Source organism: Mixophyes fleayi, unplaced genomic scaffold, assembly GCF_038048845.1.
Source record: "Mixophyes fleayi isolate aMixFle1 unplaced genomic scaffold, aMixFle1.hap1 Scaffold_173, whole genome shotgun sequence".
Taxonomy (NCBI): domain Eukaryota; kingdom Metazoa; phylum Chordata; class Amphibia; order Anura; family Limnodynastidae; genus Mixophyes; species Mixophyes fleayi.
The window spans coordinates 41,680-113,768 of record NW_027446058.1 but is presented as its reverse complement, the minus strand read 5'-3'; the positions used below and the strand labels follow the sequence as shown (position 1 = coordinate 113,768).

The following is a 72,089-nucleotide window of genomic DNA, read 5'->3' as shown; positions in this document are numbered from 1 at the left end:
AAGTTTTACTCCAAAAATCCGGACAAGCCCGGTTCCAGGCGTTCTGTGCCCACCTTTAAAAGGGGGGGTACTGTCACTCACCGGACCGTGAGTGCCTCTTCCCGGACATTTAGGAACCGTGGCCGTCCACCATCCTGAGGGTCTGCGCATGCGCAGCCCTTTTCTATACTTCAGTGTATACCCCTTTAACTTAATTGGCAGATCAGGCAACCTCCCTATATTAAGCACCTGTGGTCACTACCACGTTGCCTGATCTTGGAGTCTCTTTCCTCATGAGTCTCTGAAGGTGTTCCTGTATTACTTGTGTATTCAGTGCTGCTGATTCCTGTGGTTTCCAAACCACTTCTACTTCTGTGGTTCCATACCACTTCTACCATCAACTGTATCATCATGACTGTTTGCTGATTCCTATCCGCTGCCTCCGTGCACTACAGTCTTCTACACCACTTCAACGTTATTTTATATCAATGTGACTGTTTGCTCATTGCTATCCGCTGCCTCCGTGCACTCCAGCTTTTACCTCACTCACCTGCTTCTCATCAAGTCTGTTTGCTGATTGCTATCCGCTGCCTCCGTGCACTACAGTCTCCTGCTTGCAACTCGCCTGTGTTTAACATCGTGACTGCCGGCTGACTACTGTCCGCTGCCTCTGTGCACTACAGTCTCCTGCTTGCAACTCGCCTGTGTTCAACATCGTGACTGCCAGCTGACTACTATCCGCTGCCTCTGTGCACTACAGTCTCCTGCTTGCAACTCGCCTGTGTTCAACATCGTGACTGCCAGCTGATTACTATCCGCTGCCTCCGTGCACTACACTCTCATCTCATCTTTGCTGTGCCTTCCTCGAGACTGCCGCTTTTCATTACCATCTGCTACACTTCGTGATCAACAGCTCCTGCCCTGCGCTGCACTCCTGTTTCCCATCGCTGTTGGTTCCTGTGGTTGCTACTGGTTACCTCCGTGTGCCGCTGAGCCCTGCTGCTGTGGTCAGCGCTATCGTCCATCTCCTGCTGATCCACTCTCCACGCCTTCACGTGTTCCACTGGTCTCTACCCTCCTGTCAGCATTGGATTTGTATCTCATCTACTACCCTCTGCTGGATCATCTCCATTCTCCTGGGTCTCCTATGAGTCCAGTTCCACGTGTTGCTGACTCCTGTGGATTCGTGTCCCTGTTGGTCTACTCACCTGTGCGCTGCACCTGCTAGACCTCTGCCTCACCTGTCCAGGGACTTTCTATCCAGTCGGCCTCCAGCCGCTCAGGTACCGCTGCTATCCCATCTGACTGCTACTGCTGAACCACGGTATGCATACTTCTCATTGACTGTGCTGTGTATTGCATATCTTGCTGGACTGTGTTTGGTTCTCTCTGGAGTCTGCTATCCGCTGAGTCTATTGCCATCATTGACTGTGTTATCATTGTGCTGGACTACTTCAAGAGACTTTCTAGATTGCAGACCTGCTCAGCCATTTATATATATATATATCTATATTGTGCATATTACTGTGGATCGTGTATAAGGTGCCTGTGTATATCCTGTGTTGCAGTCTTCCCCCGTGCACCTCCTCACATATATATGCAGTGGTACAACTTGCTGATGTCAGACCACTGATCCCTGTTTCCGGTATCACCTGTTCCATTATCCTCTCACATAGCAGTGGTACAACTTGCTACCGCAGACCACTGACTACCTGGATACCTCCACTTGGATTCCATTCCTTCACTCAGACAGCGGTACAACTTGCTACTCGCAGACCGCTGACTCTCATCACCTCCTTGTTTCTGTTGGACATTCCTCCTCACTATAGCAGTGGTACAACTTGCTATCGCAGACCACTGACTACCTTCACGTGTCCTTGTCCATACAGTTCCTTGTGTATCATTACCTCATTATTACCAGTGTTGCTAGTCATAGACTTTCCTGAGCATCTCATCGGTCATCATTTCATGTTCCGTGATCACCCAGCTACCAGAGTACCCTATTACCATCTACATTGCTCTGGTAAGCCTACCATCTGGTGATCCCTGGGTAAAGACTCCTAGTGCCCGTGACAATATGAATGAGAGCAAGTGATGGAATATTTAAAAGAGAGTGAATGAATGGAATATATGAATGAGAAGGATTGATGGAAGATATGAATGAGAGCGAGTGATGGAATATTTGAATGAGAATGAATGAATGGAATATATGAATGAGAGAGTGTGAAGGAATATATGAATGAGAGGGAGTGATGGAATATATGAATGACAGCGAGTGATGGAATATATGAATGAGAGTGAATGAATGGAATATATGAATGAAAGCGAGTGATGGAATATTTGAATGAGAGTGTATTAATGGAATATATGAATGAGAGTGAATGAATGGAATATATGAATGAGAAGGAGTGATGGAATATATGAATGAGAGCGAGTGATGGAATATTTGAATGAGAGTGAATGAATGGAATATATAAATGAGAAGGAGTGATGGATCATATGAATGAGAGTGAATGAATGGAATATATAAATGAGAGCAAGTGATGGAATATATGAATGAGAGTGAATAAATGGAATATATGAATGAGAAGGAGTGATGGAATATATGAATGAGAGTGAATGAATGGAATATATGATTGAGAGGGAGTGATGGATTATATGAATGAGTGTGAATGAATGGAATATATGAATGAGAAGGAGTGATTGAATATATGAATGAGAGTGAATGAATGGAATATATGAATGAGAGCGAGTGATGGAATATATGAATGAGAGTAAATGAATGGAATATATGAATGAGAGCGAGTTATGGAATATATGAATGAGAGTGAATGAATGGAATATATGAATGAGAAGGGGTGATGGGATATATAAATGAGAGCGAGTGATGGAATATTTGAATGAGAGTGTATTAATGGAATATATGAATAAGAGTGAATGAATGGAATATATGAATGAGAGCAAGTGATGGATTATATGAATGATAGTGAATGAATGGAATATATGAATGAAAAGGAGTGATGGAATATATGAATGAGAGTGAATGAATGGAATATATGAATGAGAAGGAGTGATAAAATATATGAATGAGAGTGAATGAATGGAATATATGAATGAGAGTGTATTAATGGAATATATGAATGAGAGTGAATGAATGGAATATATGAATGAGAAATAGTGATGGAATATATGAATGAGAGTGAATGAATAGAATATATGATTGAGAGGGAGTGATGGATTATTTGAATGAGAGTGAATGAATGGAATATATGAATGAGAAGGAGTGATTGAATATATGAATGAGAGTGAATGAATGGAATATATGAATGAGAGCGAGTTATGGAATATAAGAATGAGAGTGAATGAATGGAATATATGAATGAGAAGGGGTGATGGGATATATGAATGAGAGCGAGTGATGGAATATTTGAATGAGAGTGTATTAATGGAATATATGAATGAGAGTGAATGAATGGAATATATGAATGAGAAGGAGTGATGGAATATATGAATGAGAGCGAGTGATGGAATATTTAAATGAGAGTGAATGAATGGAATATATAAATGAGAAGGAGTGATGGAATATATGAATGAGAGCGAGTGATGGAATATTTGAATGAGAGTGAGTGAATGAATGGAATATATGAATGAGAGAGTGTGATGGAATATATGAATGAGAAGGAGTGATGGAATATATGAATGAGAGTGTATTAATGGAATATATGAATGAGAGTAAATGAATGGAATATATGAATGAGAAGGAGTGATGGAATATATGAATGAGAGCGAGTGATGGAATATTTGAATGAGAGTGAATGAATGGAATATATAAATGAGAAGGAGTGATGGATCATATGAATGAGAGTGAATGAATGGAATATATAAATGAGAGCAAGTGATGGAATATATGAATGAGAGTGAATAAATGGAATATATGAATGAGAAGGAGTGATGGAATATATGAATGAGAGTGAATGAATGGAATATATGATTGAGAGGGAGTGATGGATTATATGAATGAGTGTGAATGAATGGAATATATGAATGAGAAGGAGTGATTGAATATATGAATGAGAGTGAATGAATGGAATATATGAATGAGAGCGAGTGATGGAATATATGAATGAGAGTGAATGAATGGAATATATGAATGAGAAGGGGTGATGGGATATATAAATGAGAGCGAGTGATGGAATATTTGAATGAGAGTGTATTAACGGAATATATGAATAAGAGTGAATGAATGGAATATATGAATGAGAGCAAGTGATGGATTATATGAATGATAGTGAATGAATGGAATATATGAATGAAAAGGAGTGATGGAATATATGAATGAGAGTGAATTAATGGAATATATGAATGAGAAATAGTGATGGAATATATGAATGAGAGTGAATGAATAGAATATATGATTGAGAGGGAGTGATAAAATATATGAATGAGAGTGAATGAATGGAATATATGAATGAGAGTGTATTAATGGAATATATGAATGAGAGTGAATGAATGGAATATATGAATGAGAAATAGTGATGGAATATATGAATGAGAGTGAATGAATAGAATATATGATTGAGAGGGAGTGATGGATTATTTGAATGAGAGTGAATGAATGGAATATATGAATGAGAAGGAGTGATTGAATATATGAATGAGAGTGAATGAATGGAATATATGAATGAGAGCGAGTTATGGAATATAAGAATGAGAGTGAATGAATGGAATATATGAATGAGAAGGGGTGATGGGATATATGAATGAGAGCGAGTGATGGAATATTTGAATGAGAGTGTATTAATGGAATATATGAATGAAAGTGAATGAATGGAATATATGAATGAGAAGGAGTGATGGAATATATGAATGAGAGCGAGTGATGGAATATTTAAATGAGAGTGAATGAATGGAATATATAAATGAGAAGGAGTGATGGAATATATGAATGAGAGCGAGTGATGGAATATTTGAATGAGAGTGAGTGAATGAATGGAATATATGAATGAGAGGGTGTGATGGAATATATGAATGAGAAGGAGTGATGGAATATATGAATGAGAGTGTATTAATGGAATATATGAATGAGAGTGAATGAATGGAATATATGAATGAGAAGGAGTGATGGAATATATGAATGAGAGCGAGTGATGGAATATTTGAATGAGAGTGAATGAATGGAATATATAAATGAGAAGGAGTGATGGATCATATGAATGAGAGTGAATGAATGGAATATATAAATGAGAGCAAGTGATGGAATATATGAATGAGAGTGAATAAATGGAATATATGAATGAGAAGGAGTGATGGAATATATGAATGAGAGTGAATGAATGGAATATATGATTGAGAGGGAGTGATGGATTATATGAATGAGTGTGAATGAATGGAATATATGAATGAGGAGTGATTGAATATATGAATGAGAGTGAATGAATGGAATATATGAATGAGAGCGAGTGATGGAATATATGAATGAGAGTGAATGAATGGAATATATGAATGAGAAGGGGTGATGGGATATATAATGAGAGCGAGTGATGGAATATTTGAATGAGAGTGTATTAATGGAATATATGAATAAGAGTGAATGAATGGAATATATGAATGAGAGCAAGTGATGGATTATATGAATGATAGTGAATGAATGGAATATATGAATGAAAAGGAGTGATGGAATATATGAATGAGAGTGAATGAATGGAATATATGAATGAGAAATAGTGATGGAATATATGAATGAGAGTGAATGAATAGAATATATGATTGAGAGGGAGTGATGGATTATTTGAATGAGAGTGAATGAATGGAATATATGAATGAGAAGGAGTGATTGAATATATGAATGAGAGTGAATGAATGGAATATATGAATGAGAAGGGGTGATGGGATATATGAATGAGAGCGAGTGATGGAATATTTGAATGAGAGTGTATTAATGGAATATATGAATAAGAGTGAATGAATGGAATATATGAATGAGAGCAAGTGATGGAATATATGAATGATAGTGAATGAATGGAATATATGAATGAAAAGGAGTGATGGAATATATGAATGAGAGTGAATGAATGGAATATATGAATGAGAAGGAGTGATAAAATATATAAATGAGAGTGAATGAATGGAATATATGAATGAGAGCGAGTGATGGAATATATGAATGAGAGTGTATTAATGGATTATATGAATGAGAGCGAGTGATGGACTATTTGAATGAAAGTGAATGAATGGAAAATATGAATGAGAAGGAGTGATGAAATATATGAATGAGAGTGAATGAATGGAATATATGAATGAGAGTGTATTAATGGAATATATGAATGAGAGCGAGTGATGGACTATTTGAATGAGAGTGTATTAATGGAATATATAAATGAGAGGGAGTGATGGAATATATGAATGAGAACGAGTGATGGACTATTTGAATGAGAGTGTATTAATGGAATAAATGAATGAGAGGGAATGATGGAATATATGAATGAGAGGGAGTGATGGAATGTATGAATGAGAGCGAGTGATGGACTATTTCAATGAGAGTGTATTAATGGAATATATGAATGAGAGGGAGTGATGGAATATATGAATGAGAGGGAGTGATGGAATATATGAATGAGAGCGAGTGATGGAATATATAAATGAGAGTGTGTGATGGAATATATGAATGAGAGGGTGTGATGGAATATATGAATGAAAGGGAGTGATGAAATATATGAATGAGAGGGAGTGATGGAATATATGAATGAGAGGGTGTGATGGAATATATGAATGAAAGGGAGTGATGAAATATATAAATGAGAAGGAGTGATGGAATATATGAATGAGAGTGAATGAATGGAATATATGAATGAGAGCGAGTGATGGAATATATGAATGAGAGTGAATGAATGGAATATATGAATGAGAGCGAGTGATGGAATATTTGAATGAGAGTGTATTAATGGAATATATGAATGAGAGTGAATGAATGGAATATATGAATGAGAGCGAGTGATGGAATATTTGAATGAGAGTGTATTAATGGAATATATGAATGAGAGTGAATGAATGGAATATATGAATGAGAAGGAGTGATGGAATATATGAATGAGAGCAAGTGATGGAATATTTAAAAGAGAGTGAATGAATGGAATATATGAATGAGAAGGATTGATGGAAGATATGAATGAGAGCGAGTGATGGAATATTTGAATGAGAATGAATGAATGGAATATATGAATGAGAGAGTGTGAAGGAATATATGAATGAGAGGGAGTGATGGAATATATGAATGACAGCGAGTGATGGAATATTTGAATGAGAGTGTATTAATGGAATATATGAATAAGAGTGAATGAATGGAATATATGAATGAGAGCAAGTGATGGATTATATGAATGATAGTGAATGAATGGAATATATGAATGAAAAGGAGTGATGGAATATATGAATGAGAGTGAATGAATGGAATATATGAATGAGAAGGAGTGATAAAATATATGAATGAGAGTGAATGAATGGAATATATGAATGAGAGTGTATTAATGGAATATATGAATGAGAGTGAATGAATGGAATATATGAATGAGAAATAGTGATGGAATATATGAATGAGAGTGAATGAATAGAATATATGATTGAGAGGGAGTGATGGATTATTTGAATGAGAGTGAATGAATGGAATATATGAATGAGAAGGAGTGATTGAATATATGAATGAGAGTGAATGAATGGAATATATGAATGAGAGCGAGTTATGGAATATAAGAATGAGAGTGAATGAATGGAATATATGAATGAGAAGGGGTGATGGGATATATGAATGAGAGCGAGTGATGGAATATTTGAATGAGAGTGTATTAATGGAATATATGAATGAGAGTGAATGAATGGAATATATGAATGAGAAGGAGTGAGGGAATATATGAATGAGAGCGAGTGATGGAATATTTAAATGAGAGTGAATGAATGGAATATATAAATGAGAAAGAGTGATGGAATATATGAATGAGAGCGAGTGATGGAATATTTGAATGAGAGTGAGTGAATGAATGGAATATATGAATGAGAGGGTGTGATGGAATATATGAATGAGAAGGAGTGATGAAATATATGAATGAGAGTGTATTAATGGAATATATGAATGAGAGTGAATGAATGGAATATATGAATGAGAAGGAGTGATGGAATATATGAATGAGAGCGAGTGATGGAATATTTGAATGAGAGTGAATGAATGGAATATATAAATGAGAAGGAGTGATGGATCATATGAATGAGAGTGAATGAATGGAATATATAAATGAGAGCAAGTGATGGAATATATGAATGAGAGTGAATAAATGGAATATATGAATGAGAAGGAGTGATGGAATATATGAATGAGAGTGAATGAATGGAATATATGATTGAGAGGGAGTGATGGATTATATGAATGAGTGTGAATGAATGGAATATATGAATGAGAAGGAGTGATTGAATATATGAATGAGAGTGAATGAATGGAATATGTGAATGAGAGCGAGTGATGGAATATATGAATGAGAGTGAATGAATGGAATATATGAATGAGAAGGGGTGATGGGATATATAAATGAGAGCGAGTGATGGAATATTTGAATGAGAGTTTATTAATGGAATATATGAATAAGAGTGAATGAATGGAATATATGAATGAGAGCAAGTGATGGATTATATGAATGATAGTGAATGAATGGAATATATGAATGAAAAGGAGTGATGGAATATATGAATGAGAGTGAATGAATGGAATATATGAATGAGAAGGAGTGATAAAATATATGAATGAGAGTGAATGAATGGAATATATGAATGAGAGTGTATTAATGGAATATATGAATGAGAGTGAATGAATGGAATATATGAATGAGAAATAGTGATGGAATATATGAATGAGAGTGAATGAATAGAATATATGATTGAGAGGGAGTGATGGATTATTTGAATGAGAGTGAATGAATGGAATATATGAATGAGAAGGAGTGATTGAATATATGAATGAGAGTGAATGAATGGAATATATGAATGAGAAGGGGTGATGGGATATATGAATGAGAGCGAGTGATGGAATATTTGAATGAGAGTGTATTAATGGAATATATGAATAAGAGTGAATGAATGGAATATATGAATGAGAGCAAGTGATGGAATATATGAATGATAGTGAATGAATGGAATATATGAATGAAAAGGAGTGATGGAATATATGAATGAGAGTGAATGAATGGAATATATGAATGAGAAGGAGTGATAAAATATATAAATGAGAGTGAATGAATGGAATATATGAATGAGAGCGAGTGATGGAATATATGAATGAGAGTGTATTAATGGATTATATGAATGAGAGCGAGTGATGGACTATTTGAATGAAAGTGAATGAATGGAAAATATGAATGAGAAGGAGTGATGAAATATATGAATGAGAGTGAATGAATGGAATATATGAATGAGAGTGTATTAATGGAATATATGAATGAGAGCGAGTGATGGAATATTTGAATAAGAGTGTATTAATGGAATATATGAATAAGAGCGAGTGATGGACTATTTGAATGAGAGTGTATTAATGGAATATATAAATGAGAGGGAGTGATGGAATATATGAATGAGAACGAGTGATGGACTATTTGAATGAGAGTGTATTAATGGAATATATGAATGAGAGGGAGTGATGGAATATATGAATGAGAGGGAGTGATGGAATGTATGAATGAGAGCGAGTGATGGACTATTTCAATGAGAGTGTATTAATGGAATATATGAATGAGAGGGAGTGATGGAATATATGAATGAGAGGGAGTGATGGAATATATGAATGAGAGCGAGTGATGGACTATGTGAATGAGAGTGTATTAATGGAATATATGAATGAGAGGGAGTGATGGAATATATGAATGAGAGCGAGTGATGGAATATATAAATGAGAGTGTGTGATGGAATATATGAATGAGAGGGTGTGATGGAATATATGAATGAAAGGGAGTGATGAAATATATGAATGAGAGGGAGTGATGGAATATATGAATGAGAGGGTGTGATGGAATATATGAATGAAAGGGAGTGATGAAATATATAAATGAGAAGGAGTGATGGAATATATGAATGAGAGTGAATGAATGGAATATATGAATGAGAGCGAGTGATGGAATATATGAATGAGAGTGAATGAATGGAATATATGAATGAGAGCGAGTGATGGAATATTTGAATGAGAGTGTATTAATGGAATATATGAATGAGAGTAAATGAATGGATATATGAATGAGAGCGAGTGATGGAATATTTGAATGAGAGTGTATTAATGGAATATATGAATGAGAGTGAATGAATGGAATATATGAATGAGAAGGAGTGATGGAATATATGAATGAGAGCAAGTGATGGAATATTTAAAAGAGAGTGAATGAATGGAATATATGAATGAGAAGGATTGATGGAAGATATGAATGAGAGCGAGTGATGGAATATTTGAATGAGAATGAATGAATGGAATATATGAATGAGAGAGTGTGAAGGAATATATGAATGAGAGGGAGTGATGGAATATATGAATGACAGCGAGTGATGGAATATATGAATGAGAGTGAATGAATGGAATATATGAATGAAAGCGAGTGATGGAATATTTGAATGAGAGTGTATTAATGGAATATATGAATGAGAGTGAATGAATGGAATATATGAATGAGAAGGAGTGATGGAATATATGAATGAGAGCGAGTGATGGAATATTTGAATGAGAGTGAATGAATGGAATATATAAATGAGAAGGAGTGATGGATCATATGAATGAGAGTGAATGAATGGAATATATAAATGAGAGCAAGTGATGGAATATATGAATGAGAGTGAATAAATGGAATATATGAATGAGAAGGAGTGATGGAATATATGAATGAGAGTGAATGAATGGAATATATGAATGAGAAGGAGTGATAAAATATATGAATGAGAGTGAATGAATGGAATATATGAATGAGAGTGTATTAATGGAATATATGAATGAGAGTGAATGAATGGAATATATGAATGAGAAATAGTGATGGAATATATGAATGAGAGTGAATGAATAGAATATATGATTGAGAGGGAGTGATGGATTATTTGAATGAGAGTGAATGAATGGAATATATGAATGAGAAGGAGTGATTGAATATATGAATGAGAGTGAATGAATGGAATATATGAATGAGAGCGAGTTATGGAATATAAGAATGAGAGTGAATGAATGGAATATATGAATGAGAAGGGGTGATGGGATATATGAATGAGAGCGAGTGATGGAATATTTGAATGAGAGTGTATTAATGGAATATATGAATGAGAGTGAATGAATGGAATATATGAATGAGAAGGAGTGATGGAATATATGAATGAGAGCGAGTGATGGAATATTTAAATGAGAGTGAATGAATGGAATATATAAATGAGAAGGAGTGATGGAATATATGAATGAGAGCGAGTGATGGAATATTTGAATGATAGTAGAGTGAATGAATGGAATATATGAATGAGAGGGTGTGATGGAATATATGAATGAGAAGGAGTGATGGAATATATGAATGAGAGTGTATTAATGGAATATATGAATGAGAGTGAATGAATGGAATATATGAATGAGAAGGAGTGATGGAATATATGAATGAGAGCGAGTGATGGAATATTTGAATGAGAGTGAATGAATGGAATATATAAATGAGAAGGAGTGATGGATCATATGAATGAGAGTGAATGAATGGAATATATAAATGAGAGCAAGTGATGGAATATATGAATGAGAGTGAATAAATGGAATATATGAATGAGAAGGAGTGATGGAATATATGAATGAGAGTGAATGAATGGAATATATGATTGAGAGGGAGTGATGGATTATATGAATGAGTGTGAATGAATGGAATATATGAATGAGAAGGAGTGATTGAATATATGAATGAGAGTGAATGAATGGAATATATGAATGAGAGCGAGTGATGGAATATATGAATGAGAGTGAATGAATGGAATATATGAATGAGAAGGGGTGATGGGATATATAAATGAGAGCGAGTGATGGAATATTTGAATGAGAGTGTATTAATGGAATATATGAATAAGAGTGAATGAATGGAATATATGAATGAGAGCAAGTGATGGATTATATGAATGATAGTGAATGAATGGAATATATGAATGAAAAGGAGTGATGGAATATATGAATGAGAGTGAATGAATGGAATATATGAATGAAAAGGAGTGATAAAATATATGAATGAGAGTGAATGAATGGAATATATGAATGAGAGTGTATTAATGGAATATATGAATGAGAGTGAATGAATGGAATATATGAATGAGAAATAGTGATGGAATATATGAATGAGAGTGAATGAATAGAATATATGATTGAGAGGGAGTGATGGATTATTTGAATGAGAGTGAATGAATGGAATATATGAATGAGAAGGAGTGATTGAATATATGAATGAGAGTGAATGAATGGAATATATGAATGAGAAGGGGTGATGGGATATATGAATGAGAGCGAGTGATGGAATATTTGAATGAGAGTGTATTAATGGAATATATGAATAAGAGTGAATGAATGGAATATATGAATGAGAGCAAGTGATGGAATATATGAATGATAGTGAATGAATGGAATATATGAATGAAAAGGAGTGATGGAATATATGAATGAGAGTGAATGAATGGAATATATGAATGAGAGCGAGTGATGGAATATTTAAATGAGAGTGAATGAATGGAATATATAAATGAGAAGGAGTGATGGAATATATGAATGAGAGCGAGTGATGGAATATTTGAATGAGAGTGAGTGAATGAATGGAATATATGAATGAGAGGGTGTGATGGAATATATGAATAAGAAGGAGTGATGGAATATATGAATGAGAGTGTATTAATGGAATATATGAATGAGAGTGAATGAATGGAATATATGAATGAGAAGGAGTGATGGAATATATGAATGAGAGCGAGTGATGGAATATTTGAATGAGAGTGAATGAATGGAATATATAAATGAGAAGGAGTGATGGATCATATGAATGAGAGTGAATGAATGGAATATATAAATGAGAGCAAGTGATGGAATATATGAATGAGAGTGAATAAATGGAATATATGAATGAGAAGGAGTGATGGAATATATGAATGAGAGTGAATGAATGGAATATATGATTGAGAGGGAGTGATGGATTATATGAATGAGTGTGAATGAATGGAATATATGAATGAGAAGGAGTGATTGAATATATGAATGAGAGTGAATGAATGGAATATATGAATGAGAGCGAGTGATGGAATATATGAATGAGAGTGAATGAATGGAATATATGAATGAGAAGGGGTGATGGGATATATAAATGAGAGCGAGTGATGGAATATTTGAATGAGAGTGTATTAATGGAATATATGAATAAGAGTGAATGAATGGAATATATGAATGAGAGCAAGTGATGGATTATATGAATGATAGTGAATGAATGGAATATATGAATGAAAAGGAGTGATGGAATATATGAATGAGAGTGAATGAATGAAATATATGAATGAAAAGGAGTGATAAAATATATGAATGAGAGTGAATGAATGGAATATATGAATGAGAGTGTATTAATGGAATATATGAATGAGAGTGAATGAATGGAATATATGAATGAGAAATAGTGATGGAATATATGAATGAGAGTGAATGAATAGAATATATGATTGAGAGGGAGTGATGGATTATTTGAATGAGAGTGAATGAATGGAATATATGAATGAGAAGGAGTGATTGAATATATGAATGAGAGTGAATGAATGGAATATATGAATGAGAAGGGGTGATGGGATATATGAATGAGAGCGAGTGATGGAATATTTGAATGAGAGTGTATTAATGGAATATATGAATAAGAGTGAATGAATGGAATATATGAATGAGAGCAAGTGATGGAATATATGAATGATAGTGAATGAATGGAATATATGAATGAAAAGGAGTGATGGAATATATGAATGAGAGTGAATGAATGGAATATATGAATGAGAAGGAGTGATAAAATATATAAATGAGAGTGAATGAATGGAATATATGAATGAGAGCGAGTGATGGAATATATGAATGAGAGTGTATTAATGGATTATATGAATGAGAGCGAGTGATGGACTATTTGAATGAAAGTGAATGAATGGAAAATATGAATGAGAAGGAGTGATGAAATATATGAATGAGAGTGAATGAATGGAATATATGAATGAGAGTGTATTAATGGAATATATGAATGAGAGCGAGTGATGGAATATTTGAATAAGAGTGTATTAATGGAATATATGAATAAGAGCGAGTGATGGACTATTTGAATGAGAGTGTATTAATGGAATATATAAATGAGAGGGAGTGATGGAATATATGAATGAGAACGAGTGATGGACTATTTGAATGAGAGTGTATTAATGGAATATATGAATGAGAGGGAGTGATGGAATATATGAATGAGAGGGAGTGATGGAATGTATGAATGAGAGCGAGTGATGGACTATTTCAATGAGAGTGTATTAATGGAATATATGAATGAGAGGGAGTGATGGAATATATGAATGAGAGGGAGTGATGGAATATATGAATGAGAGCGAGTGATGGACTATGTGAATGAGAGTGTATTAATGGAATATATGAATGAGAGGGAGTGATGGAATATATGAATGAGAGCGAGTGATGGAATATATAAATGAGAGTGTGTGATGGAATATATGAATGAGAGGGTGTGATGGAATATATGAATGAAAGGGAGTGATGAAATATATGAATGAGAGGGAGTGATGGAATATATGAATGAGAGGGTGTGATGGAATATATGAATGAAAGGGAGTGATGAAATATATAAATGAGAAGGAGTGATGGAATATATGAATGAGAGTGAATGAATGGAATATATGAATGAGAGCGAGTGATGGAATATATGAATGAGAGTGAATGAATGGAATATATGAATGAGAGCGAGTGATGGAATATTTGAATGAGAGTGTATTAATGGAATATATGAATGAGAGTGAATGAATGGAATATATGAATGAGAGCGAGTGATGGAATATTTGAATGAGAGTGTATTAATGGAATATATGAATGAGAGTGAATGAATGGAATATATGAATGAGAAGGAGTGATGGAATATATGAATGAGAGCAAGTGATGGAATATGTAAAAGAGAGTGAATGAATGGAATATATGAATGAGAAGGATTGATGGAAGATATGAATGAGAGCGAGTGATGGAATATTTGAATGAGAATGAATGAATGGAATATATGAATGAGAGAGTGTGAAGGAATATATGAATGAGAGGGAGTGATGGAATATATGAATGACAGCGAGTGATGGAATATATGAATGAGAGTGAATGAATGGAATATATGAATGAAAGCGAGTGATGGAATATTTGAATGAGAGTGTATTAATGGAATATATGAATGAGAGTGAATGATTGGAATATATGAATGAGAAGGAGTGATGGAATATATGAATGAGAGCGAGTGATGGAATATTTGAATGAGAGTGAATGAATGGAATATATAAATGAGAAGGAGTGATGGATCATATGAATGAGAGTGAATGAATGGAATATATAAATGAGAGCAAGTGATGGAATATATGAATGAGAGTGAATAAATGGAATATATGAATGAGAAGGAGTGATGGAATATATGAATGAGAGTGAATGAATGGAATATATGATTGAGAGGGAGTGATGGATTATATGAATGAGTGTGAATGAATGGAATATATGAATGAGAAGGAGTGATTGAATATATGAATGAGAGTGAATGAATGGAATATATGAATGAGAGCGAGTGATGGAATATATGAATGAGAGTAAATGAATGGAATATATGATTGAGAGCGAGTTATGGAATATATGAATGAGAGTGAATGAATGGAATATATGAATGAGAAGGGGTGATGGGATATATAAATGAGAGCGAGTGATGGAATATTTGAATGAGAGTGTATTAATGGAATATATGAATAAGAGTGAATGAATGGAATATATGAATGAGAGCAAGTGATGGATTATATGAATGATAGTGAATGAATGGAATATATGAATGAAAAGGAGTGATGGAATATATGAATGAGAGTGAATGAATGGAATATATGAATGAGAAGGAGTGATAAAATATATGAATGAGAGTGAATGAATGGAATATATGAATGAGAGTGTATTAATGGAATATATGAATGAGAGTGAATGAATGGAATATATGAATGAGAAATAGTGATGGAATATATGAATGAGAGTGAATGAATAGAATATATGATTGAGAGGGAGTGATGGATTATTTGAATGAGAGTGAATGAATGGAATATATGAATGAGAAGGAGTGATTGAATATATGAATGAGAGTGAATGAATGGAATATATGAATGAGAGCGAGTTATGGAATATAAGAATGAGAGTGAATGAATGGAATATATGAATGAGAAGGGGTGATGGGATATATGAATGAGAGCGAGTGATGGAATATTTGAATGAGAGTGTATTAATGGAATATATGAATGAGAGTGAATGAATGGAATATATGAATGAGAAGGAGTGATGGAATATATGAATGAGAACGAGTGATGGAATATTTAAATGCGAGTGAATGAATGGAATATATAAATGAGAAGGAGTGATGGAATATATGAATGAGAGCGAGTGATGGAATATTTGAATGAGAGTGAGTGAATGAATGGAATATATGAATGAGAGGGTGTGATGGAATATATGAATGAGAAGGAGTGATGGAATATATGAATGAGAGTGTATTAATGAAATATATGAATGAGAGTGAATGAATGGAATATATGAATGAGAAGGAGTGATGGAATATATGAATGAGAGCGAGTGATGGAATATTTGAATGAGAGTGAATGAATGGAATATATAAATGAGAAGGAGTGATGGATCATATGAATGAGATTGAATGAATGGAATATATAAATGAGAGCAAGTGATGGAATATATGAATGAGAGTGAATAAATGGAATATATGAATGAGAGGGAGTGATGGATTATATGAATGAGTGTGAATGAATGGAATATATGAATGAGAAGGAGTGATTGAATATATGAATGAGAGTGAATGAATGGAATATATGAATGAGAGCGAGTGATGGAATATATGAATGAGAGTAAATGAATGGAATATATGAATGAGAGCGAGTTATGGAATATATGAATGAGAGTGAATGAATGGAATATATGAATGAGAAGGGGTGATGGGATATATAAATGAGAGCGAGTGATGGAATATTTGAATGAGAGTGTATTAATGGAATATATGAATAAGAGTGAATGAATGGAATATATGAATGAGAGCAAGTGATGGATTATATGAATGATAGTGAATGAATGGAATATATGAATGAAAAGGAGTGATGGAATATATGAATGAGAGTGAATGAATGGAATATATGAATGAGAAGGAGTGATAAAATATATGAATGAGAGTGAATGAATGGAATATATGAATTAGAGTGTATTAATGGAATATATGAATTAGAGTGAATGAATGGAATATATGAATGAGAAATAGTGATGGAATATATGAATGAGAGTGAATGAATAGAATATATGATTGAGAGGGAGTGATGGATTATTTGAATGAGAGTGAATGAATGGAATATATGAATGAGAAGGAGTGATTGAATATATGAATGAGAGTGAATGAATGGAATATATGAATGAGAGCGAGTTATGGAATATAAGAATGAGAGTGAATGAATGGAATATATGAATGAGAAGGGGTGATGGGATATATGAATGAGAGCGAGTGATGGAATATTTGAATGAGAGTGTATTAATGGAATATATGAATGAGAGTGAATGAATGGAATATATGAATGAGAAGGAGTGATGGAATATATGAATGAGAGCGAGTGATGGAATATTTAAATGAGAGTGAATGAATGGAATATATAAATGAGAAGGAGTGATGGAATATATGAATGAGAGCGAGTGATGGAATATTTGAATGAGAGTGAGTGAATGAATGGAATATATGAATGAGAGGGTGTGATGGAATATATGAATGAGAAGGAGTGATGGAATATATGAATGAGAGCGAGTGATGGAATATATGAATGAGAGTGAATGTATGGAATATATGAATGAGAAGGAGTGATGGAATATATGAATGAGAGCGAGTGATGGAATATTTGAATGAGAGTGAATGAATGGAATATATAAATGAGAAGGGGTGATGGATCATATGAATGAGAGTGAATGGAATATATGAATGAGAGCGAGTGATGTAATATTTGAATGAGAGTGTAATAATGGAATATATAAATGAGAGTGAATGAATGGAATATATGAATGAGAGCAAGTGATGGAATATATGAATGAGAGTGAATAAATGGAATATATGAGTGAGAAGGAGTGATGGAATATATGAATGAGAGTGAATGAATTGAATATATGATTGAGAGGGAGTGATGGATTATTTGAATGAGAGTGAATGAATGGTATATATGAATGAGAAGCAGTGGTGGAATATATGAGCGAGAGTGAATGAATGGAATATATGAATGAGAGCGAGTGATGGAATATTTGAATGAGAGTGTATTAATGGAATATGTGAATGAATGGAATATATGATTGAGAGGGAGTGATGGATTATATGAATGAGAGTGAATGAATGGAATATATGAATGAGAAGGGGTGATGGATCATATGAATGAGAGTGAATGAGTGGAATATATGAATGAGAGCGAGTAATGGAATATTTGAATGAGAGTGTATTAATATGAATGAGAGTGTATTAATGGATTATATGAATGAGAGTGAATGAATGGAATATATGAATGAGAAGGAGTGATTGAATATATGAATGAGAGTGAATGAATGGAATATATGAATGAGAGCGAGTGATTGAATATATGAATGAGAGTGAATGAATGAAATATATGAATGAGTGCAAGTGATGGAATAAATTAATGAGGGCGAGTGATGGAATATTTGAATGAGAGTGTATCTATAGAATATATGAATGAGAGTGAATGAATGGAATATATGAATGAGAGCGAGTGATGGAATATTTGAATGAGAGTGTATTAATAGAATATATGAATGAGAGTTAATGAATGGAATATATAAATGAGAAGGAGTGATGAAATATATGAATGAGAGTGAATGAATGGAATATATGAATGAGAGGGAGTAATGGAATATATGAATGAGAGAGAGTGATGGAATATATGAATGAGAGGGAGTAATGGAATATACGAATGAGAGCGAGTGATGGAATATTTGAATGAGAGTGTATTAATAGAATATACGAATGAGAATGAATGAATGGAATATATGAATGAGAAGGAGTGATGGATTAATAATCTCAGATGTAACGAATGGGCCAATAAACTTGGGAGCAAATTTTTTTACTGGGAACTTTTAAACGAATGTTCTGGGTGGATAGCCATACCCTGTCACCAACTGCAAAACTTGGAATCATTCTTCTCCTTTTATCGTAGAATTTTTTGGAACGGGTAGTTGCTTGCTTTAAATTTGTCTTGGTTTGTTCCCAAATATCAGAGAAGTTACGAAACAGAGAGTCCACTGCTGGAACTTCAGAAGATGAGACTTGAGAGAAGGTGGGTAGTCTAGGATGGCAGCCATACAGAACAAAAAAGGGGGAGTTAGAGATGGCCTCATGGAAATGGTTGTTATGGGCGAACTCGGCCCAAGGGAGAAGGTCCACCCAGTTGTCTTGGTTACTAGAGATAAATATTCTTAGAAACTTCTCTAATTCTTGGTTGGTTCTCTCAGTAGCCCCATTGGACTGGGGATGATATGCGGAAGAAAAGTCAAGCTTAATCCCGGATTTATTGCTAAAAGACCGCCAAAATTTTGATATGAATTGTGATCCCCTATCGGAGACAATATGTTGAGGACAGCCGTGGAGGCGAAATATTTCTTTAATAAAAATATCGGCTAAGGAGGAGGAAGAAGGAAGACCTTTGAGAGCAATAAAGTGGGCTGTTTTAGAGAAGCGATCCGTGACCACAAGCACTACAGTACAGAATTTGGAAGGGGGAAGGTCCGTGATAAAATCCATGGAGATCTGTGACCAAGGGTAATCAGGAATGGGTAATGGGAGCAAGCATCCATAAGGCTTCTTCCTAGAGGTCTTGTGTTGAGCACATTTGGAACAAGCAGCAACAAAACTCTTCACATCCTCCAGCAAGGAAGGCTACCAGTAGCTTCGGGACAATAAGTCCCAGGTCTTGCGAATGCCGGCATGCCCAGAGAAGAGTGAGTGATGAGCCCAGTGAAGGAGCCGGGTGCGTAGATGTGGCAAGATGAATGTTTTGCCTGGAGGACAACCCTTTTTCAGGTGTGTGGCTGCCAATACTTGACATGGATTTACAATGAATTTCTTATCTTCCGAGGATTCCATGTCCGCTGGATCAAAAGAGCGAGATAAGGCGTCTGCCTTCGTATTCTTAGATCCCGAGTGAAAAGTGACGTTGAAATCAAAGCGTGAGAAGAATAAGGACCACCTTGCTTGTCGAGGGTTTAGACATCGAGCAGTGCGTAAGTAAAGCAAATTCTTATGGTAGGTATATATGGTGATAGGAAACTGCGCTCCTTCTAGTAAATGTCTCCATTCGGAGAGAGCCAACTTGATGGCCAGGAGCTCTTTGTCGCCAATCCCATAATTCCTCTCAGCAGGTAAAAAGCGACGGGAAAAGAATCCGCAGGGATGAAGTTTTCCAGAAGGACCTCGCTGTGGTAGTACGGCTCCTGTGCCAACAGAAGAGGCATCTACCTCCAGGACAAAAGGACGAGAACAATCTGGCTGTTGAAGAATGGGTGCAGATGAAAAGAGAGACTTTAATAATATAAAGGCTTGGATAGCCTCAGTGGACCAAATACCAGCATCAGCAGATTTGCGGGTCAATGCTGTGATGGGAGCCACGAGAGAGGAGTACCCCTTGATAAATTGACGATAATAGTTGGAGAATCCTAGGAAGCGTTGAGTGGCCTTAAGGCCCGAAGGTTGGGGCCAGTCAAGTATGGCTTTCAATTTTGTGGGATCCATCTGTAGAACGGTGCCCGAAATAATATATCCCAGGAAGGGAATTTGTCTCTGCTCGAAGGTGCATTTCTCCAATTTGCAAAATAACTGATTTTTTCGGATACGAGAGAGGACCTCCAATACATGAGTACGATGAGATGCTAGATCTTGAGAAAAGATGAGAATGTCGTCCAAGTAGATGACTACAGATTGGTACAAGAGGTCTTGAAACAGCTGATTCATAAAGCTCTGAAATATGGCTGGGGCATTGCATAGCCCGAATGGCATGACCAGATATTCAAAGTGGCCGTCTCGGGTGTTAAACGCCGTCTTCCATTCATCCCCCTCCTTAATGCGTATAAGGTTATACGCTCCTCTGAGGTCAAGTTTAGAAAAGATGGTGGCACCCCTAATCCGGTCAAATAATTCGGAAATCAGTGGCAGTGGATACCGATTTTTAACGGTAATGGCATTTAGGCCTCTGTAATCAATGCAAGGGCGGAGGCCCCCATCTTTCTTTTTTACGAAGAAGAAGCCAGCCCCAGCTGGGGAGGCAGACTTACGGATGAAGCCCCTGTTTAGATTTTCTTGGATGTACTCCTCCATAGCCTTAGACTCCGGGAGGGAAAGGGGGTAAACACGGCCCCTGGGAATGGGTTTACCAGGTATCAGATCAATGCCACAGTCCCAGATTCTGTGAGGAGGAAGTCTAGTGGCCTCTTGTTGACAAAAAACATCAGAGAAGGTTTGGTATGGCTCAGGCAGGAGAGTCACAGGAAATTCTTGGGAACGTCTGGGACTATTCGGAGGAACCACTCTCTGTAGGCAGCGAGAGAAGCAGGACTGTCCCCAGGACAATATTTGACCAGATTTCCAGTCCAAGGTGGGAGAGTGGACACGAAGCCATGGAAGTCCTAGGATGACTGGGTTGGTAGATCTCTGTATTACTAGAAAAGAAATCTCCCGATGAAGTGCTCCTATCTGAAGCAGAAGAGGAATAGTGCGTACCAGAATGGACCCCTCAGGAATTCTTCCCCCATCAATGGCCATCAGAGAGATGGGTTGTTCCAAAGCTTGTGTGGGAATAGCGAATTGTTTAACTACTGTGGCAGAAATGAAATTTCCTGTGGCTCCGGAATCTAGAAGAGCCGACTGCGGGAAGGTCTTTTGTCCTAACTGAAGGGAAATGGGAATAGACAGGCAATCATTACTATTGGGAACTGACTGACACTGAGAAAAGAGGTCCAACGATACAGCTCCAGAACTCGTTAGGCCCTGTCGTTTCCCGAGCGTTTGGGACAAGAACTCAGAAGATGGCCACTGTCTCCACAATATAAACACAACTTGTTCCGAAATCTCCTCTCCCTCTCTTTGGCTGATAGGCGGGTCCTCCCAAGTTGCATGGGCTTTTCAGGGGGAAGAACAAAGAACAGGGGTTTGGAAGTTGGGGGCCAAGCGAATCATACTACGCCGCGACTGTTCCTTCTCGGAATTACGTTCCTTGAAACGCAAATCAACTTTGACACAGAGGGAGATAATGTCGTCCAAAGACGTAGGGAGTTCCTGGGATACCAACTCGTCTTTGATTCGGTCTGAAAGGCCCTGCCAGAATGTAGCTACTAGGGCCTCATCGTTCCATCGAAGTTCAGAGGCCATAGTTCTGAAGTGGACCGCATATTGCCCCACAGACTGGTTTCCCTGGCGGAGACGTAGTAAGCCGGAAGCGGCATTGGACACCCTTCCTGGCTCATCAAATATTTTCTTGAAGGTGGACAAGAAGAGGTTGAAGTTATGTAGAATGGGGTCGTCCCTCTCCCATAAGGGGGAAGCCCATGCTAAGGCTTGCCCGGACAATAGCAAAATCACATAGGCCACCTTCATTTTCCCGGAGGGGAAGTTCCCAGGTAGAAGCTCGAATTGTATGGAGCATTGATTTAAAAATCCTCTGCAATTTTTAGGGTCTCCATCGAACTTGGGTGGGTTAGGTAACCGTAGCTGCGAGGAACAAGCTGCTGCTGCGGCCTGAGGTACAGGGGCCACTGCTGGCCCAGGTGATCCACCAACCACTAGGGTGTTCTGGACAACATCCAACCGAGTGGATAGACTATTGAGGAATTTTAAAAGTTGCTCTTGATTAGCTTCTTGCTTATCCATCCTTCCTACTAAATGCTCCAACAGATCTTTAGCTGTGGTATCCATGGTCAGAGCAAACTGTAACAGATTCTGGATACTATATTACTAATCTTGATTAGCACTGGCTTACCTGAGGTGCGGAGTCTAACGATCTCCCCGGTGTTCACCAAGAACCGCCGCAAGGCGGGGTGGGCTTTGCTGCCAGGAGTCACAGGTCGCGGTCCCCAGGTTCGCCTCAAGATGTAGTACAGCGGGATGAAGCGGTGGTAGCGGAGTCAAACAAGCCGGTTCGGTACACAGGAATGGAGTCAGGCAGAATCAGAAGGCAACTCGGAGTCAACAAGCCAGGTTCGGTACACGGGTCACAAGAATAGGAGAATGGTCAGCAAGCCGGGTCGGTACACAGGGATAGGAGAGCCAGGGAAGTCAAACAGGCAGGGATCAGCACACAGGAGACACTGGAAACTGGAAGACACTGCAATCCACGAAGAGCAGGAGCCAGGAACAGGTAAGTGTTGCTCTGACACTCAGCGAGTGTCAGAGTGAGGTTTTTATACTGAAGGGGATTCAAAATCCCCGCCTCTAGGTTTGTGGTCATGTGACCGCCTCCGGGTGCGGTCACATGGTCCTGAATGCGGAAGTGCGGCTGGACAGAGCGGCGGGGATCAGGTAAGTCCGTGACAGTGATGGGATATATGAATGAGAGTGAATGAATGGAATATATGAATGAGAGCAAGTGATGGAATATTTGAATGAGAGTATATTAATGGAATATATGAATGAGAGTGAATGAATGGAATATATGAATGAGAGCAAGTGATGGAATATATGAATGAGAGTGAATGAATGGAATATATGAATGAGAGCAAGTGATGGAATATATGAATGAGAGTGAATGAATGGAATATATGAATGAGAAGGAGTGATGGAATATATGAATGAGAGTGAATGAATGGAATATATGAATGAGAGCAAGTGATGGAATATTTGAATGAGAGTATATTAATGGAATATATGAATGAGAGTGAATGAATGGAATATATGAATGAGAGCAAGTGATGGAATATATGAATGAGAGTGAATGAATGGAATATATGAATGAGAGCAAGTGATGGAATATATGAATGAGAGTGAATGAATGGAATATATGAATGAGAAGGAGTGATGGAATATATGAATGAGAGTGAATGAATGGAATATATGATTGAGAGGGAGTGATGGATTATTTGAATGAGAGTGAATGAATGCAATAAATGAATGAGAAGGAGTGATGGAATATATGAATGAGAGTGAATGAATGGAATATATGAATAAGAGCGAGTGATGGAATATATGAATGAGAGTGAATGAATGGAATATATGAATGAGAGCGAGTAATGGAATATATGAATGAGAGTGTATTAATGCAATATATGAATGAGAGTGAATGAATGGAATATATGAATGAGAGCGAGTGATTGAATATATGAATGAGAGTGAATGAATGGAATATATGAATGAGAAGGAGTGATGGAATATATGAATGAGAGTGAATGAATGGAATATATGAATGAGAGCGAGTGATGGAATAAATGAATGAGAGCGAGTGATGGAATATTTGAATGAGAGTGAATGAATGGAATTTATGAATGAGAGCGAGTGATGGAATATTTGAATGAGAGTGTATTAATGGAATATATGAATGAGAGTGAATGAAGGGAATATATGAATGCGAAGGAGTGATGAAATATATGAATGAGAGTGAATGAATGGAATATATGAATGAGAGGAAGTGATGGAATTTATGAATGAGAGCGAGTGATGGAATATATGAATGAGAGTGAATGAATGGAATTTATGAATGAGAGCGAGTGATGGAATTTATGAATGAGAGCGAGTGATGGAATATATGAATGAGAGTAAATGAATGGAATATATGAATGAGAGCGAGTGATGGAATATTTGAATGAGAGCGAGTGATGGAATATTTGAATGAGAGTGTATTAATGGAATATATGAATGAGAGTGAATGAATGGAATATATGAATGAGAGCGAGTGATGGAATATTTGAATGAGAGTGTATTAATGGAATATATGAATGAGAGTGAATGAATGGAATATATGAATGAGAAGGAGTGATGAAATATATGAATGAGAGCGAGTGATGGAATATTTGAATGAGAATGTATTAATGGAATATATGAATGAGAGTGAATGAATGGAATATATGAATGAGAAGGAGTGATGGAATATATGAATGAGAGCGAGTGATGGAATATTTGAATGAGAGTGAATGAATGGAATATATGAATGAGAAGGAGTGATGGAATATATGAATGAGAGCGAGTAATGGAATATTTGAATGAGAGTGAATGAATGGAATATATGAATGAGAGGGTGTGATGGAATTTATGAATGAGAAGAAGTGATTGAATATATGAATGAGAGCGAGTGATGGAATATATAAATGAGAGTGAATGAATGGAATATATGAATGAGAGCGAGTAATGGAATATTTGAATGAGAGTGTATTAATGGAATATATGAATGAGAGCGAGTGATGGAATATTTGAATGAGAGTGTATTAATGGAATATATGAATGAGAGTGAATGAATGGAATATATGAATGAGAAGGAGTGATGGAATATATGAATGAGAGCGAGTGATGGAATATTTGAATGAGAGTGAATGAATGGAATATATGAATGAGAGGGTGTGATGGAATATACTAATGAGTGCGAGTGAATGGACTGGTGGTAATAAAAAATGTATTGCAACCTGCCTGTACCAATTATACTTTAACAAACAACATTTTTGGCTATAAATATATCTGTATTATGCCAGTATTGTAATATATTGTTAGCATAATCTTATTGGGCATATTACATAGTAGTTTATGTGCGGAAGAGCTCATGCACAATACAAGGATGCAGAGGTGGATGGGGTGGGAGCACAGAAGAACAGGTTACCTAAACATACTGTAAACATGCAGAGTGTGACTCTGCATAGTAACATACTTCAGGGACAGGTACAGCCATGGCTCACACTACTCTCTGGCAGGGGAAGGGAGGGACAACTAGCACAGTTACCTCGCTACCAAGAGGCAGAAGAGAGATCATTTTCAATCTCTGCTTAATTTTGGTCTACAACATTTTTTAATGTAGTTTCTATTTATGTTCTATCCTATATCCTGACCTTTCCTGATACAGATAGCTCATTTCAACAACGTTTCTCCACTTTAGGAACTAAAATGAGAGAATTTAACTCCTTTTCATGTACAATGAAGGATGATGACGCCATCGGGGTTTGTAATTGGATTGAATTTGTCACATTTCTTATACTTTTGTATTGTAAAGAAAACATGTGATTGTGAGACTGAATCTTGACTCGCCTTTCCTGTGACAGATATATGTCTTTTACTGGCGTTGTTTAGAGAACACAAGATGACTGTTTGTTGTGTTGTAGATCCAGCCATGCAGTTGTAGGAACAGAATTACCTGTGTTGTCATTTTCTGGACAACGTGTTCTGACTTTGCTATGACAAGAATGTCGTCTAGTGATGGTGACAGGGTTGTGCCTTAAGGACTGCCGATACTCTGGGAGATGTGGAGAGGACAATGGATGGCAGGTAACCTGGAAGTGATATTCCTCGACAAAGAAACTGTTTTGTAATGTGGAAATAAGCGTCCTGCAAATCTATTGAGGTTAGAAAGTCTCCTTTCCCTATTGCGTTGAGAATGGACTTGACTGACTTCATTTGGAAATGTCTTGTGTACACAAACTGATTGAGTATCTGTTGCACATTCTGAAGTCCACAATAACTCAAGTGATAGCCTTTCTAAAGGAACATGGCTATATTGGGAACAGGGCAAAAAGTCTTCTTATCCCATCACAATAAATACAATACAATAAATACAATACAGAACAGTCCCTGGTATAACAAATGCAGACTCATCATCAATTATCGATAAGGAAGGGACTTCAGTTGTTGGGAATATTTTATATGCAGAGTCTTCAGTTGAAACTTCCCACATTGTGAGATCAAAAGCAGATTTCTCTGAATCATGCCATAAGCCTGGTCGGCCACCAGGAAATCTCTCAGTTGGTTCGAAGACCACAGTTCATTTCAAGTGGGGTGTCACTTTAAGACACGGAATGAATAATACTCATAAGAAAGATGGTTACGGAACAAGAAAAGACTTCATATAAGTGTCTTGGAAATGAGAGCAGTGTGGAAGGCAATTCAGTACTTTCATCTTAATCTAAAAGGGAATTATTCCGAACATTCTCAGACAACAACAGGGTGGTAACGTTCATAAGTTGCCAGGGAGTTACCAAAAGCTGCCTGAGTGTCACACAATGGTCATTCGGCTTTCATAACCGAGGACCGACACGCTCACCTGTTTCTCACTGATTCCATGTTCCGGCTGCTGGCGTCCTGTCTCCGGTTCTGAGCATGCGTGGACTCTATCTTTTATGTCCTCTTCATGCTCCCAAATGGTTAACCATTCTGGCTCCAAACTTTAAAAGGCACTTCCCCCTTCTCCTCGGTGCCTGTTGATCGTGTTATCTGCCTGGTTATAGACTTACCATCCTGCTTCCTGTGTGTTCCATTTGGTCTTCAGTGCTTCACCTGCCTCCGCTGTGCCGCTGGCTAAAGAGCTCACGCTCCACCCGTCTCTGCTGTGCCGCTGGCTAAAGAGCTTACGCTCTGTCACGAGCCGCGGCGGTACTCACAGCCGCCGCGGCTCGCTTCTGGCTCCCTCTGCCGTCACCTTGACGACCGGGACGTCATTTCCTCCCTCTGCCCGGCCGTCGCCAAGGCAACGGCCAGACGCTACCACACAAGCGCTGGGTCCCGGCGGTGCTGGTAGCCGGGCGCATGCGCATAACAGGCAGCCGGTGGGCTGATTTCATTAGCGTTAACAGGCATTAGCCTGAAACTGTGTAGGTCAGGGGCAAGCCTTGATTGGCTCTGCTGAATACGAGGAAATTAACCTGCAGGAGTGTGTTCAACTGCTGATTGGTCTGTGTCTGTATTTAAGGCAATGAGGTCTGCTGCCTCATTGCCGGTTATAGCTTCTGTGCTCCAGTCTGCTGACCTGCTTGTTCCAGTTCCTGTATCCTGTTATCTACGTTTTGATTACCCGTGTTTGACCCTTGGCTTTGTATTGGACTTCGCTTTTGTTTCCTGTGACCCTGATCCTTGGCTCGTTTACCCGTTCCGCTTCTCTGCCTGTGACCTCTGACCTCAGCTTGTTCATAGATACTGATACCTGCTGCCGGCCTTTGACCTTTGCGTGGACCTGACTCTTCTTGCCTGGGTTCTCCCCAGCCGGTACACACTTCACGACCCTCTGTCAGTCTGCAGCCCAGTCTGTCCCCACCATCAGGGGCTCCAGTGAACACCTGACTGGCAGAGTAGACTCCGGGTTATGTTGTGCCGGCTGGAAGAGTTCCTAACATTATAACCGGCCCACTCACGGAGACAAGATTAGAATGGATGCAAGTGGATCTACACCGTCTCCGGCACAAACCCTAGCAGGCCATGTTGAGTCTTTGTATCAGATGATGCAGGGATTAGCTGAGCGTATGTCTGTTCAAGAAGAAGCCACAAAAGCTTCACAATCTCCTCCAGATCCCATCTGTAAGCCCAAAATGAATTTACCGGATCGGTTCTCCGGAAATAGAACCCTGTTTCGGAACTTCAGGGAGAGTTGCAAGCTCTATTTTCGGATGAGACCCCGCTCCTCCGGTTCTGAGCAGCAACGAGTTGGGATTATTATTTCCCTTCTACAGGGTGACCCCCAGTCCTGGGCGTTTTCTTTGCCACAGACCAGTCCGGCCATGCAGTCCGTAGACTCCTTCTTTGAGGCATTGGGTTTACTGTATGATGACCCGGATCGAGTGGCCTCCGCGGAAGCTCATCTACGGTCCTTGAAACAAGGCCGACGGTCGGCAGAAGAATATTGCGCTGAATTCCATAGATGGTCACCTGACAGTGGATGGAACGACCCTGCCTTACGTAGTCAGTTCCGTGTCGGCCTATCCGAACAGATTAAAGATTCGCTGGTGCAATACCCGTCTCCTAGCTCTCTGGAGGATCTGATGCACCTCTCCATTAAAATTGACAGGAGATATAAAGAGCGGAAAACTGAAAAGGAAACGTCATCACCTCCATCCGCCTTCGTTCCTATTTCTCAGGATGGTGAGGAACCAATGCAATTGGGAGCATACCGTCTTTCCTCTGAGGAAAGAGACAGGAGACGGTCACAAGGCTTAAGTTTATATTGTGGCGCAAGAGGCAACTTCTCTCGTTCTTGCCCAAACAAGTCGGGAAACGAGCATGCCTAGGGAACGAGGGGAAAGTTCACTTAGGTCTACAAATTGTCTCCCCAAAAAATGCGGTATTGGTTCCTCCACAGCTCACGTTCAGTGCTTGTTCTGTGGGTCTGGCGGCGTTCATTGATAGTGGAGCTGCAGGTAACTTCTTGGACTTCGAGTTTGCCCGCTCTGCTGGAATTACACGGGTTAAACTCAAATCCGCCATCACGGTATGTGGCTTAGATGGTGCTCCATTGCTAGGCGGTAAGGTTACCTGGGAGACCCCGCTACTACAATTGAGGATTGGGGCTCTCCACTCCGAATCCATAGCCTTTCGTCTCATCGAATGCCCGTCAGTACCTTTGATTCTAGGTCACCCTTGGCTATCCTGTCATAACCCTGTCATAGATTGGGCAAAAGGAGAGATTGTCCAGTGGAGCTCTCATTGTTCACAGTCCTGTTTGACATTACCTCTACGTGTGGTTCGGTCCATTCCGGAGCAGCTTCCCTCCCAGTACCATGACTTCTGGGATGTCTTCTCCAAAAAGGCTGCTGATATTCTACCACCGCACCGGGAGTTCGACTGTGCCATCGAGTTAATTCCAGGTACTTTTGTACTCTCTCTCTGGTCCAGAGACCAAATCCATGCAGGAGTACATTGATGAAAATCTGGAGAAAGGCTTCATCAGGCCATCCAAGTCTCCAGTAGGGGCTGGGTGCTTCTTTTTGTCCAAGAAGGACGGTGGACTCAGACCATGTATCGATTATCGGGGACTGAATATGATTACGGTTCAAAACACCTATCCGCTGCCTCTCATCTCTGTACTCTTTGATCAATTAAGAGGAGCAACGGTCTTCACAAAAATCGACCTTCGTGGTGCTTATAACCTCATACGCATTAGAGCAGGTGATGAGTGGAAGACGGCGTTCAACACGCTCTCGGGCCACTACGAATACTTGGTCATGCCGTTTGGCCTTAGTAACGCTCCTGCTGTGTTCCAGGATTTGATTAATGAGGTGTTACGTGAGTTCCTGGGACACTTTGTTGTTGTCTACTTAGATGACATTCTCATATATTCCAATTCATTGCCGCAACATCGGAGTCATGTCAGACAAGTCCTACAGAAACTACGGGAACATCATCTCTACGCTAAACTCGAAAAATGTGAGTTTGAGGTTAAGAAGGTATCCTTTCTTGGCTATATAATCTCTTCAGAGGGTTTCTCCATGGACCCCACCAAGGTCCAGGCAATCCTGGATTGGGTACAACCCAATAACCTCAAGGCGGTCCAGAGATTCCTAGGATTCGCCAATTATTACAGGAGATTTATTGGCGGTTTTGCTGACATCGTGGCTCCTATCGTCTCCTTGACTCGCAAAGGAGGTGATCCGGCTGTTTGGTCACAGCAACCAATAAATGCATTCAAAACCCTAAAGGAAGCTTTTGTGTACGCTCAGGTCCTCAGACACCCGGACCCGAAGGTACCATTTATTCTCGAGGTAGATGCTTCTGACGTCGGTGCTGGAGCTATCTTGTCACAAAAGGATCCTCAGACTCACCGCTTGCATCCATGTGCCTTTTTTTCCCGCCAATTCTCCTCAGCGGAGACCAACTATGACGTGGAAAATCGAGAATTGCTAGCAATTAAATGGGCCTTTGAGGAATGGCGACACTGGTTGGAAGGCGCTGCACACCAGATCTCCGTTATAACGGATCATAAGAATCTGCAGTATATTCAGTCAGCTAAACGTCTAAACCCCTGTCAGGCTCGGTGGTCACTGTTCTTCACCCGATTTAACTTTATTATCACTTATCGTCCTGGTTCTAAAAATATTCAAGCGGACGCCCTGTCCAGAAGTTTTCTGGCACATCATGCCCCAGTCACTAACCCAGAGCCTATTGTTCCTGTATCCATGGTCCATGCCGGATTAACTCAAGATCTGAGCTGTACCTTACAAAGGTTTCAGAGGTTGGCTCCTGACAACACCCCGGTAGGACGGTTGTTTGTCCCAGTTCATCTAAGGAAGACAGTTCTTGCTGAAGCACACAACAGTCGGACTGCTGGACATCCTGGCATCTACAAAACACTAGAGATACTTTCCCGTACCGTATGGTGGCCATCTCTGTCTGCTGACGTCAAAAGTCACGTCCTGTCCTGTGAAGTTTGTGCCAGGAACAAAGTTCTCAGGACTCGCCCGGTAGGGCAGTTAGTTCCGTTAGCCGCTCCTGCTAAACCTTGGACACATCTATCCATGGACTTTATAGTTGATCTACCACCCTCTGCGGGACACAATACCATTTGGGTCGTGGTAGACCGGTTTAGCAAGATGGCGCATTTAATTCCACTAGCCAGGCTTCCTACTGCTCGAGATTTGGCCGTCCTATTCATTCAACACATTTTCCGCCTCCATGGACTCCCTAGAGACATCGTCTCTGATCGGGGTTCTCAGTTCATTGCGCAGTTCTGGAGATCATTCTGTACCCTCCTGGGAATCAAGATTAGTTTGTCATCAGCGTACCACCCTCAGTCAAATGGGCAGACGGAAAGGGTTAACCAGTCTTTGGAGAAGTTCTTGCGATGCTACACGTCGGAGTTCCATGACAACTGGTCCTCCTTGTTGCCCTGGGCGGAATTTGCCTGTAACAACTCCTGTCACTCCTCCACCAAAACCTCTCCGTTTTTTTGCAATTATGGTTTTCACCCCAGATCGAACTCTTTGTATTCTCTCCAGTCCGTTGGTATCCAGGAGATCTGTTCCACTGCCAGGGATCTCAAAGTTATCTGGAAGAAAGTGCACTCATCTTTAAGACAATCCTCACTTGTTGCAAAAAAAAATTCAGACCGGCACCGTACCACCTGCTCTCTTAAGGTTGGCCAGAAAGTCTGGCTGTCTACAAAAAATATCAGGCTGAAGCAACCTTGTAAGAAGTTGGGCCCTAAGTTCATCGGGCCGTTTTTCATCATCAAGCAGGTCAATTCGGTTGCATTCAGGCTAAAAATTCCACGCTCCTTGAGAATTCCCAACACGTTTCATTGTTCTCTATTGAAACCAGTACTTTATCCAAATCAAGTCCAGTCTTCGAGTTTGTCTGGGAGAAATGCAAGCAAGCCACGAAGATACGTGGTTCAGAAAATCCTGGATTCTAAAAAAGTGCAAGGGCAGGTGCACTTCTTAGTACAGTGGAGGAATCGCGGGTTAGAAGAACGGTCTTGGATTCCTCGGAGACAACTTCATGCCCCTAAACAGCTGAAGGAGTTCTTCAAGAAATTTCCAAGAAAACCTGGATGTCGGGGTGCCTTGACCCCTCCTCAAGGGGGGGGTACTGTCACGAGCCGCAGCGGTACTCACAGCCGCCGCGGCTCGCTTCTGGGTCCCTCTGGCGTCCCGGCCGTCACCTTGACGACCGGGACGTCATTTCCTCCCTCTGCTCGGCCGTCGCCAAGGCAACGGCCAGACGCTACCACACAAGCGCTGCGTCCCGGCGGTGCTGGTAGCCGGGCGCATGCGCATAACAGGCAGCCGGTGGGCTGATTTCATTAGCGTTAACAGGCATTAGCCTGCAACTGTGTTATGTCAGGGGCAAGCCTTGATTGGCTCTGCTGAATACGAGGAAATTAACCTGCAGGAGTGTGTTCAACTGCTGATTGGTCTGTGTCTGTATTTAAGGCAATGAGGTCTGCTGCCTCATTGCCGGTTATAGCTTCTGTGCTCCAGTCTGCTGACCTGCTTGTTCCAGTTCCTGTATCCTGTTAACTACGTTTTGACTACCCGTGTTTGACCCTTGGCTTTGTATTGGACTTCGCTTTTGTTTCCTGTGACCCTGATCCTTGGCTCGTTTACCCGTTCCGCTTCTCTGCCTGTGACCTCTGACCTCAGCTTGTTCATCGATACTGATACCTGCTGCCGGCCTTTGACCTCTGCGTGGACCTGACTCTTCTTGCCTGGGTTCTCCCCAGCCGGTACACACTTCACGACCCTCTGTCAGTCTGCAGCCCAGTCTGTCCCCACCATCAGGGGCTCCAGTGAACACCTGACTGGCAGAGTAGACTCCGGGTTGTGTTGTGCCGGCTGGAAGAGTTCCTAACACGCTCCACCTGTCTCCCCTGTGCCGCTGGCTAAAGAGATTACGCTTTACCTGTCTCCGCTGTGCCGCTTACTAAAGAGCTTACGCTCCACCTGTCTCCGCTGGCTAAAGAGCTTACGCTTCACCTGTCTCTGCTGTGCGCTGGCTAAAGAGCTTACGCTCCACCTGTCTCCGCTGTGCCGCTGGCTGAAGAACTTATGCTCCATCTGTCTGTGTTGTGCCGCTACCTAAGAGCTCACGCTCTATCTGTCTTCTCTGTGCCACAGGTTGTAGAGCCTATGCTCCACTCCTTCATTGTGCCGCTGGCCACAAGAGCCTTCATCTCCCTCAATTATATTGCTGGTAAGAGCTCTTGCATCTTCATTTCTCAACACTATTCTCCACAAGAGATTATGCTACATCATTCAGCTATATCATTGTCTACAGGGCTTGTGCGCCATCTCCTCTGCTGTATCTTATCTTTCTCACTCAGTCTATTCCCCTAAAGGGTCTTGCCTGACACTCCTGGTAAGGGCCGCGACCTGGGGCGGACGCAGCTAAGACCAAACCATATTGCGGCGGTCCCTGGTGAAAACCGTCCGTTCGTTAGACTCCGCGCCTTGCTAGGAGTAGCGTCAAGTTGGGCAGATCTAAGAATCCAATTTACCAAACCGTGACGATAATGATGGAAGTAGCAAGTCATGTCTTGGGCAAAGAGAAATCTAAAGTCAATCTCAGCATTGCTTGTAGCAGGCAAACAGAATGTGATCTCCAACTACTTCAGTCGAAGAGAGATTCATCCAGGACATTGGTCCCTTCACCAGGAAGTGTTCCAAGGTACTGAAGTTCTTCTCTCGGGAACAAAGCTCCATGGACAGAGGGGAAAGATGCTCTGACAGTTTCACGGACAGTTCACCTGGGTTATATCTTCCTTCCGTTTCCACTCATTTGCATTCTAAAAAGGATCAGCAAAACATAGTGATAGCAATCTTTCCATTTTGGCCTTCACGTCCGTTTCTTCTGGTAGCTTGAGAACTGCTCAGAGAGCATCCATGGCCTCTGCCTCTTTAGCCAAATCTCCTACACCAGTGGTTCCCAAACTTTTGCAGTTCGCGGCACCCTTAGAGTCTCCATAATTTTTTCAAGGCACCCCTCCAAAATAATTACTGAGCAGTCCTGTTTTAGAAGTAGTTGGGTCAAAAATTTTTAGGGCAGGACAGAAATACTTATTTAGTTGTATGCAAAAATGCCCCCTCTGCATCCAGTCTCTCTGCCCCCTCTCACACTGTCCCCCTCCTCTGGCCTCTGTCCTCCTCCTCTGCCCTCTGTCATGCTGTCCCTCTGGCCTCTGTCCTCCTCCTCTGTCCTCTGTCAAGCTGTCCCTCTCCTCTGCCCTCTGTCACACTGTCCCCCTCCTCTGCCCTCTGTCACACTGTCCCCCTCCTCTGCCCTCTGTCACACTGTCCCCCTCCTCTGCCCTCTGTCACACTGTCCCCGTCCTCTGGCCTCTGTCCCCCTCCTCTGCCCTCTGTCACACTGTCCCCCTCCTCTGCCCTCTGTCACACTGTCCCCCTCCTCTGGCCTCTGTCCCCCTCCTCTGCCCTATGTCCCCCTCCTCTGCCCTATGTCACGCTGTCCCCTGTCACGCTGTCCCCTCTCCTCTGCCACGCTCCCTCTCACTCTGTCCCTTCTGCCACGGGAAAGCCAGAAAAAACAAAACAAAACATAAACTCACCAATCCGCGTGGTGTCAGGACCCAGCATTCTCCCTCTCTCTCACGCAGCTTGTCACTATAGTGACAAGCTGCGTGAGAGAGGAGGATACTGCTCAGGTGTAAGGGAGATTCATAGCCGGTGATCAGCACACTCTTACAGACAAGAAAAAACTCAGTGATCTATTACAGAGTTTGGAAAAAGTTTATCACATGGTGTAACTCTAAATTCAGTCCAACTGCAGCAACTGTTTGACAGATCCTTGACTTCCTTCAGGATAGTCTCAGCAAAGGTTTTGCTTTATCGACACTCAAGTGTGTGTATTGAGTGCGCTCTTAGATCAAGCAGTCCTTTGTGGCCTCATGGGGCCTTCATTTAGTTTTCAACATTCTGAAGTCTGAGCCCTTTGAACCACTGCAGAAGTTTGTTTGAGATGGATGACACTAACAGTGGTATTGCAGAGATAAAGAATAACAAGGAGCCCTTTCTGAATATCTATGCTATTAAAGTTTAAGAATTGGACAAAGATGGTAATTAATAATTTCTGTACACTACAATCAGATGCGATGTGGTTAATACGCAACGTAATTATTATCGTAGCAACTAGCAACATTTAAATAAGTTTAACGTATTTCTATCATTTAATATAAAATATAAGTGGTGAAGAGGCTAATTAATGTTTCCAACATATAAATTACATCGAGTTTGGTCTCATTTTATTCGCAATTGCATGATAACATTTTTGGTATTATGTAGCACCTTGCGAACGCTAGTTATAAATAATATTACTTTTCATACACCAAGTGGCAAGTCCAGAGATGTCATAAAAGAACCAGTTTATACAGGTCTAGAGGCAGAAGCCTGAAGGACACCTGGCCACCACAAGTAACAATGACCAGAGGAAGCAACCAATGACACGTCTTCGAAGGTCATCACCATCGACCTATGAATGTGAACCTTAATACTGTAAATGTGTATCTTTGTGATGTCACTGATTTTTACAACAGTGTATAAATTGTTCACCTCTGGCTTTGGAAACCAGAGCGTTCTCATAGAGGCTTGTGTAGGTGACAACTGCGTAAGTATATGATGCGATACTTTGCCTGTAACCTATGTTGCAATAAAACCTTAGTGCTTTGGAACCACAGCGATCGCATTGGAGAATCTTTATTGCATATGATTCACACAGACGTATGAATGCAGATAAACTGGCACGTTGAGCCAATCCATCATTTTTCCTAACATAATATCTACATTCCACTTTAATCAGAAGGTTGTACTGCCATCCTTTTATCCACAACCTAGGGATGAAAAGGAAAGAAAGCTGCAGACATTGGACTTTGTAAGGACAATTTCCATTTATTGATCCAGGACAGAAGGATTTAGACAGACAGGACAACACTTTGCGTTACTGCAGAGCCGCAAACATGGGCAGTTGGCAACATCTTGTGCAAGAAAGGCTCAGGCTTCACCGACAGAGCTGGGGAGGTGGATGGACACCTCTATACCTTCGCCAGTCGTTATCATCTTGTCACTCACCGGACCGTGAGTGCCTCTTCCCGGACATTTAGGAACCGTGGCCGTCCTCCATCCTGAGGGTCTGCGCATGCGCAGCCCTTTCCTATACTTCAGTGTATGTCCCCTTTAACTCAATTGGCAGATCAGGCAACACTCCCTATATTAAGCACCTGTGGTCAACACCACGTTGCCTGATCTTGGAGTCTCATTCCCCATGAGTCTCTGAAGGTGTTCCTGTGTTTCCTCGTGTATTCAGCGCTGCTGATTCCTGTGGTTTCCAAACCACTTCTACTACTGTGGTTCCCATACCACTTCTACCTCTGTGGTTTCCAAACCACTTCTACTACTGTGGTTCCCATACCACTTCTACCATCAACTGTATCATCGTGACTGTGAGCTGATTCCTATCCGCTGCCTCCGTGCACTACAGTCTTCTATACCACTTCAACGCTATTATATTCCATTGTGACTGTTTGCTGATTCCTATCCGTGCTGCCTCCGTGCACTACAGTCTCCTATACCACTTCAACGCTATTATATTTCATAGTGACTGTGTCACGGGCACTAGGAGTCTTTACCCAGGGATCACCAGGTGATAGGCTTACCAGAGCAGTATAGGTGGTAATATGGTACTCTGGTAGCAGGGTGATCACGGAACAGGAAATAGCAGATGATGAGATGCTCAGGAAAGTCTATGACTAGCAGCACTGGCAATATGGAGGTAGTAATACACGAGGAACTGTATGGACAAAGGACACGTGAAGGTAGTCAGTGGTCTGCGGTAGCAAGTTGTACCACTGCTATAGTGAGGAGGAATGTCCAACAGAAACGAGGAGGTGATGAGAGTCAGCGGTCTGCGGATAGCAAGTTGTACCGCTGGTCTGAGTGAAGGAATGGAATCCAAGTGGAGGTATCCGGGGGAGTCAGTGGTCTGCGTTAGCAAGTTGTACCACTGCTATGTGAGAGGATACTGGAACAGGTGAAACTGTAAACAGGGGTCAGTGGGCTGCCACTAGCAAGTTGTACCACTGAATATATATGTGAGGAGGTGCACGGGGAGAGACTGCAACACAATATATACACGGGCACCTTGACTTTGATCCACAGTAATATGCACAATATAAATGTATAAATGACTGAACAACACTAACACTGCCAATATAGAAAGTCTCTTGAAGTAATCCAGCATGAGATAACACAGTCAATGATGGCAATAGACTCAGCGGATAGCAAACTCCAGAGGAGAACCAACACAGTCCAGCAAGGTATGCAATACACAGCACAGTCAATGGGAAGTATGCATACCGTGGTTCAGGAGAAGGCAGTCAGACAGGAGTGCAGAGATACCTGAACGGCAGGAGGCCGGCAGGATGCAAAGTCCCTGGATGGGGTGAAGCGGTGGTCTAGTAGGTGCAGCGCACAGGTAGATAGACCAGCAGGGAACACAGGAAGGCGTGGAGAGCGGATCAGCAGTAGATGGATGAGTAGCGCTGAGAAGTAACAGCAGCGGGTCTCTGCGGGAACACGGAGGTAGCCAATAGCAACCAGCAGGTGCAGTAACGATGGGACACCGGAGCAGAGTTGAACCGGAACAGTTGATCACGGAGAGTAGCGGGTAGCAATAGTGGCAGCAGACTCAAGGAAACACGGGAGAGTTGACAAGGGCTGAAGACTGAAGCGCACAGAGGCAGCGGATAGGAATCAGCTGGCAGTCACAATCATGAACAGGTGAGTGGATGTGAATGAAAGACTGTAGTGCACGGAGGCAGCGGATAGGCATCAGCTAACAGTCCCAATAAAACATGGTAGAGTAAAAGTGGTTAGAAGACTGTAGTGCACGGAGGCAGCGGATAGGAATCAGCCAACAGTCCCAATGATAAATGGTAGAGTTGAAGTGGTTAGAAGACTGTAGTGCACGGAGGCAGCGGATAGGAATCAGCTCACAGTCACGATGATACAGTAGATGGTAGAAGTGGTATGGGAACCACAGTAGTAGAAGTGGTTTGGAAACCACAGAGGTAGAAGTGGTTTGGAAACCACAGGAATCAGCAGCGCTGAATACACGAGGAAAACACAGGAACACCTTCAGAGGCTCATGGGGAATGAGACTCCAAGATCAGGCAACGTGGTGTTGACCACAGGTGCTTAATATAGGGAGGTTGCCTGATCTGCCAATTAAGTTAAAGGAACATACACTGAAGGTATAGAAAGGGCTGCGCATGCGCAGTCCCTCAGGATGGAGGACGGCCACGGTTCCTAAATGTCCGGGAAGAAGCACTCACAGTCCGGTGAGTGACAGTACCCCCCCTTTTAAAGGTGGGCACAGAACGCCTGGAACCGGGCTTGTCCGGATTTTTGGAATAAAACTTCTTCAGAAGGGCAGGAGCATTAAGATCTTCAGCTTTGATCCATGAACGCTCTTCAGGACCAAAGCCCTTCCAATGAACGAGGAAACGGAGGACTCCTCGCGAAATTTTTGCATCCAATACCTCAGTAATCTCGAAATCCTCCTCCTGATGAACTTGAACTGGCTGCGGTGCTGAGGGAGGAGTCGAGAAACGGTTGATGATGAGAGGTTTGAGCAAGGACACATGGAAGGCATTGGAAATCCGAAGATTCTTAGGAAGAAGAAGTTTAACACATACTGGATTGATAACTTGAATGATCCTATATGGACCAATAAAACGAGGGGCGAATTTTATAGATGGAACCTTCAAACTAATATTTTTGGTAGATAACCAGACACGATCTCCAATTTTTAGTGGTGGGATAGCCCGCCTCTTCTTATCTGCGAAAGACTTATATTTGTTAGATGTCTTCTTTAAACAGGTTTTGACCTGAGACCAGATATTTTTGAAGGTCTGACAAGCAGTCTCCACAGCAGGAACTTGGGTGGGCGGGAGGGCAGGAAATTCCGGAAAAGACGGATGGTGACCGTAGACCACAAAGAATGGAGTTTTGGATGATGACTCATGGTACATGTTGTTATGGGCGAATTCAGCCCAAGGGAGCAATTCTACCCAGTTGTCTTGGTTGGCTGAAGAGAACATCCTAATAAAAGTCTCAAGATCTTGATTGACTCGTTCCGTTTGTCCGTTAGATTGCGGATGGTAAGACGATGAGAGTGCTAATCGTATGCCCAAGGTTTTACAAAGGGCCCGCCAGAATCTGGAAACGAATTGTACTCCTCTATCTGACACAATCTCAGACGGACATCCATGGATGCCGAAGATTTCTTTAATGAAATGTTCAGCCAGAGTAGACGAGGAAGGTAAACCGGACAGAGGGACGAAATGGGCCATCTTCGAAAATCTGTCTACCACAACCCAAATAGTATTGTGATTCTTACTTGGTGGCAAATCAGTAACGAAATCCATACTAATATGGGTCCAAGGCTTGGACGGAATGGGTAGTGGTCGCAGCAACCCTGCTGGAGTTCTGCGGGAGGATTTGAACTGAGAACATAAATCACAGGAAGCAATAAACTCTTTGACGTCTCTCCTCATTGAAGGCCACCAGTAACTACGAGAGAGAATCTCAAAGGTCTTGTGTTCACCGGCGTGTCCAGAAAAACGAGAGGCATGGAACCACGAAAGGATTTTCCTCCTCAGAGTAGGAGGCACAAGGGTCTTCCCAAATGGTAGCATTTTGGTGGATGAAGCAGCCAGAGAAATACATTTGGGGTCTAGAATAGCATGGTTGGGAACCTCTTCTACATCAGAGGACGTCACAAAAGCTCGAGATAGAGCGTCAGCTTTCTTGTTCTTAGCGGCTGGTTTGAAGGTTATAATTAATTCAAAACGGGAAAAGAAAAGAGACCATCTTGCTTGACGAGGGTTCAAGCATTGAGCAGATTGCAAATATGACAAGTTCTTATGATCCGTGAAGATCGTCACCGGATGGCGAGCTCCTTCCAACAAGTATCTCCATTCCTCTAATGCAGCTTTGATGGCCAGCAACTCCTTGTCCCCGATAGTATAATTTTTCTCTGCGGGCAGAAGACCCCGAGAGTAGAAGGCACAAGGATGTAATTTTTGTTGCTCCGAGCGTTGGGAGAGAATAGCTCCTAAGCCCACATTAGAGGCGTCTACTTCTAGGAAGAAGGGGAGTGTCACATCAGGCTGTCGCAGAATGGGAGCAGACGAGAAGGACTCTTTGAGGATTTGAAAGGCTTGGAGAGCCTCAGATGACCATTGCTTAGTATTAGCCCCTTTCCGAGTTAGGGCCACAATGGGAGATGCAATGGATGAAAAGTCTTGAATGAAGCGTCTATAGTAATTGGCAAAACCTAAAAAACGCTGGATGGCACGAAGAGTAGTTGGCTGAGGCCAATGTAGTACAGCATTTACTTTGTCTGGATCCATCTTCAGGCCAACTCCGGAAACTATATACCCCAAGAATGGAATCTGGGGTAACTCGAATGAACATTTTTCCAATTTACAGAACAAGGAGTTTTTCCGTAGTCTGGAGAGGACCTCTGCCACATGTTGGTGATGAGAAGGCAGGTCCTGTGAGAAGATCAATATGTCGTCCAGGTAGACAACGACACATACATATAATAAGTCCCGAAAGATCTCATTGATGAAACCCTGGAAAACAGCGGGGGCATTACACAGCCCGAAGGGCATTACTAAATATTCGTAATGCCCATCTCTGGTGTTAAACGCGGTCTTCCATTCGTCACCGGAACGGATTCTAATTAAATTGTAGGCACCACGAAGATCCAACTTAGTAAATATCCGAGCTCCCTTGATGCGATCAAATAGCTCAGTGATCAGCGGAATGGGATACCGATTCTTGATAGTAATGGCGTTGAGTCCACGGAAATCTATACAAGGGCGTAATGATCCATCCTTCTTTTTGACGAAGAAGAACCCAGCTCCAGCGGGAGAGGTGGAAGGTCGAATGAACCCACGCTGGAGATTCTCCTGTATGTACTCAGATGTGGCTTGAGTTTCAGGTAACGAGAGAGGATAGACCCGACCCCTGGGAGGAGTCTTGCCAGGTAGAAGGTCGATCGGACAATCCCAAGAACGATGAGGAGGAAGACGTTCAGACTGAGCTTTATCAAACACATCGGCAAATGAAGCATACTGAGGAGGGAGTCCCGAGGAGGAAGATGAGATGGAAGATTGCTGTACTTTAAGAGGAATAACTTGAGAGAGACAACGATGGTGACATTCAGACCCCCAAGACGTAACTTGAGGGGTGCGCCAGTCAATCTGGGGAGAGTGACACTGAAGCCATGGAAGGCCTAAGACAATCGGACTTGTCGTAACTGGAAGAATTAAAAACGAAATTTCTTCATGGTGTAGTACACCAATCTGAAGGGTTACTGGAGACGTACTCTGGGTGATGAGACCATTGATGAGACGTGATCCATCTATAGCCGTCACAGTAATGGGTGTTTTTAAAGTGATCACTGGTAGGGACCATTGATTCACTAGTGATTTAGAAATGAAATTTCCTGCTGCTCCGGAATCAATCAATGCCTGTGACTCAAAGGATTTGGTAGCAAAGGAAATCGTAACATCAAAAGCGCAGACTTTAGATTTCATAGACAATGGAGAGGACTCCAGGGACCCTAACTTCACCTCTCCAGAACTAGTTAGGGCCTGGCATTTCCCGATCTCTTAGGGCAAGAGCTGAGCATATGCGTGGAATCAGCACAATAGATACAGAGTCTATTCTTTACTCTTCGTTTCCTCTCCTCTGAAGATAATTTGGAACGTCCTATCTCCATGGGAATCACAGAGGATGGAGCTGGACGAAATTGAGGGTTTGAACGAAGAGGTGCTTTGACAGCCGTTGTTTTCTCAGACTCTCTTTCACGAAATCTCATATCTACACGATGGCTAAGAGAGATCAAATCTTCTAGTGACGAAGGAAGCTCTTGGGTAGTCAGTGCATCTTTAATTTTATCGGAGAGCCCCTGCCAGAAGGCGGCAACTAATGCTTCAGTGTTCCACTGAAGTTCAGAGGCTAAGATCCTAAATTGAATGACATACTGTCCTACTGTATGGGAGCCTTGTCGCAAACGAAGAATGCTGGAAGCAGCGGAGGTCACACGACCTGGTTCATCGAACACACTTCGGAACGTGGAAATGAATTTGGCACTATCTTGTAGAATTGGATCGTTTCTTTCCCACAGAGGGGAGGCCCAAGCCAGGGCTTGTCCAGAAAACAATGAGATAAGATAGGCCACTCTGGAACGATGGGTAGAAAAATTTTGAGGTTGGAGTTCAAAATGGACTGAACATTGGTTAAGGAAACCTCTACAAGTTTTGGGGTCCCCGTCATATTTTGACGGAGTAGGCAGGTGAAGCGTAGGAGCTGTAGACACCTGGGATGGCACTGGGGAAACGGAGGAAAGCACAGGAGCTTCAATATTAGCTGTAACAGTCTGTCCAGATGTTCCTTGGGAGGTTAACGATTGGTAACATTGAAGTAACAGCTGTTGGCGAGCATCCTGTTGCTCCACACGGCTGACCAGATGCTGCAGCATCTCTTTAGCGGTAGGTTCCGTATCTGGGTCTGTCATGGCCTGATCTTACTGTCACGGGCACTAGGAGTCTTTACCCAGGGATCACCAGGTGATAGGCTTACCAGAGCAGTATAGGTGGTAATATGGTACTCTGGTAGCAGGGTGATCACGGAACAGGAAATAGCAGATGATGAGATGCTCAGGAAAGTCTATGACTAGCAGCACTGGCAATATGGAGGTAGTAATACACGAGGAACTGTATGGACAAAGGACACGTGAAGGTAGTCAGTGGTCTGCGGTAGCAAGTTGTACCACTGCTATAGTGAGGAGGAATGTCCAACAGAAACGAGGAGGTGATGAGAGTCAGCGGTCTGCGGATAGCAAGTTGTACCGCTGTCTGAGTGAAGGAATGGAATCCAAGTGGAGGTATCCGGGGAGTCAGTGGTCTGCGTTAGCAAGTTGTACCACTGCTATGTGAGAGGATACTGGAACAGGTGAAACTGTAAACAGGGGTCAGTGGGCTGCCACTAGCAAGTTGTACCACTGAATATATATGTGAGGAGGTGCACGGGGAGAGACTGCAACACAATATATACACGGGCACCTTGACTTTGATCCACAGTAATATGCACAATATAAATGTATAAATGACTGAACAACACTGCCAATATAGAAAGTCTCTTGAAGTAATCCAGCATGAGATAACACAGTCAATGATGGCAATAGACTCAGCGGATAGCAAACTCCAGAGGAGAACCAACACAGTCCAGCAAGGTATGCAATACACAGCACAGTCAATGGGAAGTATGCATACCGTGGTTCAGGAGAAGGCAGTCAGACAGGAGTGCAGAGATACCTGAACGGCAGGAGGCCGGCAGGATGCAAAGTCCCTGGATGGGTGAAGCGGTGGTCTAGTAGGTGCAGCGCACAGGTAGATAGACCAGCAGGGAACACAGGAAGGCGTGGAGAGCGGATCAGCAGTAGATGGATGAGTAGCGCTGAGAAGTAACAGCAGCGGGTCTCTGCGGGAACACGGAGGTAGCCAATAGCAACCAGCAGGTGCAGTAACGATGGGACACCGGAGCAGAGTTGAACCGGAACAGTTGATCACGGAGAGTAGCGGGTAGCAATAGTGGCAGCAGACTCAAGGAAACACGGGAGAGTTGACAAGGGCTGAAGACTGAAGCGCACAGAGGCAGCGGATAGGAATCAGCTAAACAGTCACGATGAAACACAGACGGTTTGCAGGTTGAAGACTGTAGTGCACGGAGGCAGCGGATAGGAATCAGCTAGCAGTCACGATGATGAAACACAGACGAGTTGCAGGTTGAAGACTGTAGTGCACGGAGGCAGCGGATAGGAATCAGCCAAACAGTCACGATGATGAAACACAGACGAGTTGCAGGTTGAAGCCTGTAGTGCACGGAGGCAGCGGATAGGAATCAGCTGGCAGTCACAATCATGAACAGGTGAGTGGATGTGAATGAAAGACTGTAGTGCACGGAGGCAGCGGATAGGCATCAGCTAACAGTCCCAATGAAACATGGTAGAGTAAAAGTGGTTAGAAGACTGTAGTGCACGGAGGCAGCGGATAGGAATCAGCCAACAGTCCCAATGATAAATGGTACAGTTGAAGTGGTTAGAAGACTGTAGTGCACGGAGGCAGCGGATAGGAATCAGCTCACAGTCACGATGATACAGTAGATGGTAGAAGTGGTATGGGAACCACAGTAGTAGAAGTGGTTTGGAAACCACAGAGGTAGAAGTGGTTTGGAAACCACAGGAATCAGCAGCGCTGAATACACGAGGAAAACACAGGAACACCTTCAGAGGCTCATGGGGAATGAGACTCCAAGATCAGGCAACGTGGTGTTGACCACAGGTGCTTAATATAGGGAGGTTGCCTGATCTGCCAATTAAGTTAAAGGAACATACACTGAAGGTATAGAAAGGGCTGCGCATGCGCAGTCCCTCAGGATGGAGGACGGCCACGGTTCCTAAATGTCCGGGAAGAAGCACTCACAGTCCGGTGAGTGACAGACTGTTTGCTGATTCCTATCCGCTGCCTCCGTGCACTACAGCCTTCTCTCCTTATCCACTCACCTGTTCATCATCAAGTCTGTGAGCTGATTCCTAGCCGCTGCCTCCGTGCACTACAGTCTCCAGCTTGCAACTCGCCTGTGTTCATCATCGTGACTGTGAGCTGATTCCTATCCGCTGCCTCCGTGCACTACAGCCTCCAGCTGGCAACTCGCCTGTGTTCATCATCGTGACTGTGAGCTGATTCCTATCCGCTGCCTCCGTGCACTACAGCCTCCAGCTGGCAACTCGCCTGTGTTCATCATCGTGACTGTGAGCTGATTCCTATCCGCTGCCTCCGTGCACTACAGCCTCCAGCTGGCAACTCGCCTGTGTTCATCATCGTGACTGCTAGCTGATTCCTATCCGCTGCTCCTGTGCACGTCAGCCTCATCTCATCTCTCCCGTGGGTCCGCAGAGTCCTGCTGCCGCTGCCAGCGCTATCGTCCATCTACTGCTGATCCGCTCTCCACGCCTTCCTGTTTCCCGCTGGTCTCTACCCTCCTGTCAGCATTGGATTCGTATCTCATCAGCTACTCCTCTGCTAGATCATCTCCATTCTCCTGGGTCCTCGATGAGTCCAGTTCCATGTTTTACTGATTCCTGTGGATTCGTGTCCCTGTTGGTCTACTTACCTGTGCGCTGCATCTACTAGACCCCTGCCTCTTACATCCAGGGACTTCTCATCCTGTCGGCCTCCTGCCGCCCAGGTATCACTGCACTCCTATCTGACTGCCTTCTGAACCACGGTATGCATACTTCTCATTGACTGTGCTGGTGTATTGCATATCTTGCTGGACTGTGTTGGTTCTCCTCTGGAGTCTGCAATCCGCTGAGTCTTTTGCCATCATTGACTGTGTTACCTTGTGCTGGATTACTTCAGAGACTTCCTACATTTGCAGACCTGTTCAGTCATTTATATATATTGTGCATATTACTGTGGATCGTGTTTAATGTGCCCGTGTACATCCTGTGTTGCAGTCTCTCCCCGTACTCCTCCTCACATATATATTCAGTGGTACAACTTGCTGAAGGCAGACCACTGATTCCTGTTCCGGTATCACCTGTTCCATTCCTCTCACATAGCAGTGGTACAACTTGCTACCGCAGACCACTGACTTCCCGGATACCTCCACTTGGATTCCATTCCTTCACTCAGACAGCGGTACCACTTGCTATCCGCAGACCGCTGACTCTCATCACTTCCTCGTTTCTGTTGGACATTCCTCCTCACTATAGCAGTGGTACAACTTGCTATCGCAGACCACTGACTATCTCCACTTGCCCTTGTCCATACAGTTCCTCGTGTATTATTACCTCCATATTACCAGTGCTGCTAGTCATAGACTTTCCTGAGCATCTCATCATCTACTATTGCCTGTTCCGTGATCACCCTGCTACCAGAGCACACTATTACCATCTACATTGCTCTGGTAAGCTTACCACCTTGTGATCCCTGGGTAAAGACTCCTAGTGCCCGTGACACATCTGGACGTCTTACCCTCTACTCCCAGGTATAAATGCTCTACACTCGCCACTAAATAAACTCATGATTTTGCTGCATATGTGGCTGATTTGTTCTTTGTAGTTTTTCTACAGTATTGTTTAGTTACATCCCATTGTAATGGCGGCCATGGAAGATTAAAGAGAAAAAAATGCTAATTATGATTACCTTTAAATCCTTTTCCTCGAAATACTCTATGGCAGCCCAGTTTCCCATGTACCATGCCAGTCTTTACACTGCGGCAGAGAGGAGGGTTTACCGTGCCAGTCTTTACACTGCGGTAGAGAGGAGAGTGTACCGTGCCAGTCTTTATACTGCGGGAGAGAGGAGATAGTACCATGCCATTATTTACACCGCAGTAGAGAGGAGGGAGTGCCATGCCAGTCTTTACACTACGGTAGGGAGGAGGGAGTACCATGCCAGTCTTTACACTGCCGTAGAGAGGAGGGCGTACCGTCCGAGTATTTACACTGCGGTAGAGAGTACCATGCCAGTCTTTACACTGCGGTAGGGAGGAGGGAGTACCGTGCCAGTATTTACACTACGGTAGGGAGGAGGGAGTACCATGCCAGTCTTTACACTGCGGTAGAGAGGAGAGTGTACCGTGCCAGTCTTTATACTGCGGGAGAGAGGAGATAGTACCGTGCCATTATTTACACCGCAGTAGAGAGGAGGGAGTGCCATGCCAGTCTTTACACTACGGTAGGGAGGAGGGAGTACCATGCCAGTCTTTACACTGCCGTAGAGAGGAGGGCGTACCGTCCCAGTATTTACACTGCGGTAGAGAGTACCATGCCAGTCTTTACACTGCGGTAGGGAGGAGGGAGTACCGTGCCAGTCTTTACACTACGGTAGGGAGGAGGGAGTACCATGCCAGTCTTTATACTGCGGGAGAGAGGAGGGCGTACTGTGCCAGTCTTTACACTGCGGCAGAGAGGAGATAGTACCGTGCCATTATTTACACCGCAGTAGAGAGGAGGGAGTGCCATGCCAGTCTTTACACTACGGTAGGGAGGAGGGAGTACCATGCCAGTCTTTACACTGCCGTAGAGAGGAGGGCGTACCGTCCCAGTATTTACACTGCGGTAGGGAGTACCATGCCAGTCTTTACACTGCGGTAGGGAGGAGGGAGTACCGTGCCAGTATTTACACCGCAGTAGTGAGGAGGGCGTACAGTGCCAGTCTTTACACTGCGGTAGAGAGGAGGGCGTACCAAGCCAGTCTTTACACTGCGGTAGAGAGGAGGGTGTACCGTGCCAGTCTTTATACTGCGGGAGAGAGGAGGGCGTACCGTGCCAGTCTTTACACTGCGGTAGAGAGGAGGGCGTACCGTGCCAGTCTTTACACTACGGCAGAGAGGAGGGCGTACCGTGCCAGTCTTTACACTGCGGCAGAGAGGAGGGCGTACCATGCCAGTCTTTACACTGCAGTAGAGAGGAAGGAGTACCGTGCCAGTATTTACAGTGTGGTAGAGAGGAGAGAGTACCGTGCCATTATTTACACCGCAGTAGAGAGGAGGGAGTACCGTGCCAGTATTTACAGTGTGGTAGAGAGGAGGGAGTACCGTGCCAGTCTTTACACTGCAGTAGAGAGGAGGGAGTACCGTGCCAGTCTTTACACTGCGGCAGAGAGGAGGGAGTACCGTGCCAGTCTTTACACTGCGGTAGAGAGGAGGGCGTACCAAGCCAGTCTTTACACTGCGGTAGAGAGGAGGGATTACCTTGCCAGTCTTTACAGCGCGGTAGAGAGGAGGGCGTACCGTGCCAGTCTTTACACTGCGGTAGAGAGGAGGGAGTACTGTGCCAGTCTTTACACTGCGGTAGAGAGGAGGGATTACCTTGCCAGTCTTTACAGCGCGGTAGAGAGGAGGGCATACCGTGCCAGTCTTTACACCGCAGTAGAGAGGAGGGAGTACCTTGCCAGTCTTTACAGTGCGGTAGAGAGGAGGGAGTACCTTGCCAGTCTTTACACCGCAGTAGAGAGGAGGGAGTACCATGCCAGTCTTTACACTGCGGTAGGGAGGAGGGAGTACCTGGCTGTCCTGTGAGACTCCTCTACCTGCTGTATTCCACAGAGCTAACTCGCATCCATCCCCCCAGCTATCCTTTGATTTACAGCTTAAGGCTAACACTCATCTGTACCCAGACTGTCTTGTGCTGAGCCCAGTTCCTTGAGTCAAGGCCCTAATGCTTTTCTGTACTACCTCTATACCCAGATACCAATCAGCCCAGCACACACCTATTGGAGTGAATACGATTGTTTTAGAAATATATATATAGTGAGGAAACAGGGTAGAGTCTCCTTTACAAAAAGGTCATCTACCTGAAGCTATATGTATGGGTAAAATCCACCCTATGTTTATACTTCTATGTAGAAGTCTTTACACCGCAGTAGAGAGGAGGGCGTACAGTGCCAGTCTTTACACTGCGGTAGAGAGGAGGGCGTACGAAGCCAGTCTTTACACTGCGGTAGAGAGGAGGGTTTACCGTGCCAGTCTTTACACTGCGGTAGAGAGGAGGGTGTACCATGCCAGTCTTTATACTGCGGGAGAGAGGAGGGCGTACCGTGCCAGTCTTTACACTGCGGTAGAGAGGAGGGCATACCGTGCCAGTCTTTACACTACGGCAGAGAGGAGGGCGTACCGTGCCAGTCTTTACACTGCGGCAGAGAGGAGGGCGTACCATGCCAGTCTTTACACTGCAGTAGAGAGGAAGGAGTACCTAGCCAGTCTTTACACTGCAGTAGAGAGGAAGGAGTACCGTGCCAGTATTTACAGTGTGGTAGAGAGGAGGGAGTACCGTGCCAGTATTTACAGTGTGGTAGAGAGGAGGGAGTACCGTGCCAGTCTTTACACTGCAGTAGAGAGGAGGGAGTACCGTGCCAGTCTTTACACTGCAGCAGAGAGGAGGGAGTACCGTGCCAGTCTTTACACTGCGGTAGAGAGGAGGGAGTACTGTGCCAGTCTTTATACTGCGGTAGAGAGGAGGGAGTACCGTGCCAGTCTTTACACCGCAGTAGAGAGGAGGGAGTACCGTGCCAGTCTTTACACTGCGGTAGGGAGGAGGGAGTACCGTGCCAGTCTTTACACTGCGGTAGGGAGGAGGGAGTACCTGGCTGTCCTGTGAGACTCCTCTACCTGCTGTATTCCACAGAGCTAATTCGCATCCATCCCCCCAGCTATCCTGTGATTTACAGCTTAAGACTAACACTCATCTATACCCAGACTGTCTTGTGCTGAGCCCAGTTCCTTGAGTCAAGGCCCTAATGCTTTTCTATACTACCTCTATACTCAGATACCAATCAGCCCAGCACACACCTATTGGAGTGAATAAGATTGTTTTAGAATGATATATAGTGAGGAAACAGGGTAGAGTCTCCTTTACAAAAAGGTCATCTACCTGAAGCTATATGTATGGGTAAAATCCACCCGATGTTTATACTTCTATGTAGAAGCTGTATACTGTCAGGGGCAGATCTAGAATTGTGTTGTACGGGGGAGGGGGGGGGGGGGGGAATTTAGTCCTCGTCCCCTTTTTGATTCCTAAGGCTGCCTGCGGCTGTACACTATGTGCAGGTCCGTTCAGCAGTGACAGACAAGGACAGTGTGTTGCCCGGCCACTGATTGTTTTTGAAACACAATCAGAGCAGCCGGGCAGCACACTGTCCCTGCCGAACGGACCTGCACATAGTGTGCAGCCGCAGGCAGTAAGCCCCTGCTAAGGGGGCGATCACCCCCCCCCCCCTCCCTGGATCCGCCACTGCCCCCAGTAACACCACATACTGTAGGTTTCGACTTCCATTAGGGCACATATACCCACTGGTTTTTTTCCTCCGGAACGCTACTTATCCCATTTACATGTATTTTACGGATGTAAACAAATCAGAAAACCTACATGCTAATGTACATGCAGATGAAGTATGTGCAATATGGTTTTTAAGGAGGATTAAAATACATGCAAGAGCCAATGGATCTATGGACTCCAGAACATGACCATGGAAACAGTTGGGAGCTAGAACTCCGCTCCTGCAAAGAAGCGACTCATGTACAGCAGAACCTACTGGGACATAATGCTCCACAATCTTTCCAGTGTGACGTTTTCTTGTGTATTATGGGGACTGTCCAGAAGCTGCTCCCTATATCAGGAGCATGAGAAGATATACCAGGTAAACAGGCAGTCCACCCTCTGCATCAGAAGCAGAGTTAGCGAGTACAGCCATTGTCCTCCCAGTAGCGATACGTGAACAATCAGAGGCTGCGCTCTAAGCCTGTAATGCACTTCCACAATAGGTAAAGAACTTCTGCATGGAGGAAGGTGGTAACTTTGTAGAGAGTGGTCAGTTCCATATTGCTGGAGCAATAAAGAAAGTCTCTACCTGCAGAGTCTTCAACCACCACCTACACAGGCCTTGTACTCTGCTGGTCTGCGTTGACAATAAAGGGGTTTTCTATCTTTACGGGACTTTTATACAGCCCTCTAGAAACTTGTAATATCCACATTGCTTTATTGGTCTCTCTTCTGTACATCAGCCATTTTATTTAGCGGAGGCAGAGCCCCAGCATGCTTTGACAGCAACCACCAGCCAGTCGCCAATGACATCCTGGGACTTGTAGTTTCACAACACATGAAGAGCCAGAGGTTGGCCATGCTTTCATTAGAGTAATTTAAAAAGACATATGTATGGGCCAAATATATGGGACTCATTGTTTAGAGTTAGGACCACCCTATTAGCAAAAGTGCCGTGGAGAGGCGGATGGCTTTAACATACATTTGTAAATGTGTGCAACGAAGACTTTTGCATTTTTATTTACAGAAGAAATGGCAGATATGTTGCTGGCTATAGCAGTGTGCTGGGGGATCTGTGTGTGTTTGTTCCTTTTAGGATAACCCCACCCTTTTAAGCACTTGCTGTAGCCTATGAATTGATTGAGCAACTTCCACTTCTGTATTACAGCATCAAGGACAAACTTCAATAAACTGGTTATAACTCTGCTCCCATTAGTTGCATATGAAATGATCTGATTCAGGAAGACATGCAGCTACTGTAGGTTCACTATACATCAGTTATTTGCACACCGTATGCATTTTGTTGTACCTGAACTTGAAATTTTGGTACCAAAATTTCCCCAAACTATGAAATATGAAGAAAGTGTTGTAGGTTATATTTTCTGTATCAATAAAAAAAAAAAAAGCATCTGATGTTTGTCTATTGTCCTCCCAGCATATGGTTTTTACAGCGTTAGATATTTAAAGATAATTGACACTGTCTCCTTTCTGAGTTGCTGCAAATGATGCCAAGGTTTTATAAACACTACGGGATATATATGGTACATATTAGCGCCAGAGATTGAGTTTTTTTGATAGATAATTAAACACTTTTTTATGCCAATGTTTTCTTGTTTTACAGGACCTTAGATTGTCTACCCTAAATAGGAAGAAGGACCGTGGATGGTCAGAAGGAAGCCAGGTAGTGACACGAATATGTTGGAAGTTTCCTGAAAGCAACTGGTCAAACTGTTAAAATAAGTTATTGTAGGAGAAATCATGTATGTACATTCATGTCTACTGGGCCTCCACCATGGAACATCCCCCCCCTCTAGATATGACATGGAGACTGACAGATCAGTCATTGTCCAAGCCCATCTTGTATACCTTTCTACTGGCGAGATAAACACCCCCCCCCCCCAGTGTCCACGTTTGTTTCAATGATATATGTTACACACCCACCAAGCTCCGTGTACCTGTAGAATTCCACAGAAATATGTACAAAAATATATTATATAGCAATTATATACTCCTGTAAGCTATAAATTATATATATATTTTTTTTTAACACTGAGAAAAACCCACAAACAGCGCTTCAGATTATATTCAAAAAAAATATTTTATTTACAAAATAAAGAATAAAAATGGAAAAACAACTTCTATGAAAGATAAACCCCAGGACCACCATATAAAACTCCGGGGTTTTAGGGACACTCCATATTCTAGAACAAACTGCTCCGCCCATGAACTTTACACCACCCCCCCCCCCCCAAAAAAAAAAATCACTACATTTACTCAGACAACATTAAATAAAATGGTGCAAAAGAGAGCAGGTGAACACAAATGGATTATAAATCAGCGGTCTCCGAATTCTATGTGACACAGCAAACCCCACATAAGAGACCCCTCTCCAGAAGCAAGATACAGACAAAGATGAGAAACTCAAACATGGCCGCCTAGTATCTCGATGCAGCCTTCTGCGCTGCCTGCTCGTACTTCCTTCAAAGTGCTGCATTGTGGGACCTTGGATAATGCCGCATTAATGTAGCCACGCCCTGGGATCAGACATATTCCTTGCCACTGGAAGGGGCTTTTGTTCGTGCACCTCCACTCTTGGGGTAGCCTTTGGTGCCATAGTTGTTCTTGCGGGGACATGAGCAAGACAGGAGTGCACCCCCAAGTATAACCAAGAGTGAGCCGGCCCAACCAACAAATACTCCAGCACCAAACTCGTACCTGAAAGTCAAGGAGAAAGTCATTATTCAAGCGGTTTGTGGGGTCGTACCCGTCTGCACCCAACCCACAGAGGACCAGGGGGTCGTTCTTGTCTGCACCCAACCTTGTAGACCATGGAAGAGTCACCACATAGGGACAGACTGGTTGATATTTGGGAGACTGAGGGGAAAGCAATATATAGTACATATAAGAGCAAGTTACTTACTTGGTGTTGATTGGTGTAAGCGGATTGTAGAAATCACGGATAATCTGATTTCCATACCAGGAGCAGGCAATAAGCGCAGCGAGTCCTACAAGAGATGGATTTTAGGGTCAGGAGTAGAATCAGTAAACACAGACCAGAGACTGATAGACCAGCTAATTATATAAAATATTGTGGCCAACGTCTAAGAGGTAAAGCTGGTTACACAACCTTTCTAATGTGGTGGTAGCGTGAAAGGAGGTGTGGGTGGTAGAGAAGCACTCTGGGTCTTACTATGTGAGGTCAGTGTTTTACCAGAGGTGGTGAAGACCACTTCATGCACTGTATAGTCAGCATTATGCAAACACTGCCAGCTGCACCAAGGAGTTCACATATTTGAATGCTTCCATCAGGACCTGCATTTGGCAGTAGATCGGGGGCTCATCTGCTTTGACATCAGCAAGGTCACACGGTGGAGAGTGTGAGGCGGCTGTTTAAGGTTTAGTTGCCAATATTTCTGTCACCCACCATCCCATCTTACTCACCACAAGGACAAGAATTGACACTTACCGGCAATCAGGAAGACAAAACCTCCGGTCATCGCAATCCGAGCTTTCTTCACCTTATCATCTCCCCCACATTTAGTGCATTTCATCCCCATGGTAGAGACAGCCAAGCCAAAGACCCCAATTACGATGGAGACCACCATGAGGGCACGTGTGGCTTGCAGAGCAGCTAAAGATGGGGACAAGAGACTCCAATTAGACCTTCATCAACTATAACAGACATATGTTCGCCAAACATCTATGTGTCGGAACAGACATAAGGGGCATATTCAATTGTCCCGTTCCCGCGCTGCGTAAAAACTAACGGTAGTAGTTAGCTGGATCTCAGCTCACGGCTCAGGGAGCTACGAGCTGAAATCCAACGAGAAAATTACCATATTAACGATTTTTCTGCGCATTACCGTAACAACTGTAATAATGCGCAGACCGCGAGTTTGTCTGCGTTTCCACCAACAATTGAATATGCCCCTAGGAATGGTATTTAAAATATAAGCTCATGCAATACGGACATAAAATTTCAGTACCAAAAAAATATGTCAAATCTTCATTGCCATTAAAAATTGTACTTTACTCACTATATGTATATTTTGTTACAGTTTACCTCATTTCTGCTATAATTTTTTTTAGTTAAGTTGTAGTAGTGATACATGAGCTTAATACAGCTCTTATCCACCAGCAGCCAACAATGAGGTGAATGGATTTAACCTGGAACACACCGAGGACGCCACATTCACAGGGAACGTAGAACTGGAGGAGACATCAGTTTCTTCAAGGGCAATAAAGAGCATACGAATCTATGAACGATTTGCCTGAGTAATCGCCTAATTAATCCCTTATCGGAGACAAATAGATTTATGGGGAAGCTGCCCTCACATTATTTCACTCCTCCAATATCCAGATTGATAATTACATTGATATACACAGTGCCTCAACTAGTTCAGTACAATCAGCGATAAAGATGGATAGCAGTGCCCAGGAAAACATCTGAAAATGAAGTCACAAAACCGCTGCCTGGTGCAAAAGGGACTTCGAGAGACTCACTGGAGGCAGCCAGTTAGTGAGCGCAACCAATGTTCATGTGGCCTCTATAATAAAGAGGACCGGCAGACCCAAAGAGACAGTGAATCATGTCATAGGCAGTGTCGTAACCTCTGTGTAGGCAACAGATGCGGCCATTGTAGGGACTGGTGTTCTGACAGATGACCAACGAACACTTATTTTATGGACCAAATCTACTTATACCGGGCAACTAATCAGCAGCCACATCCGGAACATAAGTATAGTTGCCAAAAGCCCTTTGTTTCTAGGAAAGGAACACAGTTCTCCTTCCCCCACACCACAGCGTAAAAGCATAAGGACTGGCAAAGTACTCCCTTCCTATACAGACCACATCGTACGGTACTCGCTCCTATACAGACCACATCGTACGGTACTCGCTCCTATACACAAACACCACAGCCTAAGGACTGGCACAGTATTACCTGCCTTATACCACAGCCTAAGGACTGGCACAGTATTCCCTGCCCTACACCACAGCCCAAGGACTGGCATGGTACTGCCTGCCTTATACCACATTCTAAGGACTGGCACAGTATTCCCTGCCCTACACCACAGCCCAAGGACTGGCACGGTACTGCCTGCCTTACACCACAGGCTAAGGACTGGCACAGTATTCCCTGCCTTACACCACAGCCTAAGGACTGGCACAGTATTCCCTGCCCTACACCACAGCCTAAGGACTGGCACAGTATTCCCTGCCCTACACCACAGCCTAAGAACTGGCACAGCATTCCCTGCCCTACACCACAGCCTAAGAACTGGCACAGTATTCCCTGCCCTACACCACATCTTAAGGACTGGCACAGTATTCCCTGCCCTACACCACAGCCCAAGGACTGGCACGGTACTCCCTGCCCTACACCACAGCCCAAGGACTGGCACGGTACTGCCTGCCTTACACCACATTCTAAGGACTGGCACAGTATTCCCAGCCCTACACCACAGCCCAAGGACTGGCACGGTACTGCCTGCCTTACACCACAGCCTAAGGACTGGCACAGTATTCCCTGCCTTACACCACAGCCTAAGGACTGGCACAGTATTCCCTGCCCTACACCACAGCCCAAGGACTGGCATGGTACTCCCTGCCCCCTACACCACAGCCTAAGGACTGGCACAGAATTCCCTGCCTTACACCACAGCCTAAGGACTGGCACAGTACTCCCTGCCCTACACCACAGCCTAAGAACTGGCACAGTATTCCCTGCCCTACACCACAGCCTAAGGACTGGCATGGTACTGCCTGTCTTATACCACAGCCCAAGGACTGGCACGGTACTGCCTGCCTTACACCTCATTCTAAGGACTGGCACAGTATTCCCTGCCCTACACCACAGCCCAAGGACTGGCACGGTACTGCCTGCCTTACACCACAGGCTAAGGACTGGCACAGTATTACCTGCCCTACACCACAGCCTAAGAACTGGCACAGTATTCCCTGCCCTACACCACATCTTAAGGACTGGCACAGTATTCCCTGCCCTACACCACAGCCCAAGGACTGGCATGGTACTGCCTGCCTTACACCACAGCCTAAGGACTGGCACAGTATTCCCTGCCCTACACCACAGCCTAAGGACTGGCACAGTATTCCCTGCCTTACACCACAGCCTAAGGACTGGCACAGTATTACCTGCCTTACACCACAGCCTAAGGACTGGCACAGTATTACCTGCCTTACACCACAGCCTAAGGACTGGCACAGTATTACCTGCCTTACACCACAGCCTAAGGACTGGCACAGTATTACCTGCCTTACACCACAGCCTAAGGACTGGCACAGTATTACCTGCCTTACACCACAGCCTAAGGACTGGCACAGTATTACCTGCCTTACACCACAGCCTAAGGACTGGCACAGTATTACCTGCCTTACACCACAGCCTAAGGACTGGCACAGTATTACCTGCCTTACACCACAGCCTAAGGACTGGCACAGTATTCCCTGCCTTACACCACAGCCTAAGGACTGGCACAGTATTCCCTGCCCTACACCACAGCCTAAGGACTGGCATGGTACTGCCTGCCTTATACCATAGCCTAAGGACTGGCACAGTATTACCTGCCTTACACCACAGCCTAAGGACTGGCACAGTATTACCTGCCTTACACCACAGCCTAAGGACTGGCATGGTACTCCCTGCCCTACACCACAGCCTAAGGACTGGCACAGTATTACCTGCCTTACACCACAGCCTAAGGACTGGCACAGTATTACCTGCCTTACACCACAGCCTAAGGACTGGCACAGTATTACCTGCCTTACACCACAGCCTAAGGACTGGCATGGTACTCCCTGCCCCCTACACCACAGCCTAAGGACTGGCACGGTATTCCCCATCGTTGGACCCGCAGTCTGATATACACAGTATAGATATTATACAACAGTTTCCTCCCCTCCCCCAGGACCCTGAATCTCCCATAGCAGAGCCTGCTGTTTCCTGTCCTAAATACCTGACATTCCTTACAGGAATCACACCGATTCCTCTTCTTACACCATCTACTACATTACCCCTCCCCATGCCGGGTCCCTAACCAGGCAACGATCATCATTTATTTATATAGAGCTAACATTCCGTAGCGCTTTACAATTGGGGACAAACATAGTAAACTAATAAACAGACTGGGTAAAACAGACAGAGGTGAGAAGGCTGCTCACAAGCTTACAATCCATTGACAGAAACACAAAACCAATAACAAAGCACAATGAGAACCCCCCTTATCGGAGCTCCAGTAACAGGAGAAGTTTCCATGAGACCCGATCTGAGGAATGAATTATACAGCACCCCCTTATCTGACCCCCCAGCTGTACTGCGCTACAGAGAATACAGGTAGTATGAATCAGCAGGTACATAGTCTCAGGTGAGACAAGGGTGTGACGGGGGAGGGGGCGGGTGTAGAGTGAGGAGGGGTGAGGAGTTTCATAGAAACTAGACACATGGAGTGAGCAAGACAGAGGTAAACATGGAGAAATCCCAGAACAAAACCCTAGAGCCAACCCCCCTCCACTTCCTCCTCATGTCCCAAACAAAGTAACTTGTATTATCCCAATCATTATATTCTGTCATACCTGTCCCACAATCTGCAGTGCCCAGCCCCCTTCATGTAATTCTAACTGCGTACAGACCTCTGTACAAGACTACAGGCTCCAGTATGCACCCCCACCTGCGTACAGACCCCCGGTCCCACTCCCACCTGCGTACAGACCCCTGGCCCCACTCCCACCTGCGTAGACCCCTGGACCCACTACAGACCCCCGGTCCCACTCCCACCTGCGTACAGACCCCTGGCCCCACTCCCACCTGCGTACAGACCCCTGGCCCCACTACAGACCCCCGTTCCCACTCGCACCTGCGTACAGACCCCCGGTCCCACTCGCACCTGCGTACAGACCCCTGGCCCCACTCCCACCTGCGTACAGACCCCTGGCCCCACTACAGACCCCCGTTCCCACTCCCACCTGTGTACAGACCCCCGGTCCCACTCCCACCTGCGTACAGACCCCTGGCCCCACTACAGACCCCCGTTCCCACTCGCACCTGCGTACAGACCCCCGGTCCCACTCGCACCTGCGTACAGACCCCTGGACCCACTACAGACCCCTGGCCCCACTCCCACCTGCGTACAGACCCCTGGCCCCACTACAGACCCCCGTTCCCACTCCCACCTGTGTACAGACCCCCGGTCCCACTCCCACCTGCGTACAGACCCCTGGACCCACCAAAGACCCCTGTACAGGCTCCCCTCCCCCCCCCCCTCCCTTTATACAGTTTTACACACACTACTCTGCAGGTGCAGTTATTCCTATACTCCAGCCAGCAGCCTCACACGTGACCGGCTCTCACCTGAGTAACACTCAGATAAGCAGGTTATCAGAGCTTATCACAAACAGATAACGAGTAACGGGAGCGCACACTCTGGCAATAACATGCCAGGGGCTGTGCTACCTTCTGTGTCTGTCAGGGGGCATTAGGGGGACTGAAGAGGGTGCGATGGGGCATATTTCTACCAGTGGGGGAGGGGTGTGTAGCAGTTTAGACTCCATTAAAGAACCAGTCTGACTGGTTTGGGACACAAGAGGGACTGGCCACCGCCCCATTCTCACACAGCTGCTGGGAAGGAGGAAGGTCACACACCAGGGGGGTACAAAGAGTAACCCACCCAGACCCTCTGCCATAGCTGTCCCTGAGGTTAATGATTAGTCATGAATACTTCTGCCAGGAAACATTGTACAACAAGCAGTAAACATTCATCTCTCACCATCTATACTCTCTGGACAGAACAACAGTTATATAATGTGCTGTATGACCACAGCCAGTAAACAGGACATGCTGGGCATTGTAGTTCTCCACAGGCATCTCAGGTAGCAGAGAGATAACAACTATGCTCTACCACACAGGTGTAACCAAGCCCGGCACCCAGCCAACGCACCTGCCACACAGGTAAATTACCACAAACATGGCGGCGGATCAAGCACCCCACCCCAGTAAGCTCCCAGGTGCAGTGGTAACAATAAGTATCAGTAGCAACAGGAAATACACAAAAAGCTGCATATATGCAGTAATAGTGAGCACTACTAGTAATGTTAGTTTCAGGTAGTAGGGATTAGCAGGAATACACCAGGCACAGGTAGTAGGGATTAGTAGTAACACCAGGTAGTAAGGATTAGCAGGAATACACCAGGTACAGGTAACAGCAGGGATACAGGTAATAAGGATTAGCAGTAACAGGTACAGGTAACACCAGGCACAGGTAGCAGCAGGGATATAGGTAAGAAGGGATCCAGGTAACACCAGGCACAGATAGCAGTAACACAGGTACAGGTAGCAGCAGGGACACAGGTAATAAGGATAGACAGGTAACACAGGTAAGATCAGGGACACAGGTAATAAGGATAGACAGGTAAGATGAGGGGCACAGGTAATAAGGATAGACAGGGATACAGGTAATATCAGGGACACAGGTAATATCAGGGACACAGGTAATAAGGATAGACAGGGATACAGGTAACATCAGGGACACAGGTAATAAGGATAGACAGGGATACAGGTAACATCAGGGACACAGGTAATAAGGATAGACAGGGATACAGGTAACATCAGGGACACAGGTAATAAGGAAAGACAGGGATACAGGTAATAAGGATAGACAGGGATACAGGTAACATCAGGGGCACAGGTAATAAGGATAGACAGGTAACACGAGGGGCACCCACCGTCCAGCTGCAGCAGAGAGTCGTACACCTTGCACTGGATCTGCCCGGTGCTCTGGGTGGCACAGGTCATCCACAGCCCCTGGTACACGGCCACCGCGGTGATGATGTTATCCCCGGCATAGGAGGACATCCTCCACTGGGGCATGATGGTGGCGGCGATCAGAGCGATCCAGCCCAGCAGAGCCATCACAAAGCCCAATAACTGCAGCCCCGAGTTCGCCATCGTGTCCGGACAGAGAGTGAGCTCACCTGGCCCAGGTGTGGCAGCTATATCCCCGGGCCCCGCCCCTAGTGTGACGTCACCAGGTGAGAGGGGGCAGAAACTGGGGAGATTCTGTGTGAGTGTCATCAGTATTGTGTCACTACTACTATGGGAGTATCTGTATAATATATTATTATTATAGTCAGTATCACTATTATATCACTCTAGTCACTGTCACTACTACTATGGGAGTATCTGTATAATATATTATTATTATATCACTACTACTATGGGAGTATCTGTAATATTATTATTATATCACTACTACTATGGGAGTATCTATAATATTATTATTATATCACTACTACTATGGGAGTATCTGTATAATATTATTATTATTATATCACTACTACTATGGGAGTATCTGTATAATATTATTATTATTATATCACTATTACTATGGGAGTATCTGTATAATATATTATTATTATATCACTACTACTATGGGAGTATCTGTATAATATATTATTATATCACTACTACTATGGGAGTATCTGTATAATATATTATTATATCACTATTACTATGGGAGTATCTGTATAATATATTATTATTATAGTCAGTATCACTATTATATTACTCTAGTCACTGTCACTACTACTATGGGAGTATCTGTATAATATATTATTATTATATCACTACTACTATGGGAGTATCTGTAATATTATTATTATATCACTACTACTATGGGAGTATCTATAATATTATTATTATATCACTACTACTATGGGAGTATCTGTATAATATATTATTATTATATCACTACTACTATGGGAGTATCTGTATAATATATTATTATTATATCACTACTACTATGGGAGTATCTGTATAATATATTATTATTATATCACTACTACTATGGGAGTATCTGTATAATATTATTATTATATCACTACTACTATGGGAGTATCTGTATAATAGTATTATTATATCACTACTACTATGGGAGTATCTGTATAATAGTATTATTATTATATCACTACTACTATGGGAGTATCTGTATAATATATTATTATTATATCACTACTACTATGGGAGTATCTGTATAATATATTATTATTATTATATCACTACTACTATGGGAGTGTCACTCACCGGACTGTGAGTGCTTCTTCCCGGACTATTAGGAACCGTGGACGTCTTCTATCCTGAGGGACTGCGCATGCGCAGCCCTTTCCAAACCTTCAGTGTATGTTCCTTTAACTTAATTGGCAGATCAGGCAACCTCCCTATATTAAGCACCTGTGGTCAACACCACGTTGCCTGATCTTGGAGTCTCATTCCCCATGAGTCTCTGAAGGTGTTCCTGTGTTTCCTTGTTTATTCAGCCCTGCTGATTCCTGTGGTTTCCAAACCACTTCTACCTCTGTGGTTTCCAAACCACTTCTGCTACTGTGGTTCCCATACCACTTCTACCATCTACTGTATCATCGTGACTGTGAGCTGATTCCTATCCGCTGCCTCCGTGCACTACAGTCTTCTAATCACTTCAACTCTACCATGTATCATTGGGACTGTTAGCTGATGCCTATCCGCTGCCTCCGTGCATTACAGGCTTCAACCACATCCACTCACCTGTTCATGATTGTGACTGCCAGCTGATTCCTATCCGCTGCCTCCGTGCACTACAGGCTTCAACCTGCAACTCGTCTGTGTTTCATCATCGTGACTGTTTGGCTGATGCCTATCCGCTGCCTCCGTGCACTACAGTCTTCAACCTGCAACTCGTCTGTGTTTCATCGTGACTGTTTAGCTGATTCCTATCCGCTGCCTCTGTGCGCTTCAGTCTTCAGTCCTTGTCTACTCTACCGTGTTTCCTTGAGTCTGCCGCCACTATTGCTACCCGCTACTCTCCGTGATCATCTGTTCCAGTTCAACTCTGCTCCGGTGTCCCATCGTTACTGCACCTGCTGGTTGCTATTGGTTACCTCCGTGTTCCCGCAGAGACCCGCTGCTGTTACTTCTCAGCGCTACTCATCCATCTACTGCTGATCCGCTCTCCACGCCTTCCTGTGTTCCCTGCTGGTCTACCTACCTGTGCGCTGCACCTGCTAGACTCCTGCTTCACCCATCCAGGGACTTGTATCCTGCTGGCCTCCGGCCCTTCAGGTATCTCTGCACTCCTGTCTGACTGCCTTCTCCTGAACCACGGTATGCATACTTCCATTGACTGTGCTGTGTATTGCATACCTTGCTGGACTGTGTTGGTTCTCCTCTGGAGTGTACTATCCGCTGAGTCTATTGCCATCATTGACTGTGTTGGTTCTCCTCTGGAGTGTACTATCTGCTGACTCTACTGCCACCATTGACTGTGTTATCTCATGCCGGATTACTTCAAGAGACTTTCTATATTGGCAGTGTTGTTCAGTCATTTATACATTTATTTTGTGCATATTACTGTGGATCAAAGTCAAGGTGCCCGTGTATATATTGTGTTGCAGTCTCTCCCCGTGCACCTCCTCACATATATATTCAGTAGTACAACTTGCTAGTGGCAGACCACTTACTCCTGTTTACAGTTTCACCTGTTCCAGTATCCTCTCACATAGCAGTGGTACAACTTGCTAACGCAGACCACTGACTCCCCGGATACCTCCACTTGGATTCCATTCCTTCACTCAGACAGCGGTACAACTTGCTATCCGCAGACCGCTGATTCTCATCACCTCCTCGTTTCTGTTGGACATTCCTCCTCTCTATAGCAGTGGTACAACTTGCTACCGCAGACCACTGACTACCTTCACGTGTCCTTTGTCCATACAGTTCCTCGTGTATTACTACCTCCATATTGCCAGTGCTGCTAGTCATAGACTTTCCTGAGCATCTCATCATCTGCTATTTCCTGTTCCGTGATCACCCTGCTACCAGAGTACCATATTACCACCTATACTGCTCTGGTAAGCCTATCACCTGGTGATCCCTGGGTAAAGACTCCTAGTGCCCGTGACAGTAAGATCAGGCCATGACAGACCCAGATACGGAACCTACTGCTAAAGAGATGCTGCAGCATCTGGTCAGCCGTGTGGAGCAACAGGATGCTCGCCAACAGCTGTTACTTCAATGTTACCAATCGTTAACCTCCCAAGGAACATCTGGACAGACTGTTACAGCTAGTATTGAAGCTCCTGTGCTTTCCTCCGTTTCCCCAGTGCCATCCCAGGTGTCTACAGCTCCTACGCTTCACCTGCCTACTCCGTCAAAATATGACGGGGACCCCAAAACTTGTAGAGGTTTCCTTAACCAATGTTCAGTCCATTTTGAACTCCAACCTCAAAATTTTTCTACCCATCGTTCCAGAGTGGCCTATCTTATCTCATTGTTTTCTGGACAAGCCCTGGCTTGGGCCTCCCCTCTGTGGGAAAGAAACGATCCAATTCTACAAGATAGTGCCAAATTCATTTCCACGTTCCGAAGTGTGTTCGATGAACCAGGTCGTGTGACCTCCGCTGCTTCCAGCATTCTTCGTTTGCGACAAGGCTCCCATACAGTAGGACAGTATGTCATTCAATTTAGGATCTTAGCCTCTGAACTTCAGTGGAACACTGAAGCATTAGTTGCCGCCTTCTGGCAGGGGCTCTCCGATAAAATTAAAGATGCACTGACTACCCAAGAGCTTCCTTCGTCACTAGAAGATTTGATCTCTCTTTGCCATCGTGTAGACATGAGATTTCGTGAAAGAGAATCTGAGAAAACAACTTCTGCTAAAGCACCTCTTCGTTTAAACCCTCAATTTCGTCCAGTGTCACCTTCTGTGATTCCCATGGAGATAGGACGTTCCAAATTATCTTTAGAAGAGAGGAAACGAAGAGTAAAGAATAGACTCTGTATCTATTGTGCTGATTCCACACATATGCTCAGTTCTTGCCCTAAGAAATCGGGAAATGCCAGGCCCTAACTAGTTCTGGAGAGGTGAAGTTAGGGTCCCTGGAGTCCTCTCCATTGTCTATGAAATCTAAAGTCTGCGCTTTCGATGTTACGATTTCCTTTGCTACCAAATCCTTTGAGTCACAGGCATTGATTGATTCCGGAGCAGCAGGAAATTTCATTTCTAAATCACTAGTGAATCAATGGTCCCTACCAGTGATCACTTTAAAAACACCCATTACTGTGACGGCTATAGATGGATCACGTCTCATCAATGGTCTCATCACCCAGAGTACGTCTCCAGTAACCCTTCAGATTGGTGTACTACACCATGAAGAAATTTCGTTTTTAATTCTTCCTGTTACGACAAGTCCGATTGTCTTAGGCCTTCCATGGCTTCAATGTCACTCTCCCCAGATTGACTGGCGCACCCCTCAAGTTACGTCTTGGGGGCCTGAATGTCACCATCGTTGTCTCTCTCAAGTTATTCCTCTTAAAGTACAGCAATCTTCCATCTCATCTTCCTCCCCGGGACTCCCTCCTCAGTATGCTTCATTTGCCGATGTGTTTGATAAAGCTCAGTCTGAACGTCTTCCTCCTCATCGTTCTTGGGATTGTCCGATCGACCTTCTACCTGGCAAGACTCCTCCCAGGGGTCGGGTCTATCCTCTCTCGTTACCTGAAACTCAAGCCACATCTGAGTACATACAGGAGAATCTCCAGCGTGGGTTCATTCGACCTTCCACCTCTCCCGCTGGAGCTGGGTTCTTCTTCGTCAAAAAGAAGGATGGATCATTACGCCCTTGTATAGATTTTCGTGGACTCAACGCCATTACTATCAAGAATCGGTATCCCATTCCGCTGATCACTGAGCTATTTGATCGCATCAAGGGAGCTCGGATATTTACTAAGTTGGATCTTCGTGGTGCCTACAATTTAATTAGAATCCGTTCCGGTGACGAATGGAAGACCGCGTTTAACACCAGAGATGGGCATTACGAATATTTAGTAATGCCCTTCGGGCTGTGTAATGCCCCCGCGGTTTTCCAGGGTTTCATCAATGAGATCTTTCGGGACTTATTATATGTATGTGTCGTTGTCTACCTGGACGACATATTGATCTTCTCACAGGACCTGCCTTCTCATCACCAACATGTGGCAGAGGTCCTCTCCAGACTACGGAAAAACTCATTGTTCTGTAAATTGGAAAAATGTTCATTCGAGTTACCCCAGATTCCATTCTTGGGGTATATAGTTTCCGGAGTTGGCCTGAAGATGGATCCAGACAAAGTAAATGCTGTACTACATTGGCCTCAGCCAACTACTCTTCGTGCCATCCAGCGTTTTTTAGGTTTTGCCAATTACTATAGACGCTTCATTCAAGACTTCTCATCCATTGCATCTCCCATTGTGGCCTTAACTCGGAAAGGGGCTAATACTAAGCAATGGTCATCTGAGGCTCTCCAAGCCTTTCAAATCCTCAAAGAGTCCTTCTCGTCTGCTCCTATTCTGCGACAACCTGATGTGACACTCCCCTTCTTCCTAGAAGTAGATGCCTCTAATGTGGGCTTAGGAGCTATTCTCTCCCAACGCTCGGAGCAACAAAAATTACATCCTTGTGCCTTCTACTCTCGGGGTCTTCTGCCCGCAGAGAAAAACTATACTATCGGGGACAAGGAGTTGCTGGCCATCAAAGCTGCATTAGAGGAATGGAGATACTTGTTGGAAGGAGCTCGCCATCCGGTGACGATCTTCACGGATCATAAGAACTTGTCATATTTGCAATCTGCTCAATGCTTGAACCCTCGTCAAGCAAGATGGTCTCTTTTCTTTTCCCGTTTTGAATTAATTATAACCTTCAAACCAGCTGCTAAGAACAAGAAAGCTGACGCTCTATCTCGAGCTTTTGTGACGTCCTCTGATGTAGAAGAGGTTCCCAACCATGCTATTCTAGACCCCAAATGTATTTCTCTGGCTGCTTCATCCACCAAAATGCTACCATTTGGGAAGACCCTCGTGCCTCCTACTCTGAGGAAGAAAATCCTTTCGTGGTTCCATGCCTCTCGTTTTTCTGGACACGCCGGTGAACATAAGACCTTTGAGATTCTCTCTCGTAGTTACTGGTGGCCTTCAATGAGGAGAGACGTCAAAGAGTTTATTGCTTCCTGTGATTTATGTTCTCAGTTCAAATCCTCCCGCAGAACTCCAGCAGGGTTGCTGCGACCACTACCCATTCCGTCCAAGCCTTGGACCCATATTAGTATGGATTTCGTTACTGATTTGCCACCAAGTAAGAATCACAATACTATTTGGGTAGTGGTAGACAGATTTTCGAAGATGGCTCATTTCGTCCCTCTGTCCGGTTTACCTTCCTCGTCTACTCTGGCTGAACATTTCATTAAAGAAATCTTCCGCATCCATGGATGTCCGTCTGAGATTGTGTCAGATAGAGGAGTACAATTCGTTTCCAGATTCTGGCGGGCCCTTTGTAAAACCTTGGGCATACGATTAGCACTCTCATCGTCTTACCATCCGCAATCTAACGGACAAACGGAACGAGTCAATCAAGATCTTGAGACTTTTATTAGGATGTTCTCTTCAGCCAACCAAGACAACTGGGTAGAATTGCTCCCTTGGGCTGAATTCGCCCATAACAACATGTACCATGAGTCATCATCCAAAACTCCATTCTTTGTGGTTTACGGTCACCATCCGTCTTTTCCGGAATTTCCTGCCCTCCCACCCACCCAAGTTCCTGCTGTGGAGACTGCTTGTCAGACCTTCAAAAATATCTGGTCTCAGGTCAAAACCTGTTTAAAGAAGACATCTAACAAATATAAGTCTTTCGCAGATAAGAAGAGGCGGGCTATTCCACCACTAAAAATTGGAGATCGGGTTTGGTTATCTACCAAAAATATTCGTTTGAAGGTTCCATCTATGAAATTCGCCCCTCGTTTTATTGGTCCATATAGGATCATTCAAGTTATCAATCCAGTATGTGTTAAACTTCTTCTTCCTAAGAATCTTCGGATTTCCAATGCCTTCCATGTGTCCTTACTCAAACCTCTTATTATCAATCGTTTCTCGACTCCTCCCTCAGCACCGCAGCCAGTTCAAGTTCATCAGGAGGAGGATTTCGAGATTACTGAGGTATTGGATGCAAAAATTTCGCGAGGAGTCCTCCGTTTCCTCGTTCATTGGAAGGGCTTTGGTCCTGAAGAGCGTTCATGGATCAAAGCTGAAGATCTTAATGCTCCTGCCCTTCTGAAGAAGTTTTATTCCAAAAATCCGGACAAGCCCGGTTCCAGGCGTTCTGTGCCCACCTTTAAAAGGGGGGGTACTGTCACTCACCGGACTGTGAGTGCTTCTTCCCGGACTATTAGGAACCGTGGACGTCTTCTATCCTGAGGGACTGCGCATGCGCAGCCCTTTCCAAACCTTCAGTGTATGTTCCTTTAACTTAATTGGCAGATCAGGCAACCTCCCTATATTAAGCACCTGTGGTCAACACCACGTTGCCTGATCTTGGAGTCTCATTCCCCATGAGTCTCTGAAGGTGTTCCTGTGTTTCCTTGTTTATTCAGCCCTGCTGATTCCTGTGGTTTCCAAACCACTTCTACCTCTGTGGTTTCCAAACCACTTCTGCTACTGTGGTTCCCATACCACTTCTACCATCTACTGTATCATCGTGACTGTGAGCTGATTCCTATCCGCTGCCTCCGTGCACTACAGTCTTCTAATCACTTCAACTCTACCATGTATCATTGGGACTGTTAGCTGATGCCTATCCGCTGCCTCCGTGCATTACAGGCTTCAACCACATCCACTCACCTGTTCATGATTGTGACTGCCAGCTGATTCCTATCCGCTGCCTCCGTGCACTACAGGCTTCAACCTGCAACTCGTCTGTGTTTCATCATCGTGACTGTTTGGCTGATGCCTATCCGCTGCCTCCGTGCACTACAGTCTTCAACCTGCAACTCGTCTGTGTTTCATCGTGACTGTTTAGCTGATTCCTATCCGCTGCCTCTGTGCGCTTCAGTCTTCAGTCCTTGTCTACTCTACCGTGTTTCCTTGAGTCTGCCGCCACTATTGCTACCCGCTACTCTCCGTGATCATCTGTTCCAGTTCAACTCTGCTCCGGTGTCCCATCGTTACTGCACCTGCTGGTTGCTATTGGTTACCTCCGTGTTCCCGCAGAGACCCGCTGCTGTTACTTCTCAGCGCTACTCATCCATCTACTGCTGATCCGCTCTCCACGCCTTCCTGTGTTCCCTGCTGGTCTACCTACCTGTGCGCTGCACCTGCTAGACTCCTGCTTCACCCATCCAGGGACTTGTATCCTGCTGGCCTCCGGCCCTTCAGGTATCTCTGCACTCCTGTCTGACTGCCTTCTCCTGAACCACGGTATGCATACTTCCCATTGACTGTGCTGTGTATTGCATACCTTGCTGGACTGTGTTGGTTCTCCTCTGGAGTGTACTATCCGCTGAGTCTATTGCCATCATTGACTGTGTTGGTTCTCCTCTGGAGTGTACTATCTGCTGACTCTACTGCCACCATTGACTGTGTTATCTCATGCCGGATTACTTCAAGAGACTTTCTATATTGGCAGTGTTGTTCAGTCATTTATACATTTATTTTGTGCATATTACTGTGGATCAAAGTCAAGGTGCCCGTGTATATATTGTGTTGCAGTCTCTCCCCGTGCACCTCCTCACATATATATTCAGTAGTACAACTTGCTAGTGGCAGACCACTTACTCCTGTTTACAGTTTCACCTGTTCCAGTATCCTCTCACATAGCAGTGGTACAACTTGCTAACGCAGACCACTGACTCCCCGGATACCTCCACTTGGATTCCATTCCTTCACTCAGACAGCGGTACAACTTGCTATCCGCAGACCGCTGATTCTCATCACCTCCTCGTTTCTGTTGGACATTCCTCCTCTCTATAGCAGTGGTACAACTTGCTACCGCAGACCACTGACTACCTTCACGTGTCCTTTGTCCATACAGTTCCTCGTGTATTACTACCTCCATATTGCCAGTGCTGCTAGTCATAGACTTTCCTGAGCATCTCATCATCTGCTATTTCCTGTTCCGTGATCACCCTGCTACCAGAGTACCATATTACCACCTATACTGCTCTGGTAAGCCTATCACCTGGTGATCCCTGGGTAAAGACTCCTAGTGCCCGTGACAGGGAGTATCTGTATAATATATTATTATATCACTACTACTATGGGAGTATCTGTATAATATATTATTATTATATCACTACTACTATGGGAGTATCTGTATAATATATTATTATATCACTACTACTATGGGAGTATCTGTATAATATATTATTATATCACTACTACTATGGGAGTATCTGTATAATATATTATTATTATATCACTACTACTATGGGAGTATCTGTATAATATATTATTATATCACTACTACTATGGGAGTATCTGTATAATATATTATTATATCACTACTACTATGGGAGTATCTGTATAATATATTATTATATCACTACTACTATGGGAGTATCTGTATAATATATTATTATATCACTACTACTATGGGAGTATCTGTATAATATATTATTATTATATCACTACTACTATGGGAGTATCTGTATAATATATTATTATATCACTACTACTATGGGAGTATCTGTATAATATTATTATTATATCACTACTACTATGGGAGTATCTGTATAATAGTATTATTATTATATCACTATTACTATGGGAGTATCTGTATAATAGTATTATTATATCACTACTACTATGGGAGTATATGTATAATATTATTATTATATCACTACTACTATGGGAGTATCTGTATAATAGTATTATTATATCACTACTACTATGGGAGTATCTGTATAATATATTATTATTATATCACTATTACTATGGGAGTATCTGTATAATAGTATTATTATTATATCACTACTACTATGGGAGTATCTGTATAATAGTATTATTATTATATCACTATTACTATGGGAGTATCTGTATAATAGTATTATTATATCACTACTACTATGGGAGTATCTGTATAATATTATTATTATATCACTACTACTATGGGAGTATCTGTATAATAGTATTATTATATCACTACTACTATGGGAGTATCTGTATAATATATTATTATTATATCACTATTACTATGGGAGTATCTGTATAATAGTATTATTATTATATCACTACTACTATAGGAGTATCTGTATAATATATTATTATTATTATATCACTATTACTATGGGAGTATCTATAATATTATTATTATTATATCACTACTACTATGGAAGTATCTGTATAATCATCATCATCATCATCACCATTTATTTATATAGCGCCACTAATTCCGCAGCGCTGTACAGAGAACTCATTCACATCAGTATAATATTATTATTATAGTCAGTATCACTATTATATCACTATTACTATGGAAGTATCTGTATAATATTATTATTATAGTCAGTATCACTATTATATCACTCTAGTCACTGTCACTATTCTGTTATTATTACCATTCCAGTCACTATCTATATTATATTATCTCAAATATCATAATTATATCACTGTCATCACTATTACTGTTGTATCACTAAAGTCATGGTCACTATTATATTATATTATTATTGTCTTTCCAGCCACTATACCTATTATATTATCAGTATCACCTTAGTTACTATCACAATTCCATTATTTTTATCATTGTAGTCACTACCTCTATTATCACTAATATTATCACTAATATTATCACTAATATTCACTATTTTTATTTGAGGTATAGAGTCATGTGATGAGAATATATCTATGTACACACACTACACACTCGCTGTGCTCACTATGTACAAACACTCACTGTACACACTCACTGTATACATGCTGTTCACTCACTGTACTCACTATGTACACATACTCATTGTACACACTCACTGTATACATACTGTTCACTCACTGTACTCACTATGTACACATACTCATTGTACACACTCACTGTATACATACTGTTCACTCACTGTACTCACTATGTACACATACTCATTGTACACACTCACTGTATACATGCTGTTCACTCACTGTACTCACTATGTACACATACTCATTGTACACACTCACTGTATACATACTGTTCACTCACTGTACTCACTATGTACACATACTCATTGTACACACTCACTGTATACATGCTGTTCACTCACTGTACTCACTATGTACACATACTCACTGTACACACTCACTGTATACATACTGTTCACTCACTGTACTCACTATGTACACATACTCATTGTACACACTCACTGTATACATGCTGTTCACTCACTGTACTCACTATGTACACATACTCATTGTACACACTCACTGTATACATACTGTTCACTCACTGTACTCACTATGTACACATACTCATTGTACACACTCACTGTATACATACTGTTCACTCACTGTACTCACTATGTACACATACTCATTGTACACACTCACTGTATACATGCTGTTCACTCGCTGTGCTCACTATGTACAAACACTCACTGTACACACTCACTGTATACATGCTGTTCACTCACTGTACTCACTATGTACACATACT

The 72,089-nt window shown here is 43.0% G+C and overlaps 1 protein-coding gene across 1 annotated transcript; it reads right to left on the bottom strand.

Moving 5' to 3' along the window:
* Window positions 1-52,694: 52,694 nt before the first annotated feature.
* On the bottom strand, window positions 52,695-60,612 carry CLDN7 (claudin 7). The gene is made up of 4 exons (XM_075194148.1): window positions 60,352-60,612; window positions 54,082-54,246; window positions 53,536-53,620; window positions 52,695-53,330 (listed from the first exon to the last, which is right to left on the bottom strand). Exons 1-4 carry the CDS (start codon window positions 60,572-60,574, stop codon window positions 53,156-53,158), a joined length of 648 nt encoding a protein of 215 aa, XP_075050249.1. The 5' UTR covers window positions 60,575-60,612; the 3' UTR covers window positions 52,695-53,155.
* Between the last annotated feature and the right edge of the window lie 11,477 nt (window positions 60,613-72,089).

Excerpts from the sequence above, each read along its gene's own strand:
- CLDN7 (XM_075194148.1), bottom strand. The coding sequence starts at position 60,574 with ATGGCGAACTCGGGGCTGCAGTTATTGGGCTTTGTGATGGCTCTGCTG. Across the intron at positions 53,621-54,081 it reads TTTTGTCTTCCTGATTGCCG|GACTCGCTGCGCTTATTGCC; the intron begins GTAAGTGTCAAT and ends CATCTCTTGTAG. Across the intron at positions 53,331-53,535 it reads CTTACACCAATCAACACCAA|GTACGAGTTTGGTGCTGGAG; the intron begins GTAAGTAACTTG and ends CTTGACTTTCAG.